Source organism: Rhinoderma darwinii, chromosome 1 (assembly GCF_050947455.1).
Source record: "Rhinoderma darwinii isolate aRhiDar2 chromosome 1, aRhiDar2.hap1, whole genome shotgun sequence".
In the NCBI taxonomy this organism is placed as follows: Eukaryota; Metazoa; Chordata; class Amphibia; order Anura; family Rhinodermatidae; genus Rhinoderma; species Rhinoderma darwinii.
Window position 1 is genome coordinate 339042911 of NC_134687.1, and position 72089 is coordinate 339114999.

The window sequence follows — 72089 nt, forward strand, 5'->3', positions numbered from 1 at the left end:
ATGTTAGGGGCTTGTAGTGTTAGGGAACGCAATACATGAGGACCCTTGACGTGGGTTGCGAGCTTACATCTGTTGTGGTTTGTACTTGCCATTTGACAGTCATGAAAGTGATTGCATGAGAATCAATTCTGTTCGTCAAAATTAAGTTCTCCTCCAATCCCGACTGTCCTTTCTGTGGCTATTGGGAAATCACAACACGCCAACATTGACATCTGTTTAGAACAATGGCAAACCCCTACAGATTAACTAATACCTCATTGAACGTGTGCCATTCTTTTGGGGCCAGGTCAACAGTGTGTGAGTGTACAGTAATATACAGTTAGGTAATCATTTTGAAGAGGAGGGTCCAAAATATGTCCACACGCAATTGCAACTTTAACCCCTTCAAGACCAAGCTATTTTTGGCCTTCAGGACCAGACCCATTTTTTCAAATCTGACATGTGTCACTTTATGTGGTAATAACTCTGGAATGCTTTTACCTATCCAAGCGATTATGAGATTGTTTTCTCGTGACATATTCTACCTTAAGTTAGTGAAAAAATTTGGTCGATAAATTTATTGCTTATTTGTGAAAAACACCAAAATTTAGAGAAAATTTGAAGAAATTATGATTTTTCTAATTTTAAATGTATCTGCTTGTAAAACAGATAGTAATACCACACAAAATAGTTACTAGTTAACATTTCCCATATGTCTACTTTATGTTTGCATCATTTTTTGAACATCCTTTTATTTTTCGAGGACGTTACAAGACTTAGAACTTTAGCAGCAATTTCTCATATTTTTAAGAACATTTCAAAAGGCTATTTTTTTCAGGTACGAGTTCAGTTCTGAAGTGGTTTTGAGGGCCTTATATATTAGAAACCCCCATAAAACACCCCATTTTTAAAACTGCACCCCTCAAAGTATTCAAAACAGCATTCAGAAAGTGTTTCAACCCTTTAGGCGTTTCACAGGAATTGAAGGAAAGTAGAGGTGAATTTCATTTTTTTTTACAAAATTCATTTGTAATACATTTTTTTCTGTAACACAGAAGGTTTTACCTAAGAAATGCAACTCAATATTTATTGCCCAGATTCTGCAGTTTTTAGAAATGTCCCGCATGTGGCCCTAGTGCGCTAATGGACTGAAACACAGGCCTCAGAAGCAAAGGGGCACCTAGAGGATTTTGGGGCCTCCATTTTTTAGAATATATTTTAGGCACCATGTCAGGTTTGAAGAGGTCTTGTGGTGCCAAAACAGTGGAAACCCCCAAAAGTGACCCCATTTTTGAAACTACACCTGTCAGGGAATTTATCTAGGGGTATAGTTAGCATTTTGACCCCACAGGTTTTCTGCTAAATTTATTCGAATTAGTCTGTGAAAATTAAAATCTACTTTTATTGTGGAAAAACGTAGAATTTTCGAATTTTTGCAAGGAATAAAGGAGAAAAAGCACCCCAAAACTTGTAAAGCTACTTCTCCCGATTACGGAAATACCCCACATGTGGTAATAAACTGCTGCTTGGACCCACGGCAGTGCTCAGAAGGGAAGGAGCGCCATTTGGATTTTGGAGCACTGATTTTACTGGAATATTTTTCGGTGCCGTGTCGTGTTTGCAATACCCTGGAGGGACCTAAACAGGGGAAACCCCCCAAAAGTGACTCAATTTTGGAAACTATGCCCCTCAAGGAATTTTTCTAGTGGTATAGTTGGCATTTTGACCCCACAGGTTTTTTGCTGAATTTATTAGAATTAGTCTGTGAAGATTAAAATAGACTTTTTTTCTGAAAAAACATAGAATTTTCTAATTTTTATAAGGAATAAAGGCAAAAAAGCACATTAACATTTGTAAAGCAATTTCTCCTGATTACGGCAATACCCCATATGTGGTAATAAACTGCTGTTTGGACCCACGGCAGGGCTCAGAGGGGACGGAGCACCATTTGGATTTTGCAGCTCAGATTTTGCTGAATTGGTTTCTGGGGGCCATGTCGCATTTGCAGAGCCCCTGAAGTACCAGTATAGTAGAAATTCCCCAGGTGTGATCCCATTTTGGAGACTATACCTATCAAAGAATTAAATTAGAGGTGTAGTGAGCATTTTGATCCCTCAGGTGTTTTACAGATTTTATTAGAATTGGGCCGTGAAAATGAAAATATTTTTTTTTTCCAATAACCTATAGATTTAGCACATAATTTTTCATTTACACAAGCAATACAGGAGAAAAGACACCCCAAAATGTGTGACAAAATGTCTCCTGAATAGGGAAGTACCCCATATGTGGTTGTAAACTGCTATTTGGACATACAGCAAGAGTCTAAAGGGAAAAAGCGCAATTTCGTTTTTGGAGTGGAGATTTTACAAAATTTGTTTTTTACTCCATCTTGCATTGCGCTGAGGTACCAGTACAGTGAAAACCCCCGAAAAGTGACCCCATTTGGGAAACTACACCCCTCAAGGAATTCATCTAGAAGTGTAGTGAGCATTTTAACCCCAAAGGTTTTGTAGAAATTAGTGCACAGTGGATGTTGCAGATTTAAAATTGCCATTTTCCACATATATGCTATTTCAGTGCCCAATGTGTTGTGCCCAGCTTGTACCACCGTAGACAAACACCCCATAAATTATTGTTAAGCGGTTCTCCAGAGTACAGTAATACCCCATATGTGGTCATTAACTGCTGTTTGGGCACACTGCCAGGCCCACAAGGAGCTCCATTTGGCTTTTGGAGCGCAGATTTTGCTTGGTAGTAGTTTTGTTTAGTGTTTTACTGGTGTTTCAGCTTAGGGTATGTGCACACACACTAATTACGTCCGTAAAATACGGACGTATTTCGGCCGCAAGTACCGGACCGAACACAGTGCAGGGAGCCGGGCTCCAAGCATCATACTTATGTACGATGCTAGGAGTCCCTGCCTCGCTGCAGGACAACTGTCCCGTACTGAAAACATGATTACAGTACGGGACAGTTGTCCTGCAGCGAGGCAGGGACTCCTAGCATCCTACATAACTATGATGCTAGTAGCCCGGCTCCCTGCACCGAGTTCGGTCCGGAACTTGCGGCCGAAATACGTCCGTATATTACGGACGTAATTAGTGTGTGTGCACATACCCTTATAATATGGGGGCATATGTAAGCTGGGCGGAGTGCATCAGGGTATATGTTAGCTGGGTGGAGTGTATCAGGGTATATGTAAGCTGGGCGGAGTGCATCAGGGTATATGTAATCTGGGCGGAGTACATCAGGGTATATGTAATATGTGAGGAGTACATCAGGGTATGTGTAAGCTGGGCGGAGTACATCACGGTATATGTAATATGTGAGGGGTACATCAGGGTATATGTAAGCTGTGCGGAGTACATCAGGATATATGTAAACTCGGCGGAGTACATCAGGGTATATGTAAGCTGTGGGGAGTACATCAGGGTATATGTAAGCTGTGCGGAGTACATCAGGGTATATGTAATATGTGAGGAGTACATCAGGGTATATGTAAGCTGTGCGGAGTGAAACAGGTCATAATAGGATGATGTAATAATGGGGAGAATGAATAATAAAATGAATGATCCCTGGATAGTGACGTACGCTTTCAACCAATCCTTCATGCACAGGCTGGATTTTTGGGTGTAGGAGTCGCACTTCTAAAGGGTGTCCGTGGTATTGTACAAAATATCCGCACTCCAGCATTGTCTAATCTTTGACTTCACTAGCCCCATATGTAGCACAGACCCCAAAATCTCATAGTTTTCGCTGCATTTACAGGGTCTACAAATGGGGGCTGCAAATGATGACGTGGGGTTTTAGGTGAAGAACTGCTGCACATATAAATTAGTCTGGGCCGTCGTTTTGCATTATTGCGTTCCAAGAGTCATAACTTTTTATTTTTCCGTTGACGAGCTCTGTGAGTGCTTGATTTTCATGTGATGAGCTGTAGTTTTTATTAGTATCATTTTGGGGTAAATGTGATAATGTGATCAGTTTTTATTACATTTTTTGGGGGGTGAGGAGACCAAAAAACAGAAATTCTCTCGCTGTTTTTTTTTAATCAATTTTTAATGGCGTTCTCTGTGCAGCATAAACAACATGTTTGCTTTATTATGCGGTTTGATACGATTATGGCAATACCAAATTTATATAGTTTTTATATGTTTTACTACTTTTACACAATAAAAACCCTTTTTATAAATAAAATGTTTTCGTGTCACCATATCCTGAGAGTCATAACTTTTTTATTTTTATGTCGACGGAGCTTTGTGAGGGCTTGTTTTTTGCGCGACACACTGTAGTTTTTATTGGTACCATGTTTGGCTACGCGCGACTTTTTGATCACTTTTTATTCCATTTTATTGGAAACAACGTGACCAAAAAAGGAAATTCTGGCATTGTTTTTTATTGTATTTTTTTTACGGTGTTCACCGTGCGGGATAAATAATATTATATTTTTATAGGTCACGCCGATACGAACGCGGCGATACCTATTATGTCTAGTTTTTGTCTTTTTTTCCATTTTTTTCTAATTATAAAGGACTTGATCAGGGACACAAGATGATTATTGTTTTTATTACATAAAACTTTTATTTATTTATTTATCTAAAACTTTTTTTAACCTTTTTTTTACTTTTTATTTTACACATACTAGGGGACTGGAAGATCTGATCTTCTGATCCCCTGTACAATACACTGCACTACTTGTGTAGTGCAGTGTATTATAACTGTCATTTTATAACTGACAGTTGAGCCTATTAGGTCCTGCCTCGAGCAGGACCTAATAGGCTCCCGTACCTGGCAACCAGGAAGCCATTGCTAGGCTTCCTGGTTGCCATTGCAACCATCAGAACCCCGCGATTTTTCGCGGGGGGCCAACGGGGTACAGAGGGAGCCCCCTCCCTCTGTATCAATCACTTAAATGCCGCTGTTGCTATTGACAGCGGCATTTGAGGGGTTAAATGGCGGCGATCGGACATAACAGTGATCGCCGCCGTTGCAGCGGGATGTCAGCTGTATATTACAGCCGACACCCGCTGAGGATGAAGCGCGCACAGCTCCTGTGCCTGCTTCATCCTCAGGGCGTTACTGTACGCCCATTTGCGGGAACGAGCCACTAAAAAGGACGTACAGTAACGCCCATTTGCGGGAAGGGGTTAAACACCTTAGTTTTTATGTTGAATGCACACCCAAAACGTGGTGCAATATAACAAAACACAAATAAGTAAAGGTGGCACCAACATGGTGCAAAACACATAGGACCAAACAATGCAGGCCTACAAACAGTAACCTTCGTCGGATCATCCCACAGCCACTTTCACAAGTTGTGGTATTGATGGTCCGGGGAACTATACGCGGGCATTTCAGCACCACTATACTGGCCATGGAGCTGCTGAGGATGTTCGTCTACAGCATAGTGGTGCTGATGATGTGCCTGGTAGCTGGGTCCAGGGAAAGGCCGAGCATAGGTTTCAGGACCTCTGCTGTATTGAGCAAAATGGCGTTTACGGGCAGGAAGAGGACCAGGGGAAAACCGGGCAGGCACTGCTCTATATTAGTGTTGTCGTGCGCTGGGGGTGGCTGGTTGGCATGGGCCTGGGTAATTAGAGGTTGTAGATGCCTCCGTTAATCCTCGCCAATGCTCAATTGTAGAGAAACACTGGCGAGGATTGTTGGGGGGTGTGGCGCAGTCAATAAGGGAAATTATAGCAGACTGTAGGCGTGGCAGCCTATCGTCTGGAACCTTCCGCAACAGTGGCACGAGTCCGCGAGCAAAAAAGTTGTGCCCGTCTTTGTCGGCCGTACGACGCAGGTATTCAAGGACCCTTGTATCAACTTGCGCCCCAGCGGCTGGCAGCTGACTGCGTCGGCGTCTGGCTGGTGCTCGAGGGGGTGGATTTTCTTCCGGAGGGAGTTCTGCTGGGGCCGACTCTACTGGGGCAGGGTGTAGGCTCCTGGGTTAGGGGCAGCAGTCAACCTCTGGGAGGATGCGGCTGGGACTCTGCATGGTCACTCTCCTCCTCAGAGTCGTTAAGATTGTCGGTTGTTCTGGAATAGAAAAGCAGAATCAGAAACCAATAGTCAACAATGTACAAAAATGCTTTATGGCGGACATGACATGTGCAAAGCAACATTTACGCAGGCAATAGGACATTTACTTACGATCTTCTCTCCATGATATCCTTGAGGAACATCATCTGCTTGGTATATATGTACCTCCGTTTCTTTGATGCCCCATCACCACTTCGGCCTCTGTCGCCGAACTCGCGCCGAAATTGGTCCCTGCAGCTCCTCCACCGGGTTTTAATATCCTGGACTGTAGGATGAACACCAAAAACATGGTCACTCATTGTGTTAACGCACAAACAACTCGACCGTCAAATACATGACGGTCCCTACACAGCAAAGTACATTCCACACGGTGATGCTACAGCGACACCAAACTAAAGTTGGGCATTTTGCAAAAGTAAAACACAGCGACACACTACTTCAATAGGGGGGACATTGCATCGTTTAAAGACATGTACTCACCAATTCTCTGCCGGTCTCGGCTGGTGCTTTTATCCCATTCGCTGGAGAAGAGCGCCTGGCCTATGTGGTCCCATGCGACTTCCTTCGCCGAGCGGTCATCATAGGACTCCGCACGGGTGTCCCATATCTCGTGCCTCTCCTGCACAAGGCAGATCATCTTTTCTACGTCCATCCCACGCGGCATGACTTCAGTTGTCTGTGTGGAGGTTGGACTGTGGCAAACACGCTGAGGAATCATAAGCACTTCCTGGCTTGTGCTTGTTTGGACCAGTTTTATCAAGTCATTTACATGGACATAACAAGTGATGCGTGAAAAACGCGCATCCAACGCAGGTGCTTCCGTGTGGCATGCATGATTTTCACGCACCCATTGACTTCAATGGGTGCGTGATGCGCGAACAAAGCACGAATACGCACTCACGCTGCGCAAAATTCACGCACTGTCTGCATGCCCCCATAGACTTACATAGGTCCGTACGACACGCGTGAAAAGCAAGCGCGTCGCACGTACGTATATCACACTCGTGTAAACGAGGCCTGATTGTGCAGTGAAAGAAGCTGGGCTGGAACAATGAGATGTGTAGGACACTGATTAGTCACTGATTGGTCAGCCTCATACACTCCTCTGTACAAGACCCAGTTGGTAAAAAGTAAAAACACGCCCAGTTGTCCATTGAGAAACTCATTAGCATAAATCTAAACTAGCTCATAACTTGCTAAAAAATGATCGTTTTTCAAAATAAAAACCACTGTTGTTATCTACATTACAACGCCGATCAGATTATGTAGGAGATAGAGCATTTATAATCTGGTGAAAGAGCCTCTTTAAAATAGATATACATTTCATGTGATTTCAAAAATGTGAGTAAAAAAATTAAACGTGTATAAAAATAAAATAAAAAAATTGATTAATAGTGTTATATAATAAATATAAACCAAGAGTTCTGAAATATATAGTGTCAAAATAAATATTGAACAAATAATGCATTAATAAGATGCGGACCAGAAAAGAAACGGTCAGCAATAGAATAATGTGTAAAGGAAAAAATATATATAAATAAAAATTCTAATATTTATTGACGGTGATAAAGATTATGAAAAAATATATAAAAAAATATATATAAATGAAGTGTTAATCAGAGAATACATATTGCATGAAAGTGAAAGAAATATATATATAATATACTAAGAAAAAGGTTTGTATTGAAATTCATCCATTTATTTTGTACGTATAGAAGTACATAAGATGACATGTCTGCATTTTGAAGGAGTTGTTAATCCATTTTGGTCCGAGCTTAAAAAATGAAGATCCCTCATTAAAGGTCCAATATGTCCGATCACGAACACGACAACATCAGGCATCATGACATGCATGATCAAAACTAAAATGTGGAACTAAACAAAGAACATAAATTAGTAAACATACAGTTAAAAACATATAAAAAGAGAAAGGTAGAGAAATTACAGAAATGACGCAAAGCTTAATGTCTCATTGAAACATTGAAACCAACAGGGGCCATCGTTCCAAGAGTGATGATCCATTTACATTCCCTCTGAGCCAATAACTTCTTTACATCTCCTCCTCTGATGCCACAGAGCACTCTGTCTATACCCCCATGCCTTAAATGTTTTTGGATCACAAGCATAATATAACTTGAAATGTCTGGGGATCTTCTTTAAAAGTGTAAGATCCTCAATTTCTCTTGCAGCGATTATATCACGCACATGTTCTCTTTACTATGTTTTTAACTGTATGTTTACAAATTTATGTTCTTTGTTTAGTTCCACATTTTAGTTTTGATCATGCATGTCATGATGCTTGATGTTGTCGTGTTCGTGATCGGACATATTGGACCTTTAACAGGGGCGTAGCTAAAGGCTAATGGGTCTCGATGCAAAGGTTCTTATTGGGCCCCCCCTGCAAACTCCTCATGGCCGACGGTCCGCAGCTTTCAGCTGCATCGCTGGGTCTCCTAAGTGACCCAACAATGCAGCACTAGCAGCCGGGGGCGTCACTAAGGCTGGGTTCACACACCCTATTTACGGACGTAATTCGGGCGTTTTAGCATTGAATTACGTCCGAAAATACGACTCAAAAGCGTTGGCAAACATCTGCCCATTCATTTGAATGGGTTTTACGATGTTCTGTGCCGACGGTCATTTTTTTTACGCGCCGCTGTCAAACGGTGGCGCGTAAAAAAGACGCCCGCGTCAAAGAAGTGCTTGTCACTTCTTCAGACGTAAATGGAGCCGTTTTCCATGGACCCATGGAAAAAGAGCTCCAATTACGTCCGTAATGGACGCAGCGAAAGACGCCTGCACATGCCATTACGGCTGAAATTACGGTGCTGTTTTCTCCTGAAAACAGCACTGTAATTTCAGCCGTAATGGATGCTGCCGTGTGAACATACCCTCAGGGCTTAAAATGTCAGGGGAAATAGCCCCAATACATATTTGTGCGCCCCAAAAAAAATGTGTGTATAGGAGACAGCATAGCATATCTATAGCACTACGACCCTATAAACTATGGATAGGATTAGATACAGTGGCTCAGCAGACAGTATCACACATGATAGGATTAGATACAGTGGCTGAGCAGACAGTATCACACATGATAGGATTAGATACAGTGGCTCAGAAGGCAGTATCACACATGATAGGATTAGATACAGTGGCTCAGATGGCAGTATCACACATGATAGGATTATATACAGTGGCCCAGCAGACAGTATCACACATGATAGGATTAGAGATAGGGCCCAGCAGACAGTATCACACATGATAGGATTAGATACAGTGACTCAGCAGACAGTATCACACATGATACGATTAGATACAGGGCCCAGCAGACAGTATCACACATGATAGGATTAGATACAGTGGCTCAGCAGATAGTATCACACATGATTGGATTAGATATAGGGCCCAGCAGACAGTATCACACATGATAGGATTAGATACAGTGGCTCAGCAGACAGTATCACACATGATAGGATTAGATACAGTGGCTCAGCAGACAGTATAACACATGATTGGATTAGATATAGGGCCCAGCAGACAGTATCACACATGATAGGATTAGATACAGTGGCTCAGCAGACAGTATCACACATGATAGGATTAGATACAGTGGCTCAGCAGACAGTATAACACATGATTGGATTAGATATAGGGCCCAGCAGACAGTATCACACATGATTGGATTAGATACAGGGCTCAGCTCGCTGATATTGCGGCTCCAGCGCTGGACCCAGGAAAGGTAAGAATAATAATTTTGCTTCTTTATGTGTTACTGATTATTTTTGTGTGTTTGTGTTTTTTTACAGGTTCGGTTGTTGGACTTCGGATACGAGGACTTCAATGACAGCGTTTTTTTTATTCTCAATAAAATGGTTAATGAGGGTTGTGTTTTTTTATTTCAATAAAAAAAAAAATCTATACAGTATAAGATTACTGTGTGCTGGGGCCCTGTATCTAAACCTACAGTGTGGTAGGCTTATATACAGGGCCCATCAGACAGGATCACACATGGACCATGTATCTAAGCCTACCATGTTATTGGCTTAGATACAGGGCCCAGCAGACAGGATCACACATGGGCCATGTATCTAAGCCTACCATGTGATTGGCTTAGATACATGGCCCAGCAGACAGGATCACACATGGGCCATGTATCTAAGCCTACCATGTGATTGGCTTAGATACAGGGCCCAGCAGACAGGATCACACAATCTGTGATCCTGTCTCATGGGCCCCCTAAGCCTGCTACATCATAGGCTTAGGGGTTGTGCAGTCCCTAAACATTGATGGCCTATCCACAGGATAGGCCATCAATAGCTGATGTGTCTCCAAGGACCCGCAAATCAGCTGTTTTGAAGGGGCCGCAGCACTCGTACGAGAGCTGCTTCCCCTTCATTTCACTACTCGCTCACACTGTGAATCGCCGACACCGATTCACAGTGTGACCGGAATGAAGTGACCGGAATGAAGGGGAGCAGCTCTCGTCTGAGTGCTGCGGCCCCTTCAAAACAGCTGATTGGCGGGTCCCGGGAGTCGGACCCCGCCAGTCAGGGCTAATCTTACCTTCCTCTTCAGCTGCGGCGGGAGTTCTGTCGTCTCTATGCTGTGTGCGGCGCATAGCGCTGTGACGTCATGCGCTGCGCACAGCGCTTGACGTCAGGACCTCCGCTGCGATCCAGAACCAGGAAGGTAAGTAAAGTCTGTTACTATAGTAACAGGGGCCCGCGGCCAGAGTTACTATAGTAACTTTTTATTGATGTGGTGCGGGGGGCTGCGGGCCCCCTGGCTTCGGGGGCCCGGTCGCAATTGCGACCGCTGCGACCCCTATAGCTACGCCAGTGACCTTTAACCCTTTAAAGACACAGCCTGTTTTGGCCTTCAGGACACAGCCGATTTTTTCAAATCTGACGTGTCACTTTATGTGGTAATAACTCCGGAATGCTTTCACCTAGCCAAGCGATTCCGAGATTGTTTTCTCGTGACATATTGTACTTGATGTTAGTGAAAAAATTTGGTCGATAAATTCAGTATTTATTTGTGAAAAACACCATAATTTAGAGAAAATGTGTGAAAATTAGCATTTTTCTAAATTTAAATGTATCTGCTTGTAAGACAGATAGTAATACCACACAAAATAGTTACTAGTTAACATCCCCCATATGTCTGCTTTATGTTTGCATAGTTTTTTTTATTTTTCTAGGACGTTACAAGGCTTAGAACTTTAGCAGCAATTTCTCACATTTTCAAGAAAATTTCAAAAGGCTATTTTTACAGGGACCAGTTCAGATCTGTAGTGGGTTTGAAGGCCTTACAATTTAGAAGCCCCCCATAAATCACCCCATTTTAAAAAATGCACCCCTCAAAGTATTCAAAACAGCATTCAAAAAGTTTCTTAACCCTTTAGGCGTTTCACAGGAATTAAAGCAAAATAGATGTGAAATTTACTAATTTCATTTTTTTTTGCCAAAATTCATTTGTAATAAAAAAAATTGTACCACAGAAGGTTTTAGCCAAGAATTGCAACTCAATATTTATTACCCTGATTCTACAGTTTTTAGAAATATCTAACATGTGGGCCTAGTGTCCTCTTGGACTGAAACACGGACCTCAGAAGCAAAGGAGCACCTAGAGGATTTTGGGGCCTCCTTTTTTTAGAATATATTTTAGGCACCATGTCAGGTTTAAAGAGGTCTTGTGGTGCCAAAACAGTGGAGAGCCCCCAAAAGTGACCCCATTTTGTAAACTACATCCCTCAGGGTATTTATCGAGGGATGTAGTTAGCATTTTAACCCCACAGTTTTTTTGCTAAATTTATTGGAAAAAGTCTGTAAAATTGAATTAAATTTTTTCAAGTAATAAAGGAGAAAAAGAACCCCAGCGTTTATAAAGCACTTTCTCCCGATTACGGCGATACTCCATATGTGGTAATAAACTGCTGTTTGGACCCATGGCAGGGCTCAGAAGGGAAACAGCAGCATTTGGATTTTGGAGCACAAATTTTGCTGGAATGATTTTCGGTGCCATGTCATGTTTGCAACGTCCTGGAGGGACCAAAACAGTGGAAACCCCCCAAAAGTGCCCCTATTTTGGAAACTACACCCCTGAAGGAATTTTCCTAGTGGTATAGTTAGCATTTTGACCCCACAGGTTTTTTTGCAGAATTTAGTGGAATTCGGCCATGAATATGAAAATCGACTTTTTTTAATATAGAAAACGTAGAAATGTTTACATTTTACTAGGAATAAAGGGGAAAAAGAACCCCAAAGTTTGTAAATCAACTTCTCCCGATTACGGGAATACCTCATATGTGGTAATAAACTGCTGTTTGGACCCACGGCAGGGCTCAGAAGAGAAACAGCGCCATTTGGATTTTGGAGTCCAGATTTTGCTGGATTGGTTTTCGGTGACATGTCGCATTTGCAACGTCCTGGAGGCAACAAAAAACAGTGGAAACACCCCAAAAGTGACCCTATTTTGGAAACTACACCCGTCAAGGAATTTTCCTAGGGGTATAGTTAGTATTTTGGCCCCACAGGCTTTTTGCAGAATTTAGTGGAATTCGGCCATGAATATGAAAATCAACTTTTTTTTCTGAGAAAACGTAGAAATGTTTAATTTTTACTAGGAATAAAGGAGAAAAAGAAGCTCAAAATTTGTAAAGCAACTTCTCCCGATTACGGGAATACCTAATATGTGGTAATAAACAGCTGTTTGGACCCACGGCAGGGATCAGAAGAGAAACAGCGCCATTTGGATTTTGGAGTCCAGATTTTGCTGGATTGGTTTTCAGTGACATGTCGCGTTTGCAACTTCCTGGAGGGACCAAAACAGTGGAAACCCCCCAAAAGGTTACCCCATTTTGTAAACTACACCCCTTAAAGAATTTTCCTTGGGGTATAGTTAGCATTTTGACCCCACAGGTTTTTTGCGGAATTTGTTGGAGTTAGTCTGTGAAGATGAAAATCAACTTTTTTTCTGAAAAAACATAGACATTTTTAATTTTTACAGAAAATAAAGGAGAAAAAGCACCCCAACATTTGTAAAGCAATTTCTCCCGATTACGGCAATACCCCATGTGGGGTATTAAATTGCTGTTTGGACCCACTACTGGGTTCAGAAGAGAAGTAGCGCTATTTGGAGCTCAGATTTGTCTGGAATGGTTTTCGGGTGCCATGTCGTGTTTGCCGAGCTACTGAGGTACAAGTACAGTGGAAACCCCCAGGAAGTGACCCCATTTGGTAAACTACACTCCTTAAGGAATTTAATTAGGGGTGTAGTGAGCATTTTGACTCGAAAGGTGCTTCTTAGAAGTTATAAACACTGGGCCGTGAAAATGGCGAATTTAATTTTCTCCAATAAAGCGTTGCTTTATCCTCAAATTTTTCTTTTATACAAGGGTAATAAAAAAAAAAGCACCCCAAAATTTGTTGTGCAATTTCTCCAGATAAGGCCAGTACCCCATATGTGGCCATTAACTGCTGCCTGGGCACACTGTAGGGCTCAGAAGGGAAGGCCTACAATTTTGTTTTTGGAACTTGTGCTGAATAATACTCCATATATGATTTTTACACAGTTCCAATAGGTTTCTAGGGCCTACTTTTTACGTGGATAATTTTAAAGCAACACCTTATGTTTGCAGAGGCTCCAGAACATTAAATAAGTTCAAGAAATGCCTCATTTAATAAAATTGCACCCTTCAAAGCACAGTATTCATCTAGGGGTATAATGGGAATTTGTATTTTTTTTTTGGGGGGGGGAGGCGGGTGTGGTATCTTTGAGATATCAAATTAATTTGGAAAATAAATGCCCAGGGGGTATTTAAAAAATGAATGGAATGGATGTGATGTCATTGGAGTAGTAAAAATTAGATTTAACGAATATCAATAGAGGTGTGATAAAAACGGAAGCATTCTCCGATGCAGAAGCCTGGTTTAGAGGGACAGGTCATACAGTAGTGAGTGGTGTCTTTCCTAATCCCTCTGCTTGAGCAAACTCTACACTTTTTCTGGGGTTTTTGTTTTTTTTCTGTGGGGGGAAGTACTCCCGGGAAATGCTGGCCATGTATTATTCTGGAGATCCCAGAAGTGCTGCTACCTTCACTGCTGCCCTCTGCTTCCTGGTCTCCAAAAATCATTTTTTTAATAATTTTTTTTTTGAATCCCAGGAAAGTCTCCGTATTGGGTGAGGTATACCGCCAATTTTTTATACCACACCTTAGATTTTCTTAGGGCACTATAGGGTTGCAGTACCTGGTCCGAAAGATCCACCCCTCCCATGAATTGGTTATAGTCCTGGATGCACACAGGCTTGGTGGTCTGCTCTGTGGCTCCTCTGACTGGAACTGGGGTGGATCGATCAGTATGCAGTGTGGTCAAAACAAAGACATCACGCTTGTCTTTATATTTGACAAGCATCAAATTTTCGGAGTAAACAGCCCTGCTTTCCACACGGCGCAGTGTCTGCTCTATAAAGGACTTGCTTGGAAAAGGGTATATAAAAAAGAGAAGAAGGGGCGCTCCTCTGGGGTGATGTTGTATTTTGTCCTTGAAATATCTTTTTATCTTTTTACAGTGAAGTAGTTTTCCACTAACCTGGTACAGTTGTGCAGGATCATCAGCACAACTTGACTTAATTGCTCGTCTGGTAAACTTTCCGGTACACTGTGCTAGCCTCGGGAGCGGACCCACGGTGGATACCTCCAAGCCTGGAGTTTCCTCGACGTGGTCTTTTGAATTGTTTTTCGGGATATAGAAAAAAGCTCCTTGTTTCGGGCGCTTCCGTGTAGCAAGATTTTCGTTCACTCCAGACCCGTTTTTTGATAAAAAATATATTTTATTTTCACATGACGTAAGTGACAACTTGTAAAACATAAAAGGATAAAATGTGTGTGGGCTGCAACGCGTTTCAACGCCGGACCGGCGTCTTCGTCAGGCAGGTATAAAAGAGATATGCTATAGATGTATATATATATAGACATGTTTGTGGTAATGCTAATTGCACTAATTAGGGTGGAGTTTCGAAGAAAAAAACGCCAAAAAACAAAGGCGGGTCAGGGTTCAAAGGTATAAGGTTGAGACATGTGTTATATAAACAATTTAAAAAGTTAATATAAAAGGAAAAAAAAGGCACATAGGTGATCATCTAAATATATAGTTTCTTGAAAAGGCTACTTCCCATGTCCATATTGAACTGTTTTTTGTATCTCCCTAGCAGGGGTATTTTAACTCCGTTTTGCTGTCTTCCTACTAAAGGTCCCGTCAGTGTTTTCATTAACACCTTCCTTTTGGAGTATCATATTGCTTCTCTGTGCTGAGGGTCACTGTTTGGCTTCTATCTATATTTTATAAAAAAAAATTGTTTCTCTCTAGTCAGAATATTCTAATTTCGTTTTGGTGTCTTAAATTTGAACAGTCTAATTAGTGATTTTGCTTTAATCATCCTTTTGGAGTGTCATTTTTCTTCTTTGCCTTGGTGTTTTCATTAACACCTTCCTTTTGGAGTATCATATTGCTACTCTGTACTGAGGGACACTGTTTGGCTTCCATATATATTTTATCAAGTTTTTCGTTTCTCTCTAGTCAGGGTATTATGATTTCGTTTTGGTGTCTTAGTTTGAACAGTCTAATTAATGTTTTTACTTTAAACATCCTTTTGGAGTATCATGTTTCTTCTTTGCCTCAGTGAACACCGCTTTACTTGTGTCTATGTTTTACTGGTTTTTCGTTTCTCTCTAATGGGGATATTATAATTTCGTTCTGGAGTCCTATTTCGAAAAAAATCCTATTTATATTTATTTTTTATCTTTTTTTCTTTTGTCAGCTTCCTTTTGGAGTATCATGGAGCGTACCCGGACAGGAGCACAGACGATGGTGATGTTATAATTTCATGAGTGTTCTGTTTTTTTTGGAATGTGTGTATTGTTGTTAGTTCAAAGAGTTATACTGAGTCTATTTTTTCATTTAGTCCGTTTGGGCTCAGTGATTCAAATTTAAAGATCCAAAACGACTCTCTTTTGTTCAATTTTTGTATTCTATTGTGTGTATTTGCATCTATTTGTTCTATGGGTGAAATTTTGATATTTTTTAAATTTGATTGATGATGCTGTATTAGATGTCTTGATAAACTATGTTTAAGAAAACCCTTTTTAGCATTAAAACGGTGTCCATTCAGCCTGCTGCGGAGTGTCTGAGTCGTTCTCCCTATGTACTGCAGCCTGCATTCACATTCTATCATATAGATCACGTAATCCGAATCACAGTTCAAGTGTGAATGGATTTTAAATTTTTCTTTGGTTATATTTGACATAATTTCCTTCTTTCCAGCACTGATGCTCTGGCAGCATAAACAGTTTTTTTTGGCACATTTGAAAATCCCTATAGGTTTTTCAAGAAAGTCAGTATTAGAATTATGAGTTTTGGCCCTTAGTCTACTTGGTGCTATGATATTTTTTATTGTTCTTCCTCTACGGAAGGTGATCCCTGTTTTTTTTGGGATGATTTTATTTAGGATTGGGTCGCTCTGTAGTATCCCCCAGTGTTTGTTTAAAGAGTTTCTGATCATTTTGTGATCATAATTATAGGTGTTTGAAATACCTCCTTTGTTTTCCCTAGTAAGGTTTTGATTAGTCACTGGTTTATGTCTTTAGGGATATATACTGTAATGTGACGATATCACTGTATTTTATTCAAAATGCAACCTGCTTCTGTTTGATACACAGTGCAGACTGCAGTAATGTCATTGCTTAGTACAAGTGCAAATGCACTAACATTGCCACTATTAGCTCTGTGACCTGCTGGAGATCTGAAATATATAAATTAACTCATAAATTTGTTACAACGGGATGTGGAGCTGGTATCCAATAGTTGATTGCTATTATGGATTTTTCTATTTTATTATTTTTTGTTACTTGGATCTTGTTATTTTTATATATATTTTTGTGATTTTTATATATTTTTATTATTATTATTTATAATATTTTCGATATTTTATAATTTTATTTATCCAAATAGTGCTACCATAATCCGGTTAGATACCTTGGGGTTCCCCCGTTGGTATATTAATTTAGCGCAGTAGATGCCGATAGAGAGCTCTCTGCTGCATCTATGTATTATTCTGAGGCTGAATAGCTGTATTGTATAAGCCCAGTAGAACTATTTAAACTCACCTTAATCCCGCTCCCACACCGTCCGACAGCCATGGAGACCTGCTCTCTTTTGCGCAGGTCTCCTGGGGGTTGAACGCAACGTCTATGAAAGGCGCTGATTGGCTGGGCAGGATGACTTTGCCTGTCATTCAGTGCCTTTCATTGACGGAAGCTTCACTGGTACAAAAGGTACCAGTCGCTTCACTGGTGCAAAAGCCCTGAATAGCCGGGCACGGAACGTGCCCGGTCATTCATTGCTTCTAATTGTACCTGTGTCCTATAGACACAGGTACAATTATAGTGCAGGAGGAGGAGGCGCTGGCGCCCCCTCTAAGTTGCGCCCGGGGCACATGCCCCGCCTGCCCCCCCTAGCTACGCCTCTGATGCTGGGCACAATATATCGGACACTGAAATGGCAAATATATGTATAGGAAATTGCAAATCTCACTCTGCACCATCTGCTGCGCATTACCTTTTACACAATAACTGTGGGGTCAAAATGCTTACTACACCTCTAAATGAATGCCTTAAGGGGTGTCGTTTTTAAAATGGGGTCACTTCTCGGGGGTTTCAACTGTACTGGTACCTCAGGGGTTCTCCATACATGACTTAGCACCAGAAAAGCTCCAGTAGGCCAAATGATGGTCCTTCCCTTTTGAGTCCTTCCATGGGCCCAAACGGCAGTTTATTACCACAAATGGGGTATTGCCGCACTCAAGAGAAATTGGGCAACAAAATGGGGCATTTTGTTTCCTTTGAAACTAATACATTTTGGTCAAAAATGACATCTTATTGAAACAAATTTAATTTTTTTAATTTCACAGCCAAATTCAAATATGAGCTGTGAAAAAACTGTGGGGACAAAATTGTAGCAACAACCATAAATGAATTCCGTGAGGGGCGTAGTTTCCAAAATGGGGTCACTTCTTGTGGGTTTCTGTTGCTCTGATACCTCTGGGGCTCTGCAAATGCGACATGGCACCCCAAAACCAATCCAGTGAAATCTGCACTCCAAAGAACACAAAGCGCTCCTTCCCTTCTGAGGCCTCCCATGGCCCCAAACGGCAGTTTATCACCACAAATGGGGTATTGCCGCACTCAGGAGAAATTGGGCAACAAAATGGGGCATTTTGTTCCCTGTGAAAATAAGAAATTTTGGTCAAAAATGACATCTTATTGAAACAGATGTCATTTTTTTAATTTCACAGCCCAATTCAAATATGTGCTGTGAAAAAAACTGTGGGGTCAAAATGGTAACAACAAAACATAAATGAATTCCTTGAGGGGTGTAGTTTCCAAAATGGGGTCACTTTTGGGGGATTCCTACTGTTTTAGCACCACAACACCTCTTCAAACCTGGCATGCTGCCTAAAATATATTCTAATAAAAAAAGAGGCCGCAAAATGCACTAGGTGCTTCTTTGCTTTTGAGGCTTGTATTTTAGCCCACAAGCACACTAGCGCCACATGTGGGACATTTCTAAAAACAGCAGAATCTGGACAATCCAAATATAATAGTGTTTATCTGGTAAAACCTTCTGTGTTACAGAAATAAATGGAATAAAATTTAATTTCTGCAAGAAAAATGACATTTGCAAATTTCACCTCCACTTTGCTTTAATTCCTGTGAAATGTCTAAAGGGTTAATAAACTTTCTAAATGCTGTTTTGAATACTTTGAGTGGTCTAGTTTTTAAAATGAGGTGTTTTATAGGGGTTTCTAATACATAGGCCCCTCAAAGCCACTTCAGAACTGTACAGGTACCTAAAAAAAAGGCTTTTGAAATTTTCTTAAAAATATGAGAAATTGCTGTTTATGTTCTAAGCCTTGTAACGTCCACGAAAAATAATAGAATGTTCAAAAAACGATGTCAATCAAAAGTAGACATATAGGAAATGTTAATTAGTAATAATTTTGTGTGGTATAACGATATGCCTTACAAGCAGATGCATTTAAATTCAGAAAAGTGCTATTTTTTTCAAATTTTCTCAAAATGTTGCTATTTTTCACAAATAAACACTGAATATATCGACCAAATTTTACCACTAGCATAAAGCCCAATGTCTCACGAGAAAACAATCTCAGAATCGCTTGGATAGGTTTATTACCACATAAAGTGAAATATGTCAGTTTTGAAAAATAGACTCTGAGCCTTAAGGCCCAAACTAGGCTGTGTCCTTAAGGGCTTAAGGGGGTTTTACACTGGGCGATTATCGGGCAGACAAACCGTTCATAGAATGCTCGTTGCCGATAATTGCCCTGTGTAAATAGGGCAGCGATCAGCAGATAAACGAGCAAACGCTCGTTCGTCTGCTGATCATATCGTTTTAAAAAAGTAAAGTATTATTGTTGTCTGCAGCACATCTCCCTGGGTAAATCCTTTTCCATGCTGCAATTTGCCTCCTCCACCACCGGTGAATGTGCAAGGTGAAGAAGAATATATTGTTGAAAAGACCTTGGACCACAAAATCGGAATAAACTGCAGGACTTGATCAGGTGGAAGGAGTACAGCTCGGAGGAGAATTCTTGGAAACCAGAAGAAAATGTTCATGCTCCTAGGCTTACATAAGAATTTCATCAGAGATATCATAACAAGCCAACACCTAGAATGTCCGGGAAGAAGGGGAGTAATATCATGATTTGAGCCCAAAAACTCCTATATCCACAGCAGTATCTCTTCTTACTGAGCCATCTAAAATGCTGCTCCACTGCTGAAACTATTGTCTAGGTATTCTTGATTTTTGCCTCTCTGGATTTCTTGCCTTTTCGCTTACTATAGAAGTCTGACCCCTGCATTTCCTGACTGCCACATTATTGAGCATCTTGCCTGTTGTCTAGTTCATTTCCGCTTCTCTACAAACTAAGGCCCCATGCACACAAACGTAAAAACACACCCGTAATCACGGGCCCATAGACTTCTATTGGACACGGGTACCTCCCCGTATGCTTACGGGAAGGTGCCCGGGCCGTTGAAAAATATAGAACATGTCCTATTTTAGGCCGTAATTACGGCACGGGCAGGCCCATAGAAGTCTATGGGGCTCCCGTAATTATGGGTGACTGCATGTGTGCAGCCGTAATTACGGGAGCATTGCTAGGCTACGTCAGGGGATATTCACTGTCCAGGGTGCTGAAAGAGTTAAACGATCGGCAGTAAATCTTTCAGCACCCTGGACAGTGACTTCCGATCACAATATAGATCAACCTGTAAAAAAAAAAGACGTTCATACTTACCCAGAACTCCCTGCTACTTCCTCCAGTCCGGCTTCCTGGGATGACGTTTCTGCCCATGTGACCGCTGCTGCCAATCACAGGCTGCAGCGGTCACAAGGACTGCCGCGTCATCCAGGGAGTTCGGGCTGGATGTCGAAAGAGGGACGCGTCACCAAGACAACGGCCGGGTAAGTATGAATTTCTTTTATTTTTACTAAAGAAAGGGCTGTTCATTCTCTCTATCCTGCAGCGAAAACGTGCCCGTAAATACGGGTGGAATACTGGTGACACTGGACCCGTATTTACGGGCACGGGTCTGTAAGTACTGGTGCAATACGGGTCGAATACGTGTGACCAAGGACCCGTATTTACCCCAGTATTTACGGACAGTAAAAAATACGTTCGTGTTCATGAGGCCTGATGCTGCTAATTTGTGTACCGAACTTGGATTGTTTCCTGACTTTGTTCTGCGTCATGCTACAACCTGTTGGTGCTTAGTTGTGCACTGAACTTGGTTTGCTTCCTGTACACATCTCTGCATCATGCTAAAACTTGTTGCCACTTATCTTGGCACCGAACTTGGACTATTTTCTGACCACATCTCTGCCTCATGCTATAACCTGTTGCCGATTATGTCTGTAACAAATTAGGATTGTTTTCTGATCATGTCTCTGCCTCATGCTACAACCTGTTTCCATTTATCTGTGTATCAAACCTGGACTGTTACTTTACTGCTCTTGCTATTATCACCCTCCTGCAAGATTGTTTCAGCCACCAAACTCAGGATTTGATACAGACGTTGACACTAGCCTAGTCCGGGTGGGAAGGTTATGGTCTGCTTGGGCAGAGCAAACACTTTTCCCTACCTAGTGTCAGTCTCCTTGTGGCAAAGGACTATAGCCAAAGAATTAATTTTAAGATGATTACAAATGATCTGTCCCAGGATGAGCGAAAAGTCATGCATCTTCTAACGGCATGGTGCTCTTTGCTGCCTGGACACGCAGTCATCAGCCCCTTGGAGATTAATAAAATACCAAGGCCCTTTCTTCTTCAACCAAATGCAGCTGAGCTAGGTAGGCCATCATATATACTATTCAATATTCAGATCTCTCAGTTGTCTTTTTTACAGTCATGAAAGTAGCCCTTTTCTTCTGTAGGTCCACTGATAAATTAGGAAAGGGACACAGCCACATTGCTGTAGGTTTTACCTTTAACTCTATTAGCCACCTTAAGAATTAGATCTCGATCATTGCAATAAAGCTAGCAGGCAGGCATAAGCAATTCTCCAGGAGATGGCGGCCTGGATGGCACTCTATGGGCCCACTCTACACCATAGGCAGGTGAGAAGGAAGCGTTTGTAGGTTTTCAACAAAAGTCTCAGGGAATTGTCCCTCCACCTTTTCTAGTATGCCTACAATCTTTATGTTATTTTGGCAGAGCTGGTTTTCTAGATCATCGACCTTCTACTCCCATAAATCAGTTTGCTCTAGGGACGAAATGGCCAACAGTACAGACATTATCCAGTATTTAATGCCAGAAATACAATCTTCTGCATTAGCTATGTGGTTTCTTAAGGCCTGCATATCCTGCCTTATTAGTTAATTATCAATTTTAACCTCCTCCGGTGTACTGGTAAGAGGAGTTTTGCAGGATGAGATCGCAGCCGATAGCTATTTTATGACCTGTTTCAGCTTACGTTCAGGCTCCTCAGTAGTGGTATCAGACACGCTAGGTGGGGAGATCAAGTGCCATCTTTTATGTTACCAAGGGAATATTCTTGCAGTAGTTCAATTGCCGACTGGTCTTTAATTTGACTCTTGTTGCTCCTCGAATGCTGCCTCCTCCTTCTAGAACATGAGGGAGAGTAGTTTGGGAGTAGCACAACTGATCAGGATTAGAAAATCACAGGTTTCAAGTAGGAGCTACAGAGATGTGTCTATTTATCCCACGTTGCAAAGCCCCTCCCCCACTCCCCCGAGGGAGTATATGTTTGTCACCAGCATTTCGTTCATAAGATCCTGAGGGTATGTGCACACACAAACTCAATAACGTCTCAAAATACAGAGCTGTATTCAAGGGAAAACCGCTTCTGATTTTAAGACGATTTTTAAGCCACTTGCGATTTTCGGTTAGTCTATGAAAAACGGCTCCAAAAACGTCCCAAGAAGTGACATGCACTTCTTTTTCATGGGTGTCTTTTTACGTGCCGTTTTTGGACGAGACGTAAAAAAACGCCCAGTCGGAACAGGCGGCCATTTTTCCCATTGAAATCAATGGGCAGATGTTTGGAGGCAATCTGCTACCAAATTTTCAGCCGTTTTTTGGGACGTTTACGGCCCGAAAAACAGCTGAAACCACTGCGTGTGTACATACCCTTACTGATACCAGGAACAGACGGATATCCAAGTTATGACTTTAGTCTCAATTATGGTACTTGTTACTGTATTTATTACTACAACACTAGGATTGGATCCCGAGCAAGTAGAGGGGAGGGAGGCCCCTTCTAACCTCTAAAGAGGGCTTTGAACGTAAGTGTATTGTTTTTATGATTCCAGCGATACATTCCGCAAAGTAGCGCTTCTCAACCACCAGAGCTTTATGGCTAACTTGAATATAATGAAAAGACTGAACTTTGCTGTGAACAAGATTCTTTAATATATATAGAATACTTATTGGCAAATGCAGTAGTGTGTATAATAAATAAATATATATATATATATATATATAGCAGACAAAAAATGGCGACAGCACCCTGCAACACTAATGCCACCTAAACCACTAAATATAAATAAATATGCACTAAAGCTAAATCTACTTACAAATAGGGAGGTTCTTAGTGCACATTTTGATCAAAAAGTGTTAGCCCACCTGCCACGACAAGGCGACCTCTGTAAGGTGGGTACCTACGCTGCACATACACCCAGAACTGGGACTAAGCCTACATATATACCTGGGGATGGTAGGATCCAGCATTGAACTGATTAAAATCACCCAGGGCAGAATGGGAGGAGTGCAAGAACAACAAGTGGAGGCAGTCACTAACCCCACATATATGGATCACATAAACAGAACAAAAAGTTGAACAGCACATTCCAACTAAATGATACAAAATGTATGCAGGTGCAAGAACACCTGTGACTGCAGAAATACAGCAGACAAAAAATGGCGACAGCACCCTGCAACACTAATGCCACCTAAACCACTAAATATAAATAAATATGCACTAAAGCTAAATCTACTTACAAATAGGGAGGTTCTTAGTGCACATTTTGATCAAAAAGTGTTAGCCCACCTGCCACGACAAGGCGACCTCTGTAAGGTGGGTACCTACGCTGCACATACACCCAGAACTGGGACTAAGCCTACATATATACCTGGGGATGGTAGGATCCAGCATTGAACTGATTAAAATCACCCAGGGCAGAATGGGAGGAGTGCAAGAACAACAAGTGGAGGCAGTCACTAACCCCACAATGCAGTAGTGTGTATAATAAATAAATATATATATATATATATATATATATATATATATATATATAAAAAAAAAAAAAAACAGCCCATGACCAACAAAACATTGGGTCTTCTATATAGATTAGTATAGCAAAATAAGCTGTAAAAAGGCAATACGGTTACTCACTCTTAGGCGTGGTTCACACGACCTATCTTCAGGCGTAAACGAGGCGTCTTACGCCTCGAATTACGCCTGAAAAGACGTCAAACATCTTTCCATTGGGTTTGCCGACGACCTTTAATTTTACGCGTCGCTGTCAAAAGACACAAAATTACTGCTTCGGCAAAGAAGTGCAGGACACTTCTTGGGGCGTAATTTGAGCAGTTTTTCATTTAATCCAATGAAGAACAGCTCCAAATTACACCCGTAATTGACGCCTCGCAAAACGCGAGTACGAGCAATTACGTCTGAACCGCAGGAGCGGTTTTCTCCTGAAAACAGCTCCGTAATTTCAGACGTAATGGTCGTTATCGTGTGCACATACCCTTAGTGTTAAGGCAACATACTGGCTGCATAGCCAGCTAAATCATTTCATAGAATTGTATGACGCAAATTACTTACGATCTAAATTCTGCCAAGCTTCCTGTACATGAGTCTCCTGCAAAGCACGTTGCCTATACTGTACCTAGTCTACTTTTTCCACACTGTGGTAGTCATCCTTGTCTTTTTAAACTTGTGAGTAAATATATTTATTTCTTGTATTGTGTAATAAAAATTATAATTCTTTATTTAAATTTGGTCTTTGACTTAATTCTTTTAGGTTGCTAGTCTACGGTGCTTGCTAATGGATTTATGTCACCTCACATTTTATAATGCATTTACAGTATAAGCCATTTGTAGGTTTGAGCAACGGTTTCCAATGTTAAGTAGGTATAATGGGGCGTTTTTGAAAAAAATAAAAAAAAAATGTGTTAAGAATCTTTTCTATTATTTTCGGCTTATTACACAGCCGTAAGCACGTGAGAAATCTTGCAGTTCTTCCTCCAATACATCAGAGTTTCCATCAGTTTCAGACAAGGTCATTGATGCTGAAGTCAGGTACCTAATAACATTTTTAAAATAGTTTTTTTTGACAGATTATATTAATCAGAATTAAAAAATTCAACAGAAAGAAAAAAACAACTATGAACAGTTGTGTTGCATGTGGAACTTAGTGGCTTGCCATGCAAAGTGGTTTAATATGTAATATGAGCATTCTGCAGATTTGGAGTACATTAGGTCATAGCTACCATTAAACAAAAAGCACAAACACCGTTCAGCTCGTTTATAAAAGTGCTGGATTTTAGTTTCTGCTATATCATTTTTCTACATTCCTAATATTCACAATTCATTTGGACAGTATTGACAAACAGGGCAAATTTACTAATAGAGTCTAAGCTTCAGACAGGGTAAGCTTGTTAGAAGTTTAAAAAAAAGGTCAGTGGTTCAAGCTGTATGTTAAACGTGACATCTAGATACTTCCTTACTCCACCTATTAGTTGACACCAATTACTTGTGCCAAAATTGACACATGGTGTATCTGTCACCAGATTATCAAATCCCCATTGAATGTGATGAGTGCTGCAATGTAGATAACAGCAAAGTTTTTTTCTGTTTTTTTTTTTTTTGAAAAATCATCATTTTTGCCCATGTTATGAGCAATTTTATATTTATGCTAATTAGCTTTTCAATGGACAAGTGGGTGCGTTTTCTCATATTACCAACTGGGCATGTATTGTGTTTTTACCAACTGGGCGTTGTGAATAGAAGTGTAGGACGCTGACGAATCAGCATCATACACTGCTCATCGTTCCCACCCAGCTTCTTTCACTAGAGACACAGCGTGACATCAACCACAGGTCCTTCAACCTTGTCGTCGGAAGAGAGAAGACACCACAGCTACAGGCGTCCAAAAGGTTAATATGCTCGTCTCTAGGGAGTTTACTATGCTTACCTGCACATGGTGATGTGGCTGCAAATTCAACTGTACGCCGGGAGCTGTGGCATCTTCACTCTTCCGACACCAATGTTGAAGGACCTGTGGGTGACATCACTCCCAGCCAGCATCACCCAAAGGTCCTTCAACCTTAGGAAATCAGGATTTGATAATCTGGTGACAGAGCCTCTTTAAGCCATGCTAACTTTCCACTCCACTGACAAGTCACACCCTTTTGCCAGTGTCTAAAACCATTAATTAATGCAGTGCACGGCCTGTATGCCAGAGTTGGTGCATTTTCCGCAGTAAACCTACCAAGATATTTATCCCCTCAGATTTTGCCAGCTCACTGAGTATAGTAATATCTGCTCCCTCATACTATGAAAATGTGCAGAGCTCAATAGCTCTTTATGCCAACAGAAATATTTTTTTACAACAAAACCTACAACACAAGGAAAGCGGACCAGGTTAATGTAAATCCCAGTATTACGGCATAGTTGTAGCACTTTCAGAGCAGGACTATGACATTTTACCCTATTCTTTCCTCCAGACAAACATCTTGGCAGCCAGTTGGCATCTAACAGCCATTCCAGATGTAAATTCAGGGTGTAGGGTGTTTAATGTTACATTTTATTTTGGGCTTTAAAGTGTAAACTGCAGGTTGCTTTGTGCTCACTGTATTAAGCCAGTGTACCTAGTGAAGCTGTAATTTGGCTTCCAAGATGTCTAAGAACCCAATACCTCTGCCATGTGCTTCAGTTTATCCAGAGGGTGTGGTTTTTTTTTCCCTTTAAAAATTGTATAGAACCAAATAAAACAATGCTCCATAAGACACTACGCATTGAGGTTAATCTCTGGAAGCAATACTTCTAGGGGAGAAACTCTGCATACAGTGAGTCAGAACCCATGTTGCAATGCACAGCCCCAAGTTCTACTGTCTTACGTTACCAGACATACCAGTTTTGGCAATGGAGAAGCCACAAAACCGGAGTTTAAGGGTACAAACAGACACTGGATTTTCCGGATCATTGCGGGAACTCCGCCGTGTATTACAGAAGCAGTGGGTAGGATTTCAACAAATCTCATCCCCACACTGGAAAAATATACACATAAATTGACCTGCAGTGCACTTTCCACCGTAGCATGTCAATTCGTGTGCGCAGCTCTTCCGTTGCAGGTTCTCATTGAATTCAATGGGGTGCTTAAACCCGCAAGCAAAGTGGTGTTACGACATTGGCAGCAGAACCAGTGACTGCTGCAAAAACTGCAAGTAAGGGATAAAAATAAAATCTTACCCAGAGTTCCCTGCTTAACCAGTCCAGCCTCCCTAGATGATGTTGCAGGCCATGTGACTGCTACAGCAGTCACATGGCCTGCAGTGTCATCCAGGGAGGCCAGAGCAGTAGTCAGAGGAAGGAGGGGGGGGTAAGCACGTGCCATAATTTACGCCTGGAAACCGCAGAGTTTCGGATGGCTTTCAGGGCGGTATACACTGCAAAGTTTGACACTGCATATCCTGAATATGCGGTGTGCGTTCCTACCCTTGACGTTTGCTACCCTGGTCACAGACATAGATGGCCTAAGTGGGTGTCCACAGTAGCTAGGTACTGCTACCACTATGTAGTGCGTGCCTCATTGGAGTGAGGATTTGTCTTACTTCAGGGGCACCATTCATTGCAATTCTCAAATAGAACCAGTGTGCACTACCTAATTTATTATCCAATTTGTTGATCAGTTCTATGAACACAGGACCTTAACACAGACCAATCAATGCAGGGAGTTTATTAATACAAAAGGTGCACAAAAACAGTATAAAGAGTAGCATTTACACAAAATCAGTGATACAAGTGACATATTGGCATCAACACCCAAGTGTAAGACAGAGGCCAATGATAGACAAATCCTCATAACTGCAATGTGGCCCGTTGCCACCATCTGTCCCTCACAAGTCAGCACAAGGGGTTTGAAGTGTAATAAACGGTGTAGTATTAGTTAGGGTTTGCCCACTTCATTGACCAAGTGTAAAGTCACTTATGCAAATGAAGAATTTCTCATTCCTTGTTGGCAGAGTCACCCCCATCAACTTGTTGCTCCCCATGTTGGCTATCAGCCAGTTGTGGGTAAAAGGGACCTACCAGCCAATTTAGTGGAGTGTTGTTAACCAAGTAGTCCATCACATCATCCATAGAGCCCTTCATTTTTGTGAACTGGTCCTTACTGGTGGTTAAGAGGCCATCAGACATTTCTCTGAAGGAAGAGGCAGAACGGAAGTTTTGATAGACATCTGCAGCCAAGGCACTAACATTTTGAGCTTTGTTCTGAATGTTCTTTGGAAGTCCTTGAACACTTGTGACCAGGGAGAGACATGTGGTTTGCAGTTGCTGAGTGAGGTGTCGGGCAATATTCAGAGTGCGGGATTCAATTTGCTGTGAAGGGAAAGTAACATATTACACAGAAGTTCAGTGTACCAGATCTGATCTAGCATACATTTTATAGAAGGGACTTACCTCAGTGCTTTCAGTTTCTCCACTATCTTGTCCTGTGCCTTTTGTCCACTCCACCCACTTATTGTAGATTTTCTCCTGTGCATCGTGGATTTTATGATTAGCATCATTCATGTTCTTCCTTGCATATTCAATCTTAAAGAGAACAGGGTAATGTTTATATGAAAGATGTGGGAGAGACTACAAAGATTACCCACCCTCAATATGGATTAAACAGTAAGCCTGGTATGCATTTACAATACGAGTTCTAGCACCAAAACCCACTGTTCTATACAGTACTCCCTTTTCAGGCAGCTTCACCACCACCCGTACATACTCCTTTTATCAAGAAAATCTATGATGGCTCTAGAACAATTTAGCAGGTGGTACTAGACCTAGTACACAAAATATGGTGCCTCTTGGCTGGTCACCTGCTGAGAATCTTATAGATCGTTCTTAACAAAAGAGCCCTTTATTTATTTTTTTAATGACAGATCTCCTTAAAGGGCAACTAATGTTCAGACATGAATGACACATCGGAAGTCTGGACTGGTGGCAGTCTGAGCACTGAGACCACCAATCACTAAAACTAAGCACAAAAGTGCTCAGCTGCTTAGGCTCTCAGGAAATCAGTTTAGTGGCGTACGGACTTAATAGAAAGTCTGAGCAACCCCGGCTTGCTTCATGCGTAGGGCAGATGTGGCTGACGTGTACCACTGCTTACAGACCTTGCCAGGGTCCCAGTCAATCTGGGGGATGCACTTTTTGGTCATCTGCCTCCCGTTCCCTAGCTCTACAAGAAGCTCATTTTCTGCACTTCTGCTGCTGCCCTAAAAACTATCCTGCAAACCTGGCAGGGCCCAGACATCTCATTCCTCAGTTTATTTTAGAAGAGTTAGTCTTTCTATTATGCATGGATTGGGTAAATGCCTACCTCCAAAAAGAGAGTATGGTTTCTTTGAGACCTGGCAGCCCACATAATAGGACCTTTACATTGCAAGTTAGAAAACACACGCATGTGCATTTTTTCATGCAGATGCTTTAAGATTAGTAAAGAACAGAAGCAGATTTACTAACCAGGTCCACGGTGTTCTGGAGCTGAGCAATGGATTCCTGACTTCTGCACTTCACATCCTTGATTCGGGTCAAAGCTTGTTGATAAGCACGTTTGCGGGCCTTCGCCGAGAGGGATCCCAGACGAACATAATAGCTTGGCTGATCAACGGACAATTCAAAGCCTTCTGTTTTTGTGGCTTCCTTAGCTAAAATTGAGAAATTAGTTATGCCCACATAACAGTACAAGCCACATTTCACATGAATTTCAGCCTAAGGGTATGTTCACGGTCTATTTACAGACGTAATTTGGGCATTTTACGCCTTGAATTACGTCCGAAAACGCGCCTCGATAGCGTTGACAAACATCTACCCATTGAAAGCAATGGGCTGACGTCTGTTCACACGAGGCGTATATTTACGCATCGCTGTCAAAAGACAGCGCGTAAATAGACGCACGCGCCAAAGTAGTGTCATGTCACTTTTCAGACGTAAATGGAGCAGTTTTCCATGGAAAGCCAGCTCCAGTTACGTCCGTAATGGACACGGCGTTCAATCGCCTGCACATGCCGTTACGGCTGAAATTACGGGGCTGTTATGGACGCTGCCATGTGAACATACCCTTAGGGTGAACTCACATACTAACTAAAAATAAAATATACATCTTCATAGGCATCTGCTTGGTTTTCCAGATAAAGACACCTTACTTTTAGAGATGCAGCTTCTAGGTAAAGTAGATTTATAGAAGCTACGCCTCGAAAAAAGAAAGTTTGATATGAGAACTGCCCCAGTGGGTAGGTCTTGATCTAGTAGGCCTCAATAACCTCCAGAGAGGCTCATGTGATTTTAATTACAGATAATTTAACATTTCCCTCCTATGCAAAGGAGTTGTACCTCTGATGAGGTAACTACCAAGTGCGCTGCAGGGACCAAAATTCACATAACCCAAGCTTGGTTTAAAGCAGGTTTCAGCTTACCCAACTCTTCGTCCGTTGGGGGCAGGTATTGTTCCAGAAGAGTTTCAGACTTGGTTAGTGCAGCGTCCACACGATTGCTCATAATCTTTACTACACTGCTACCCAGAACAGTGTTAATGCTGCCGTTCACAACAGACTTGGTCATCGCCACACTATCCTGCACAGCCACCTTAGTTTTATCAACTACTCCTGTGAAACCCTGAATCACAGCATCTTTGGCACCAACAACTGCTTCTGAGGCGTTCGCTACAACCTAGGAAAGGGAAAATAAATTCATAGATTTTAGATTCATGCACACCAAATCAACTCCCACCCATCAATTGATACTGCAGTTTTGCAATCTAGGTTAATTGTAATTACATTTATAAGGGACCATAGAATTATTTTAAGGGTATGTGCACACACAAAATAAGGAACGTCTGAAGATACGGAGCGGTTTAGAGAGAAACCAGCCTCTGATTCTCAGGCGTTACGCAGCTGAAAATGAAGCTTCTTTTGAGGCGTTTTTCATAGTGTTCAATAGAAAATTAGCTACAAAAAAAGCCGCAAGTGACATGCACTTTCTACGGAGAGTCTTTTTACACTCAGTTTTTTTAAAACAGCGGCGTAGTCACCCCGTATTAACTAAACGCTGTTTCTCCCATTGATTTCAGTGGGCAGATGTTTGTAGGCGTTCAGCTCCCTTTTTTTCAAAGGCATAAACGCCCAGAAATACACCTGAAAACACTGCGTGTGAACATACCCCAATAGTTACCTTGTCAGTCGGCTGATAGAGAATAGGCAGCTTCTCTTCAATCTTATCCAGTCCAACGCAGGCAATGGTATTAGCCATAGCAACTGAGGGAGGAGAAAGCACGTAAATATTCTCAGCTTCATTCGTACGTCTTTACCAGGACCTTGGCTAGCTTGTTAATACAGGGACGGTTAGCCAACATGACATGTAACCCACTTCCTATGCTAGGATGGAACGAACTGCAGATCTCCTGGCAGAAGCTTCTTATGCTGTCTGCTTCACACTAAGGGTATGTGCACACGATAACTGCATTTACGTCTGAAATTACTGAGCTTTCTTCAGGAGAAAACAGCTCCGTAATTTCATGTACTCGCGTTTTGCGAGGCGTCAATTACGGGCGTAATGTGGAGCTGTTCTTCATTGGAATCAATGAAAAACGGCTCAAATTACATCTCAAGAAGTGTCCTGCACTTCTTTTGACGAGGCGTCTTTTTTACGAGTCGTTGTTTGACAGCGACGCGTAAATGACAGGTCGTCTGCACAGTACGTCGGCAAACCCATTCAAATGAATGGGCAGATGTTCGCCGACGTATTGGAGCCGTATTTTCAGACGTAAAGCGAGGCATAAAAACGCCTCGTTTATGTCTGAAAATAGGTCGTGTGAACCCAGCCTAAGGATGGATTCACACGAGCATGTTCGGTCCGTAAAGGACGGAACGTATTTCGGCCGCAAGTCCCAGACCGAACACACTGCAGGGAGCCGGGCTTTAAGCATTATAGTTATGTATGATGCTAGGAGTCCATGCCTCGCTGCGGGACAACTGTCCCGTACTGAAAACATGATTACAGTACGAAACAGTTGTCCCGCAGCGAGGCAGGGACTCCTAGCGTCGTACATAACTATGATGCTAGGAGCCCGGCTCCCTGCAGTGTGTTCGTTCCGGGACTTGCGGCCGAAATACATTCCATCCTTTACGGACCGAACATGCTCGTGTGAATCCAGCCTTACTGTATTAGCACACATTGCCTTGCTCACCTTCTATTTCTAGACCACCTTAAAAAGAACATTCACAAGATTATGGCATACCCATAGGTTCCCATAGACATCAGAACCACACATGCAAACCATCATTTCAATACAGAGTAATGCCTAACCCTGAAAATCTAAACTATATATAGTTACTCCCTTTCATTGGTAAAGAAATGCACTTTATACGTAAACATACTTTGAGGCTCAAGTTTCTGGAGGATTGGCATGGCACTGGTCACAGCCACAGACGTGATAGTCCTCACGCTTTTCTCTGCGACGTCACATACAGACTTCAAGTACGGATGGTTGTCTCTGGTGTTCACGTAGACAGAAGACACCATATCATAGGTAGAGCTCACCAATGGGAGGTTTATCAGCCTTACCACCACATTCTAAGGAACAAAGAGCAGAACACGCTGAAATACAATGGAAGGCCAGGACTCGAAACAAGATGCCTGTAAATAGTCCCTAATAAAGCACAGAAACCTCGTAGTCATATTCCGAGATTACAGGAGTCGTTTTATAAAGCAGAACCCACAAAGGGTTAACAGGAACACATTGATATCCGGTCCTCTGGATAGGGCACCAGTATGGGGGGGGGGGGGGCCCTCTTACACCAAACACTGCCAACCAATATAATGAGAGGGGACGCCACAAGCATTAAAGGGACAGCAGTGATCGCTGGAGCAATACAGCCCCTCTATTGTGATCAGCTGGGTCCCGGGGGTATTCCAGATACATCTTGGGAGGTTCTCAGAACCGGACAACAGTAAAGCCCAACCTGAAACCACCAACAGTAGATTACTAATAGTAACTATGGAAGTTGTGTGTTTCCACTGCTACATATGTACTCCACTCAGCTGAGAATACTTACTGCTACATATTACTGTCTGACTGAATAAACCTTACACGTAAATAACATGTTATAGACAAATCAATATAAAGATCGCATGCGTTTCCTATGACTGATCTGTAGCACAATTCACACTATAAATATGTGCACTGCATTGACAAGACTCTCAGCCATAGTATACATCTATTAGTAACAGGGTGGAGATGCCAATAGCAGTTTCTTCCTTCCACCATACATAACACGGCACTTAATAGTTACCTGTTGCTGCTGCTCCACCATTTCAGCCATATTGCTAGGTAAAAACCTATAGAAAGCAGGAAGCACAGTCAAACACAAGAACTGACAACAACCTCAAGACTCCGAACAAACACGCACAGAACTAATGACATCCACCTTACGCCTCCACAGCCGTAACAAACAGCAAACTCTACGAGCAGGGAAGAACGAATGAGGGAGCTTAGGGAGTCTGCGTATTTATAGGCGGATAGCCACGCCCACCTGACTAGGCGCCGCCACCTAGAATCTGACTGGTGAGACGGCGCGGTGACGTCATGCAGTCTGCTCGCCTGAGTGCTGGAAGTGTGGCGGCGCGCGACAGGCAGGGGTCCAGGGTATGAGGGAGTGCGTGTGTGGAAAGAGCATAAGTCAGCGGCACATTGTGATTTCTACACTGTATGTCCATGGCAATAGAGCAGTTCAAGAAGAGGCTGGACGCAGCCTGCAGGGCTTAAGGGGAAGCCTCCATGACCTCACTGGTAGGGAAAGGGTTAATAGGTAAGGGAGAGTTGGAGGGAGAGTTAGGAGGAGGTGGAGGAGGGACAAGGAGGAGTCAGGGGGCCGTTGCTGAGCTTCCCGCTGTTTGCGGCATTGAGCCGGAAGCAGCGGGAGGAGTAACACAGGGAGAGACAAGCTCCCCGTTGCCCGCGCTTATAACAATGTCGGAGGCCGTATTATTAGAGCGGCTGCGTGCCGCTGATGTGCACCACGGTCCCGGATGGCTTGAGGAGACCGTGGCTGCATTAACTAGGATCCCGGACGCCGTTTCGCCACGCCAGGCCCGGCGTTCGGGGTCTGTTGCAGGGGACAGGCTCCCCTCCCCCGGCCCCCTTACTAGCATTACTATGGCGGCGGGGGGGGAGTCGGCAACAACCGCTCCTGCTCGGAGCAGGCTGAGAGCGTTGCCGGGGGTGACGGCGACTCAGGCCGGGTCGACCCGTCCCTCCCGGCGGTCCCGACCTCCAGAGCGCCTCAGTCCTGAGGCAGTCCCGCGGACACGGCGTCGCAGAGGGAGCCCGATCTCGGACGCTGCAGGCCAGGCAGCTGGGAGGACCGCCCCTTCCCAGGCCCTGCGTCCTGGCAGGAATCCCAAGCCGCGACGGGGTCCGGCGGTAAGCAGGGAGTCGCAGGCCGGGCTCCCTGTCACCCCTCCCCCATCGGATGGAAGATTCGGAGGACAAGGTACGGCCGCCCCGCCTGGTGATGTTCCGGCCAGGGGGCAGGCTTCTTCAGGATCAGCGAGACGGACGTCTAGATCTGCAGCGACGTCGAGGCAACAGGTCCGGTCGGAAGTCTGGGTCCCGGCGGTCGGGCGGCAGGTTGCCGGCCCATCGGTCAGCGCGTCCTCATCCCCGTTCCGAAGATGTCGTTTGGATGGACAGTCGTCGGCGAGAGAAGAGCTGGAGGAAGGTGAACTGGACGTGTATCGTCGAGGTCAGGATGGTCCGGCTGACGGGAACACAGCGCCTGTGCAGCCCGGTGAGTGTATAACTCCATCATTGTCATATCCAGCGATTTTTATGTCGGGTATCGGCGGGGGGGCTGCTAGCGTCGCATCGGTGGCCGGTAGTGGCGCGGGCGGGCGCGATGGCGCGGGTTTGGCAGACTTAGTGGGTTGCTTGAGAGAGCTGGTCGGGCGCCTAGATAGGGCGGTGGCGCCGGTAGTCACGGAAGTGTCCCCGGCGGTAGTTTGGGAGGGTCCCAGGGAAGGGGGATTGTTACAAGCGCGGCCCGTAACGGCGGTTAGAGAGGCGGTCGCGGTGTCGGTACAGACCGAGGCGCAAAAAGATGGCGATCGGGTGCGTATTGATGATCGCGCTCGTGGGGAGGTGTATGTGTGTTTCGAAGGTCCGTTGGGGGCGCATTTAAAGCAGGAGGTGCGTGAGCGGATCTGGAAGGACGAATATGTAGAGATTTTTTCTCTCTTGCCGCTCGCTAAATTTAATTTGGATAAGAGCAAGCGGGACGAGAGTAAAAAGGACGAGGAGGAACGGCGGCGGTATAGGCTTATCCCGCAGACGTTCGTTAATTGGTCGCAGGCGTTCGCCATATTAGCCAGTGTGATAGGGGAAAAGGCGCCGGAAAATTGTTCGGCGTTGTTTTGTTATTTTGATGCTATTGGGGAGGCTCATAGGGCGTATGGGGGTCAGGCGTGGCTGCGATACGACGAGCAATTCCGTCAGCGAAAAGCGGTTCGGCCGGCGATTCGGTGGGACCAGAAGGATATTGCTCTCTGGTTACGGGTTACGGCTCCGGTTAGGCAGTCCTTCCCCGGGAGCGCCGGCCAAGGAGGCCAGTCTAGTCAGGTTGGACAAGGCGGCGGGGGAAAGGCAGGGTTTTGCTGGCAATTTAATGAAGGCCAGTGCAAGTTCGGGGCCACGTGCAAGTTCAAGCACGTGTGTTCGGAGTGTAATGGTGCATCACACGGGGCGGCGAAATGTATGCGGAAAAGGAGGTCAGGGAACCAGTCCTCCGCGGCTGGTCAAGGGGGTGTCACCGGTGAGGGTGGAAAAGATGGCCCCTTATCTAAATGAGTATCCGGACAGGGCGGCGGCTAAGTTGCTTTACGAGGGTTTTCGTGTTGGTTTCGTTATTCCCCGCCTCCTTATGAGGTTCCGGTTACGCGGAGGAATTTAAAATCGGCTTACTCGCATGCCAAGGTCGTGTCGGACAAATTGTTAAAAGAAGTTTCGTTGGGTCGCATGTCAGGGCCTTTTGTTGAGTCGCCAGTAAAAGATTTAGTTGTGTCCCCGTTGGGTATTGTTCCTAAGCGTGAGCCCGTAAAATTTCGTTTAATTCAACACTTATCGTATCCCAAGGGTTCGTCGGTAAACGACGGGATAGATCACGAGTTGTGCTCCGTAGCCTATACCTCATTCGATGAGGCGGTGGGGTTAGTGCGGGCTGCGGGCCCGGGCGCGCTGCTAGCAAAAACCGAAATCGAGGCGGCGTTCAGGTTGTTGCCAGTTCATCCAGAAAGCCAACGGCTGTTGGGGCTGTCTTTGGAATGGGGCCTTTTATGTGGATCGGTGCCTTCCGATGGGGCGTTCCCTTTCTTGTGCGTACTTCGAGGCGTTTAGTAGCTTCGTGGAGTGGGTAGCGAGGGGAGTATCCGGGGTCGACTCGTTGATCCATTACTTAGATGATTTCTTGTGCGTTGGCCCGGGGGGTTCGCCGGTTTGCGGTAATTTGCTTTATGCACTACAGAAGGTTGCGAGGGATTTTGGGATCCCTTTGGCGCCAGAAAAAACGGAGGGCCCAGTAGCGACGATTTGTTTTTTGGGAATTGAAATAGATTCGGTGGCAATGGAGTGCCGTCTCCCTGCGGATAAGCTGGGTGCTTTGAGGCTGGAGGTACGGCGGGCTTGTAGACTGAAGAAAATGACGCTGCGGGAGCTTCAGTCGCTGCTGGGGAAGTTGAATTTCGCCTGCCGGATTATGCCAATGGGGAGGGTGTTTGGTAGACGGTTGGCAGCGGCAACGGCGGGAGTGCGAGTGATTTGAATAATTTTACGGATGCGGCTGGGGCGGGCGGTTTTGGAGCTTACGGGGGAGGTCCGTGGTGCGCAGGTCAATTGCCGGCTAGTTGGGTGTCCAGCGGACTCACGCGGAATCTGGCCCTGCTCGAGCTGTTTCCCATCGTGGTGGCGGCAACCATTTGGGGGGACAGGGTCAGGGATAAGAAGGTTCGTTTTTTTTTTACTGCGACAACATGGGGGTGGTGCTGGCCATTAATAACATCACGGCGTCCTCTCCTCCTGTAGTTCAATTGTTGCGACATTTAGTGTTGGTATGTTTGTCGTTGAACGCGTGGGTGGTGGCGGTGCATGTGCCGGGGGTACGGAATTGCATCGCTGATGCTCTTTCTCGCTCGCAGTGGGACCGGTTTCGGCAATTGGCACTGGGAGCGGAACGTCTCGGTTTGGCTTGTCCGGAACATCTTTGGGATCTGGTCTCGGTCCCGTAGAACAACTGATACAAAGGTCTTTGGCGCGCACGACGTGGAGTGCTTATTCTGCTTGTTGGAGGCAGTGGGAGGAGTGGGTAAGAGAGTTGGGTGACGTCAATACGGATAGAGACAGGTTGGTGGCACTTTTGTACTGGTTAGGGGACGCCTGGGAGGCGGGGTTTTCAGTGGCAAAGGTGAACCGGTTCATATCTGCGGTGGCGTTTGGTTTCAAGTTACGAGGCTTTCAAGATGTATCTAAGGAATTTTTGGTGCTACAGGCTTTGAAGGGGTTGGGCCGAGGTAGAGGGGAGGCGGATAGTAGAAGGCCTGTGTCGTTTGCTTTGCTTAGCCAAGTAGGGAAGGGTAAGCTGATAGTTTTGTTCGCCCTCCCGGGGTCGGTTATGTGCCCAGTAGAGTGCATGCGGGGTTTTTTAAGCCGCAAGCGGGGTCTCCAGATTTGCCTTTGTTACGCCATGTGGACGGGTCGTTTTGTCCAGGTTTCAGTTTGGAGATGTATTTAAGGAATGTCTGACGGCGGTTGGTGTCGCGGCGGGCTCATATTCATCTCATTCCTTCAGGATTGGCGCAGCAACTGCAGCGGGGCGCTGGGGGTTGGATGATGAAGGGGTGCGGCGCATTGGTCGTTGGGAGTCCAACTGAGTTAAGTCCTATGTCCGCTCCATTTGTTATGAGGTTGTGGTTAACGCTTAAAAAATGTTTTGTATGGCAGTGTCTAATTGTTTTCCATTTCAGATTCGCCTCCGTGTTTGGTGTGGTTGCTGGGTCATTCGTACGTGCACTGGGTCATTCGTACGTGCCCGGACGGTCGCCAGTTGCGCATTCCGCGACAGGATGCGGTTGTGCATTGGCTGGGATTTAGAGGTATGTCATGGAGCAGGGGGTTGGCAGAATTCCAGACATAGGCCCGGCTTGATAGGGTTCCGGAGGTCTTAGTGTTGCACGTGGGTGGGGATGACTTGGGAGTCTGCCCCTTGCGTGAGTTGGTGCGGGATATCAAACACGATATGTTGGGTTTGTGGGTTTCTTATCCCAAGTTGGTGATAGTGTGGTCGGACATAGTCCCGAGGAAACATTGGCGGTTGGCTAGGTCAGTGAAAGAGTCAATAAGGCTCGCATTAAAAGTTAATCGGGCGGTGTCCCGTTTCGTAGCAAAAATCGGGGGCATTTGTGTGCGGCACAGGGATTTGGAGTCAGGAGTGGGGAACTTCTGGAGGGGTGATGGGGTTCATCTGACCGAGGTTGGCATTGATCTTTGGAGCTTGGCGATAGCAGAAGGAATAGAAAGGGCGGTGGTGGTGTGGCGGAACTCACAGGCTTAAGGTGGTCAAGGCCTGTTTCGCTGTGGCGGGGGGAGTCCTTGAGGCCAGTCAGTACAAAATGGTGGGGGGGTCGCATCGGGGGTATGCGTCCCCCAAAAAAGGTACATGGTTGAAGACTTCATCGGGTGTTATCCCTTTGAAGTGGTCTTCTGGTAGAAGGTATATCACTTGAAGGCTTCATCGGGTGTTATCCCTTTGAAGTGGACTTCTAGTGGTCGGTATATCACTTGAGGGCTTCATCGGGTGTTATCCCCTTGAAGTGGACTTCTAGTGGTCGGTATATCACTTGAGGGCTTCATCGGGTGTTATCCCCTTGAAGTGGACTTCTAGTGGTTGGAGCCATCTGCAGAGGTGAACGGTGCTTCCGAGCTGGTTTACGGCTGGAGGTAATTGGTGGTTTGCAGATGGCTAATTCGGTGTGTTCTTAAAAAGGAACATCTGAAGGGGCTTCAAGGACTTCCTCTGCTCGGGTTAATGTTAACGTTAAATTGTTATGTACGATTCTGACCCATGTTGGGTCAAGTGAATTATTAGGAGGAATTCTCTGGTGGATTCCTAACTAGTTATCCGAATGTTTCGGATTTAAATTGTTTTGATAAAACTGTGAAATTAATAAACGGCTGCTGTGGCCATTTCACATCCAACCTCGGTGTCACGTGTCTTTCCTAAAGGTGGGGGTGGAGGGATAAGATGGGTAAGGGAAGGTTCATTAACACACGACTCTACTTAGGAAGGTCAAGAAGAGGCTGGACGCAGCCTGCAGGGCTTAAGGGGAAGCCTCCATGACCTCACTGGTAGGGAAAGGGTTAATAGGTAAGGGAGAGTTGGAGGGAGAGTTAGGAGGAGGTGGAGGAGGGACAAGGAGGAGTCAGGGGGCCGTTGCTGAGCTTCCCGCTGTTTGCGGCATTGAGCCGGAAGCAGCGGGAGGAGTAACACAGGGAGAGACAAGCTCCCACCCTCCCGCCCTTTGTTTGTTACCCCTGTGGGGCTTTATGTACGTCCGTTTATGAGTGTTGTCTTTGTTTTGTGTGCTTATTTAACATGTTTTTCCTTTTTTCCCGGAGTAGGTTCTGTTGTCATGGCAGCTGGCGGGGGGAGTCCTTGAGGCCAGTCAGTACAAAATGGTGGGGGGGTCGCATCGGGGGTATGCGTCCCCCAAAAAAGGTACATGGTTGAAGACTTCATCGGGTGTTATCCCTTTGAAGTGGTCTTCTGGTAGAAGGTATATCACTTGAAGGCTTCATCGGGTGTTATCCCTTTGAAGTGGACTTCTAGTGGTCGGTATATCACTTGAGGGCTTCATCGGGTGTTATCCCCTTGAAGTGGACTTCTAGTGGTCGGTATATCACTTGAGGGCTTCATCGGGTGTTATCCCCTTGAAGTGGACTTCTAGTGGTTGGAGCCATCTGCAGAGGTGAACGGTGCTTCCGAGCTGGTTTACGGCTGGAGGTAATTGGTGGTTTGCAGATGGCTAATTCGGTGTGTTCTTAAAAAGGAACATCTGAAGGGGCTTCAAGGACTTCCTCTGCTCGGGTTAATGTTAACGTTAAATTGTTATGTACGATTCTGACCCATGTTGGGTCAAGTGAATTATTAGGAGGAATTCTCTGGTGGATTCCTAACTAGTTATCCGAATGTTTCGGATTTAAATTGTTTTGATAAAACTGTGAAATTAATAAACGGCTGCTGTGGCCATTTCACATCCAACCTCGGTGTCACGTGTCTTTCCTAAAGGTGGGGGTGGAGGGATAAGATGGGTAAGGGAAGGTTCATTAACACACGACTCTACTTAGGAAGGTCATGTATTGTTCCAGTACAGGGTAGATAATAAGAGATGAAGCTGGTGAGGAGGGATTAGCTTTTATATTAGTTGCTCTATAACAGAGGTCTCCTGTGCTGGAGAGCCGCAGGTTCAAAGCAGCTCAGCAGCTGCAGCTCAAATTTCATCCACTTTTCAGTCAATAGAAACTCTAGAAAAGAAAAACCGGCATTGTGGATCCAGTGTTAAAAAGTGCCCTTCAAATGAACTAAAAAGCGTATTCTCGGGGCGAATTGAGGAACATTTGGCGTGACGCTGAGGAGCTGCGATGGATATTATCTCTACTCGTATGAGTATAAATCCCCTTAGTAAAGATTAGCTGCTTATTACATTTCTCTGTAAAATGAAGCTTTGAATTTGTGTTTAGCTTGTAAATATAAAATGTTATAGAACTCGGCTTCTCTTTCTACTTCACTAAGCAGTACACGGTGGCGCCGGGGCCTCACCACCCGTAGTCGAAGCCCATGCCACAATACAAAATACTGCTCAATGTAACGCTGTCTTCTGCAGAACATTAACCCCTTAACGCCCTGTGACCTACTAGTACGTCACGGGCGATGGCCTGTTAACGCCAACTGACATAATCGTACGTCATAGCGTTAACAGTTTTAAAGCAATGATAGCTTAACCCCTTCAGGACTGAGCCTGTTTTGGCCTTTAGGGTATGTTAACACGTAGTCAACCAAAACGTCTGAAAATCCAGGGCTGTTTTCAAGGGAAAACAGACCCTGCTTTTCAGACGTTTTTTGACCAACTCGCATTTTGCGCGGCGTTTTCACGCCGTTTTCGCGGCGTTTTTTACGTCCGTTTTTGGAGCTGTTTTCATTGGAGTCTATGAGAAAACAGCTCCAAAAACGTCCAAAGAAGTGTCCTGCACTTCTTTTGACGAGGCTGTATTTTTACGCGTCGTCGTTTGACAGCTGTCAAACGACGACACGTAAATGACAGGTCGTCTGCACAGTACGTCGGCAAACCCATTCAAATGAATGGGCAGATGTTTGCCGACGTATTGTAGCCCTATTTTCAGACGTAAAACGAGGCATAATACGCCTCGTTTACGTCTGAAAATAGGTCGTGTGAACCCAGCCTCAGGACGAAGCCAATTTTTCAAATCTGACGTGTCACTTTATGTGGTAATAACTTCGGAATGCTTTTACCTATCCAAGTGATTCTGAGACTGTTTTCTCGTGACATATTGTACTTTATGTTAGGGAAAAAATGTGGTTGATAAATTCAATATTTATTTGTAAAAAACACCAAGATTTAGAGAAAATTAGCAAAAATTAGCATTTTTCTAAATTTAAACGTATCTGCTTGTAAAACAAATAGTAATACCACAAAATACTAGTTTAGATTTCCCATATGTCTACTTTATATTTGCATCGTTTTTTGAACGTGCTTTTATTTTTCTAGGACGTAACAAGGCTTAGAACTTTATCAGCAATTTCTCATATTTTCAAGAAAATTTCAAAAGGCTATTTTTTCAGAGACCAGTTCAGTTCTGAAGTCGCTTTGAGGGCCTTCTATATTAGAAAGTCCCCATAAATCACCCCATTTTAAAAACTCAACACCTCAGAGTATTCAAAATAGGATTCAGAAATTATTTTAACCCTTTAGGCATTTCACAGGAAATAAAGCAAAGTAGAGGTGAAATTGACAATTTTTTTTTTTTTTTAATGAAATTCATTTGTAATACAGTTTTTTCTGTAACACAGAAGGTTTTACGATAGAAACGCAACTCAATACTTATTGCCCAGATTGTGCATTTTTTAGAAATATCCCTCATGTGGCTCTAGTGCGGTAATGGACTGAAACACAGGCCTCCGAAGCAAAGGAGCACCTGGTGGATTTTGGGGCCTCTATTTTATAAGAATATATTTTAGGCACCATGTCAGGTTTGAAGAGGTCTTGTGGTGCCAAAACCGTGGAAACCCCCCCAAAAGTGACCCCATTTTGGAAACTACACCCCTCAAGGAATTTTTCTAGGGGTATAGTTAGCATTTTTAGCCCACAGGTTTTTTTGCTAAATTTATTGGAACTGGTCTGTGAAAATGAAAATCTACTTTTTTTCTGAAAAAACATACGATGTTTTAGTTTTTACAAGGAATAAAGGAGAAAAAGCACCGCAAGATTTGTAAAGCAATGTCTCCCGATTACAGCAATACCCCATATGTGGTAATAAACTGCTGTTTGGACCCACGGCAGGGCTCAGAAGGGAACGAGGGCCATTTGGATTTTGGAGCGCAGATTTTGCTGGAATGATTTTCGGTGCCATGTCGTGTTTGCAAAGCCCTGGAGGGACCATAACAGTGGAAACTTCCCAAAAGTGACCCCATTTTGGAAACTGCACCCCTCAAGGAATTTTTCTAGGGGTATAGTTAGCATTTTGACCCTACACGGTTTTTGCTGAGTTTATGGGAATTATGCCGTAAAATTGAAAATCTAAATTTTTTCGAATAAAATGTAGTTTTAGCTCAGATTTTTTCATTTTTACAATATATAAAGGAGAAAAAAACACCCCAATATTTGTAAAGCAAACTCTTCTGAGCACAGCAATAACCCATATGTGGTAATAAACTGCTGTTTGGACACATGGCGGAAGTTAGAAAGGACGGAGCGCCATTTGACTTTTGGAGCTCAAGTTTTGGAGCTCAAGTTTTGCTGGAATGGTTTGCGGGTCACATTTGCAAAGCCACTGAGGGGCCAAAATAGTGCAAACCTGGCAAAAGTGACCCCATTTGGGAGACTATACCCCTCGTGGAATTTATCTAGCAGTATAGTGAGCATTTTGACCTCACAGTTTTTTTTGCTGAATTATTGGAATTATGCAGTGAAAATGAAAATCGACATTCTTTCCACTAAAATGTTGAATTTTTTTCATTTTCACTTTCATTTTCATTTTCACAAGGAATAAAGGAGAAAAAGCGCCCCAACAATTGTAAACCAATTTCTCCCGAGTACGTTAATACCCCATATGTGGTCTTAAACTGCTGCTTGGATACACCACAGGGCTCATAATGGCAGGAGTGCTACTTGGCATGTAGATTTTGGTTGATTGTTTTTTAGGCGCCATGTCACATTTGCAGAGCCCCTGAGGTACCCGTACAGTAGAAACCCCTGAGAAGTGACTCCATTTTGCAAACTATAACCCTCAGGGTAATCATCTAGGGGTGTACTGAGCATTTTGATCCCACAGGTGTTTCATAGATTGTATTAGAATGAGGCAGTGAAAACGGAAAAAAAAATATTTTCCCCAAAATATGTGGTTTTGCACCCAATTTTTTTCCCACAAGGGGTAATAGGAGAAAAAACAACACATAATTTGTTACCCAATTTCTCCCGAGTACGGCAATACACCATGTGTGGCCCTAAACTGCTGTTTGGGCACATGGCAGAGCTCAAAATCTAAGGAGTGCCATGTGGCTTTTAGAGCACAGATTTTGCTGGACTGGTGTATGTGCGCCATGTCGCATTTGCAGAGCTCCCTTAGGTACCAGAGTAGAGTGTAAAACCCTGAGAAGTGACCACATTTTGTAAACTACACCCCTCAAGGCATTTATCATTTGCCTGGACATATGACAGGGCTTAGGAGTGAAAGGCGCATTTGAGACCTATTTTGGTGATTTTCGCAGCATTAGCCCACAATGGCAGGGCTCTGGGGTCAAATAGTAAAACAAACCCCCAAGTAGTGACCCCCATTTTGGAATCTGCACCCCTGAAGGCATTTTATTAACCGGTGTAGTGAGCATTTTGACCACACAGGTTTTTTTATTCTATTAGAAATGAATGCTCAGTGGATGGTGCAAAGTGAAAATTGCAAATTTCCACAGGTATGTGCCATTTTAGTGCACAATATTTTGTGCCCAGTTCATGCTACTGAAGACAAATACCTCAAACTGTTAAGCGGGTTCTCCCGGGTATGGCGATGCCATATATATGGACGTAAACTGCCCGTTGGGCACGCTGCAGGGCTCAGAAGGGAGGGAGCGCAATTTGGCTATTGGAGTGCAGATTTTGCTTAGTGGTAGTTTTGTTTGGGGTTTTGCTGGTATTTCAGTTTATGATGTGGGGGCATATGTAAGCTGTGTCGAGTACATCAGGGGCATAATAAGAGGGTTTTTATAATGGGGTAAATAAATAATAATTCATAGATATGTGGCCGGTGTCGCACTGATAAATGGTGCCAGATCTTATCCGCTTTTGGAACACTCTGCACATTTTGCATCGCCATGTTCTGAGAGCCAGAACTTTTTTTTTTCTCCACCGGAGCTGGGTGAGGGCTTATATGTTGCGGGACAATCTGTATTTTTCATTGTTACCATTTTGGGGTACATTCAACACTTAGATCCCTTTTTTTATACTGTTTTGCGAGGGGTAGTGACTAACAAACAGCGATTCTGGAATAGTTTTTTATAAAAAAAATTGACGGTATTCACCGAACGGGTAAAATTGCGTGATATTTTTATAGTTTGGGTCGTTACGAACGCGGGGATACCACATAGTGCAGTGTATTAGAGCTGTCAGCTATTCATTGACAGCAAGCCTATTAGGCTTCGCCTCCCGGCGGGGCCTAATAGGCTTCCGTACTAGGAAGCGATTGTTAGGCTATGGTTGCCATAGCAACCATCGGAACACCCGCGGGTGCCGATGGTTGTCATTAGCAACCATAGGGTGCGATCTAATCACTTAGATGCAGCGATAGCATGGACAGTGATGTCAGGGAATTCCACAGAGTCCCGGAGCAGAGCCTATACTAGCGCTCTGCCCGGGACTCCGCTCTGGGGAAGACCCTGCACACTGTCCATATATGGACAGCGATGTCAGGGATTTCCACAGAGTCTCGGAGCAAAGCCTGTACTAGAGCTCTGCACTGCAGCAATCCAGTTTTCCAGTTTAAGTGTCGCTAAATGCAGTCCGGCGGCTCAGTTGGCAGCGTTTGGCAGACACACATGTCAAGATTGGGCAACCCCTTTTTAGATAGTGCCACAGTGCCCTCTGTAGATGCTGCCGCTGTGCCCTCTGTGGATGCTGCCGCAGTGCCCTCTGTGTATGCTGCCGCAGTGCACTCTGTGGATGCTGCCGCAGTGCCCTCTGTAAATTCTGCCGCAGTGCCCTCTGTAGATGCTGCCACAGTGCCCTCTGTAGATGCTGCCACAGTGCCCTCTGTAGATGCTGCCGCAGTGCCCTCTGTAGATGCTGCCGCAGTGCCCTCTGTAGATGCTGCCGCAGTGCCCTCTGTGGATGCTGCCGCTGTGCCCTCTGTGGATGCTGCCGCTGTGCCCTCTGTGGATGCTGCCGCTGTGCCCTCTGTGGATGCTGCCGCTGTGCCCTCTGTGGATGCTGCCGCTGTGCCCTCTGTGGATGCTGCCGCTGTGCCCTCTGTGGATGCTGCCGCTGTGCCCTCTGGATGCTGCCGCTGTGCCCTCTGTGGACGCTGCGCCCTCTGTGGACGCTGCCGCTGTGCCCTCTGTGGATGCTGCCGCTGTGCCATCTGTGGATGCTGCCGCTGTTCCCTCTGTGGATGCTGCCGCAGTGCCCTCTGTGGATGCTGCCACAGTGCCCTCCGTAGATGCTGCCACAGTGCCCTCCGCAGATGCTGCCACAGTGCCCTTCGCAGATGCTGCCACAGTGCCCTCCGCAGATGCTGCCACAGTGATGTCAGGGGCTTGCCCAGAGCTGGAGTCCCGGAGCAGAGCCGCTTCTAGTACTCTGCCTGGGATTCCAGCTCTGCTCCTGATATCACTGTCCATATATGGACTTGGATGTCAGGGGCAACCCCAGAGTAGGAGTCCCGGGCAGAGCGCTAGTAGGCTCTTCCTGGGACTCCAGCTGTGGACCTGACATCACTGGGACTCCAGCTCTGGGGATGCCCTTGACATCATTGTCGATGTATGGACAGTGATGTCAGGGAATTCCACAGAGTCCCGGAGCAGAGCCTATACTAGCGCTCTGCCCGGGACTCCGCTCTGGGGAAGACCCTGCACACTGTCCATATATGGACAGCGATGTCAAGGAATTCCACAGAGTCCCGGAGCAGAGCCTGTACTAGCACTCTGCCTGGGACTCCGCTCTGGGAAAGACCCTGACACACTGTCCATATATACTCAGCGATGTCACAGAATTGCACAGAGTCCTGGAGCAGAGCCTGTACTAGCGCTCTGCTCGGGACTCCGCTCTCTGGAAGACCCTGACACACTGTCCATATACGGACAGCGGTGTCAGGGAATTCCACAGAGTCCCGGAGCAGAGCCGATACTAGCGCTCTGCACGGGACTCCGCTCTGGGGAAGACCCTGACACACTGTCCATATATGGACAGTGATGTCAGGGAATTCCACAGAGTCCTGGAGCAGAGCCTGTACTAGCGCTCTGCTCGGGACTCCGCTCTGGGGAAGACCCTGACACACTGTCCATATACGGACATCGGTGTCAAGGAATTCCACAGAGTCCCGGAGCAGGGCCGATACTAGCGCTCTGCACGGGACTCCGGCTCTGGGGAAGCCCCAGACATCGCTGTTCATATATGGACAGCGATGTCAGGGAATTCCAGAGTATCGGCTCTGTGTCCCACGGGCCGCGTCCTTGAGACCCCTGACCTAGATGGATTTTGGGGCGTCCTTTTTTTAGAATATATTTTAGGCACCATGTCAGGTTTGAAGAGGTCTGGTGGTGCCAAAACAGTGGAGAGCCCCCAAAAGTGACCCCATTTTGGGTGTAGTTAGCATTTTAACCCCACAGTTGTTTTGCTAAATTTATTAGAAAAAGTCTGTAAAATTGAAAATCCACCTTTTTTCTGAAAAAACATAGAATTTTTAAATTTTTACACGGAATAAAGGAGAAAAAGAACCACAGCGTTTATAAAGCATTTTCTCCCGATTACAGCAATACTCCATATGTGGTAATAAACTGCTGTTTGGACCCACGGCAGGGCTCAGAAAGAAACAGCGGCATTTGGATTTTGGAGCACAAATTTTGCTGGAATGATTTTCGGTGCCATGTCATGTTTGCAACGTCCTGGAGGGACCAAAACAGTGGAAACCCCCCAAAAGTGCCCCCATTTTGGAAACTCAAGGAATTTTCCTAGGGGTATAGTTAGCATTTTGACCCCACAGGTTTTTTGCAGAATTTAGTGGAATTCAGCCATAAATATGAAAATCGATTTTTTTCTGAGAAAACGTAGAAATGTTTAATTTTTATTAGGAATAAAGGAGAAAAAGAACCCCAAAGTTTGTCAAGCAACTTCTCCCGATTACGGGAATACCTCATATGTGGTAATAAACTGCTGTTTGGACCCACGGCAGGGCTCAGAAGAGAAACAGCGCCATTTGGATTTTGGAGTCCAGATTTTGCTGGATTGGTTTTCGGTGACATGTCGCGTTTGCAACTTCCTGGAGGGATCAAAACAGTGGAAACCCCCCAAAAGTTACCCCATTTTGGAAACTACAGCCCTCAAAGAATTTTCCTAGGGGTATAGTTAGCATTTTGACCCCACAGGTTTTTTGCGGAATTTGTTAGAGTTAGTCTGTGAAGATGAAAATCAACTTTTTTTCTGAAAAAACATAGACATTTTTAATTTTTACAAAAAATAAAGGAGAAAAAGCACCCCAACATTTGTAAAGCAATTTCTCCCGAATACGGCAATACCCCATGTGTGGTATTAAATGTTTGGACCCACGACAGGGTTCAGAAGAGAAGTAGCGCTATTTGGAGCTCAGATTTGTCTGGAAAGGTTTTCGGGTGCCATGTCGCGTTTGCAGAGCTACTGAGGTACAAGTACAGTGGAAACCCCCAGGAAGTGACCCCATTTTGTAAACTACACTCCTTAAGGAATTTATTTAGGGGTGTAGTGAGCATTTTGACTCGAAAGGTGCTTCTTAGAAGTCATAAACACTGGGCCGTGAAAATGCCGAATTTAATTTTCTCCAATAAAGCGTTGCTTTATCCTCAAATTTTTCTTTTATACAAGGGTAATAAAAAAAAAAGCACCCCAAAATTTGTTGTGCAATTTCTCCGGATAAGGCCAGTACCCCATATGTGGCCATTAACTGCTGCCTGGGCACACTGTAGGGCTCAGAAGGGAAGGCCTACCATTTTGTTTTTGGATCTTGTGCTGAATAATACTCCATATATGATTTTTACACAGTACCAGTAGGTTTCTAGGGCCTACTTTTTACGTGGATGATTTTTAAGCAACACCTTATGTTTGCAGAGGCTCCAGAACATAAAGTAAGTTCAAGAAATGCCTTATTTGATAAAATTGCACCCTTCAAAGCACAGTATTCATCTAGGGGTATAATGGGAATTTGTATATTTTTTTGGAGTGGGGGGGGAAGCGGGTGTGGTATTATTGAGATATCAAATTAATTTGGAAAATAAATGCCCAGGGGGTATTTAAGAAATTAATGGAATGGATGTGATGTCATTGGAGTAGTAAAAATTAGATTTAACGAATATCAACAGAGGTGTGATAAAAACAGAAGCATTCTCCGATGCAGAGGCCTGGTTTAGAGGGACAGGTCATTCAGTAGTGAGTGGTGTCTTGCTGGCCATGTATTATTCTGGAGATCCCAGAAGTGCTGCTACCTTCACTACTGCCCTCTGCTTCATTTTTTTAATAATTTTTTCTTGGAATCCCAGGAAAGTCTCTGTATTGTCTGATGTTCTGTAGAGAACAAAGGCGTTATAGAGTGCCACTTGGGTGAGGTATACCGCCAATTTTTTATACCACACCTTAGAGTTTCTTAGGGCACTGTAGGGCTGCAGTACCTGGTCCGAAAGATCCACCCCTCCCATGAATTGGTTATAGTCCTGGATGCACACAGGCTTGGTGGTCTGCTCTGTGGCTCCTCTGACTGGAACTGGGGTGGATCGATCAGCATGCAGTGTGGTCAAAACAAAGACATCACGCTTGTGTTTATATTTGACAAGCATCAAATTTTCAGAGCAAACATCCCTGCTTTCCCCACGGCGCAGTGTCTGCTCTATAAAGGACTTGGGGAGACCCTTTTGATTTCGCCGAATTGTGCCACATGCTAGTGTGCTCCTGGCAGAAAGGCACTTCAGGAGGGGGACGATGTTGTAAAAATTGTCCACATACAAGTGGTAACCCTGGTCTAGTATGGGGTGGAGCAAATCCCATACTATCCTCCCACTTATTCCCAGGACCGGGGGACAGTTTGGTGGCTCGATCTTTGAATCCTTCCCTTCATATACATGAAAGCGCAGTGTATACCCAGAAACACTTTCGCAGGCCTTATACAGCTTCACGCCATACCTAGCCCTTTTATTGGGCAGGTACTGGCGGAAGTGTAATCTGCCTTTAAAGTGGACTGGGGATTCATCCACTGCTAGGCATTTTTGGGGCGTATAGACCTGACTGAATTTTAAGTTGTAGTGGTCAACTACTGGCCTAACTTTGTAGAGCCTATCATAACTGGGGTCGTTTGGGGGTGGGCACTCATCATTATTGTTGTAGTGAATGAATTTTAATAAAATTTCAAAACGGGTTCTGGGCATGGCAAGAAAATAAAGAGGGGAATGATAAAGGATGTCTCTGTTCCAATAGGAACGTTTTGTGTTTTTTTTTGGTAATGCCCATACTCAATAGAAGTCCCCAGAACTTGCAGATTTCAGTGGAAATAGTTAATTTCACTGAAACCTGCGGTATCTACATTGATGCCTGGAGTCACAGTGAATTCAGGCACCTGGGGCACAAAATTATCTGCGGGGATCCATGTGGAGTCAGCTGTACTGGGCTGCGATTGTGCACTACTGACGCCTACCCTTGGGCGCCTACGTGGCGGTTCATCAGTAAATGAGTCACTAGATGAAGAGGACACTAAAAATGTCACCTCATCCCCACTACCAGGATCAGAGTCCTCAAAGAGCATGGCACATGCCTGTTTGGCAGTATACAGACGCTTAGTCATTTTTTTTCTTCTGTAAACTTAGTAACAAGTGTCACAGGCGTTGAAAGTAACGTAAAACTTTTTTTGTGTTTTTTTTTTTTTTTATAGAATAACTAATTCCCTAAAACCAAGGTATTTTTTTTAAATCTATCTACAAAAACTCCCGGGTAACAGGTGTCAAACGCAGGTGGATGGAGTTTGGCATGTCCCAAATAGGCGCAGAATACAGGGGGGTAGCGATGAGACAATGAAGGGGTGAATTTATTTTGCACCTCACTTTTCACACACGTCACTGGGCAGTAATTTGCAGGTATCACAGGTTAATAACAGGTGGGCAGTGATTTGCAGGGATCACAGGTGATACTGCTGCCAGAGTGCTGATGAGGCTTATTGGTGCCAATCAGGCACAAGAGGGTGGCGAGTCAATGACGGGATTAATTTTTTTATTTTAAACGCTGGGCAGTAACCGACGTCTTGGTGCACAGGAGCCTGAATGCGGCACAGGGGGGCTGGATGCGGCGCACGAGGCTGGATGGGGCGCACGATGCTGGATGCGGCACACAAGGCTACCAGTCTTATTATAGGGCACTAAGGGTACTGTGGTACAGATGGCTGGTGATGGACACCTATATAGGGCACAGGACACCTATATAGGTCACATGACACCTGTATAGAGCACAGGACACCTGTATAGGGCACAGGACAGGTATAGGGCACAGTAGATTGGCTGCTGGGTGAACCAGGGGTTAATTTATATGGTTAATTATTAATTTATCAAAAAGAAAAAAAAGAGAGGAAAAAAATATTTTCCAAAACAAACCATGTACTCTTTGGATAAGAATAATTTTGTAGAAATTTTATTAAATTCCATATAAAAATATATTTTAAAGATTTTTTATCTATATAGAGATCTTTCCTCTTTTTTCCATAGTGAAAGAATTTTTTTTAGGAAAAGGAAAGGGTTTGAATAGACACATTTTTTTCAAACCAGATGTACACAATTTAAAAATGTCTCCTGGCCAGGATACCAACACATACTTTTATAACATTACTTCCATCAATTTATCCCCCTCTAAACATAATAATACATCATGATAGGTTATCTAAGTAATATAAATTCTATACACATGCCATTAAAGAAACACATCAGTATTTAGCTGGAGAAACGTTTTTTTTCCTAAAATTTTTGTTCAGATACCGTTGGTCTCAGTTCACACTTGCGTTTTTTTTCCTTTTTTTTATTTTTTTATATATTTTGATCCAAAACTAGCAAGGACAGTTCCTCTTATATGATGGCAATGATAGTGTGGGTAAAGACTTTATATCTATTTAATACTCATCTTCATGTTGGTCTCACAAATTAGGACAGACTGGAGATTCCCTCCTTTCCACTGTGTTCCTCCTCCTGGAACAAATGTTGAGTTGAGACAGATTTTTGAGATATACCAATCAGGTTTTTACCCCTTCGATCTTTCAATGGCAGGTCATAATTCTCACAGAGGAGATTTCTCTTGTATCCACTCCATCAATGGTCGATGCTTATTTAAGCGGCTTAGATCTTCATATACTCGGGGGCGGCCGAGATTTCACACAAAGGTGAACAAAATTGGCAATGAAGCACACTCTTAGGCCTCATTTACACGAGCGTATTATACGCGCGTGCGACGCGCGTGCTTTTCACGCGTGTCGTACGCACCTATAATAGTCTATGGGGCTGTTTAGACGATGCGTGAATTTTGCGCAGCGTGAGTGCGTTGCGTAAAACTCACGACATGTTCTATATTCTTGCGTTTTTCACGCAACACGCACCCATTGACTTCAATGGGTGCGTGAAAACAACGCATGCCACACTGACGGTCCTGCGTTGCATGCGCGAAAATCACGCAAGAGCTGTCAAACTCCTGAATGTAAACAGAAAAGCACCACGTGCTTTTCTGGTTACAAACATCCAAACGGAGTGTCAAATTAGAGATGAGCGCACCGAACTTCACCGGGTTCGGCAAAACTCGTTTTCACCGAAACCGGTAAAAAATGTTCGGGTACGCGACGTCAGGAGACAGTCTCTGTCCACGGTGCTGAAAGCGTTAAACTGGTTCAGCACCATGGACAGTGACTTCCGCTCCGAAAATCCATGAACCTGTAAAAAAAAAAAGACGTTCTGACTTACCGATAAGTCCGGTCCGACCTCCCGGGATGACAGTTAAGTCCAAGTGACAGCTGCAGCCAATCACAGGCCAAGCACAGGCTGCAGCCAATCACAGGCTGCAGCGGTCTCATGGACTGCGGCGTCATCCTGGGAGGTGGGGCCGGATGACGAGAGAGGGACGCGTCACCAAGGCAACGGCCGGGAGACCGGACTGGAGGAAGCAGGCAGTTCATGGTAAGTTTGAACATCTTTTTTTATTCACAGGTTGGTGTATATTGTGATCGGCATTCACTGTCGAGGGTGCTGAAAGAGTTACTGCCGATCAGTTAGCTCTTTCAGCACCTTGGACAGTGACGGGCGTCGACTAGCCTCATCTCTATGATGGCGGCTGCGCGAAAATCACGCAGCCGCGCATCATACACGGATGACACACGGAGCTGCCAAGTGCCTTTTGCGCGCGCAAAACGCAGCGTTTTTTGCGCGCGCAAAACGCACACGCTCGTGTAAATGAGGCCTTACTCTGAAGAGTCAGTATCGTGCTGTGCTGGTTTCCACGTTGAGTTTTCGGCAACGCTGGCAAGGTTGACGTCACTACCTGCCAGGTGTGGATTGATTAATCAGCTGACGCGTTTCATCCCGGACCGGGATTTCCTCAGAGCTATTCCGTAAGTTCAGTAAAGTCTGGCATCTTATAGTGCCGAATTTAAAGGGAACTGGACCCATATGTTAGGATATATCATGAGATACTGATTCTATTCCGGTAATTCAAACCTAGAACATCATGTCATGCATATCTTTTTTATTTTTATAAATTCCCCTAAATATTCCATCAAGCAGTTCTATCGGGAGACATACACATATATATGGTACTAAGAAATATACCTACAGTACATTGCATATAAAGTCTTATTTTTTGGGGGTCATTTATCCCTAACAAACCAATTAGCGATCAGCAGTGTCTTTAACCCCTTCCCGACATTTGCCGTACATGTACGTCATGGAAAGCATTGACTTCCCGCAAAATGCCGTACATGTACGTCAAATGTTTGGCACCGGCTCAGAAACTGAGTCGGTGCCATCATCACCGGATCTCAGCTGGATCTTACAGCTGAAATCCGACTGTAACGGCGGGGACCGAAATTAGCTTCGATCCCCGCCATTAACCCCTTAAGTGCAGCGCTCAAACGCGATCGCTGCACTTAAGGTGTTTGCAGCTCATCGGAGCCCCAGCAATGAAATTGCCGGGGTTCCGGTGGCTGCAATGGCAACCGGAGGCCTAATACTGGCCTCCCGGTCTGCCTAGCACCGAAGCCGGTCAAGATCCGCCCGGCGGCGGAGCCTGATCGGCTTCCGTAGCTGCCGGCAAGATGGCGCCGGGTCAGGAGCTGATCCGGCGTCATCAGCGGTGGAAGTCAGCTGTACTGTACAGCTGACATCCACCTGTAACGGCAGGAACCGGAGCTAGCTCCGATCCCTGCCATTAACCCCTTCGATGCAGCAATCGAAAGCGATTGCTGCATCGTAGCGGTTACTAGCAGATCGCCAGCCCTGACAGGCAATCGGGACTGGCAACTGCTGTTATGGCAACAGGAGACACAATGGTCTCCTGCTCTGCCATTACGGAAGCCGATTTAGGCCCCGCCGGGAGGCGAAGCCTAATCGGCTTGCTGTCAGTGAATGACTGACAGATCTAATACATTGCACTACATAGGTAGTGCAATGTATTAGAAAAAAAAAAATCTGACCGTTGGACCTTCAAGTCCCCTAGTGGGACTTGAAGAAAAGTGTAAAAAAAGTATAAAAAAGTGTAAAAAAAAGTGCAAAAAATAAAAGTTTGGAAACAATAAAAGTTTCAAGTAATGAAATAAAACACAATCCCCCTTTTACTCTTATCAAGTCCTTTATTATTGAAAAATAATAATAAACCATATGTATTTGATATCGCCACGACCGTAACGACCTGAGGTATCAAAATATTATATTATTTATTGCACGCGGTGAACAGCGTAAAAAAAACCGTAAAAAACGTTACCAGAGTTTCTGTTTTTTAGTCACTTTTCCCTACAAATATTAGAATAAAAAGTGATCAAAAAGTCGCACGTATCCAAAAATGGTACCTATAAAAACTATAGCGCGTCCCGCAAAAAACAAGCCCTCATACACCTCCGTCGACAAAAAAATTAAAACGTTATGGTTCTCACAACTTGGCGACAGAAAAAAAATACATTCTTTTTACAAAAGTAATTTTATTGTGAAAAAAGTTGTAAAACATAAAAAAATGCTATAAATTAGGTATCGCCAGAATCGTACGGACCCGCAGAATAAAGTTAACATGTAATTTATAACGCATGGTGAACTCTGTATAAAAAAACTGAAAAAAGCTGTGCCAGAATTGCGTTTTTTTGTTTACCTGGCATCCCAAAAAATAGGATAAAAGGTGATCAAAAAGTCACATGTACCCCAAAATGGTACCAATAATAACTACAGCTCATCCCGCAACAAACCAGCCCTCATTCCGCTACGTCTATGAAAAATAAAATTAGTTATGGCTCCAATAAGTCAGGAAATAAAAAAATATGCAGTTGTGCCCGAGGGGAACATTTCTTCAGTTTGAAGAGGCGATTTATCAAGGACCTAAAATTAGGGAACCAGGAAAGGGAGGGCCCAAACATATCCGCTGGAAGCGACGGTGCCCGTATTATACCAGGACAACACTTCCCAGCAAAATTCCTCAAACTACAAAGGTGTGGAGTGTGGACCAAAAGGGGGATAAGAAATTACACCATTTATCAGTGCGACACTGGCCTGTGCGGGAAGGATTGCTTCACAGCGTAACACACATCTATGGATTTTTATTTTTTTTTCATACCACCTGACTATGCCCCTTATATACTCCGCCCCGCTTACATGTACCCCCACATTATAAAACACCAGCAATACTCAAACAAATTTAGTACCAAGCAAAATCCGCTCTCCAAAAGCCAAATGGTGCTCCCTCGGCTCTGAACCCTACAGCGTGCCCAAACAGCAGTTTCCTTCAACATATATGGCATCGTCATACCCGGGAGAACCCTTTTAACAATTTTTGGGGTGTGTGTCTCCAGTGTCATAAGCTTGGCATGACATATTTGCCACTGAATGGCATATCTAGGGAAAAATATACATTTTTAATTTGCACCATCCGCAGTGCATTCATTTATGGAAAAGACCTGTGGGGTGAAAATCCTCACTACACCTCTTAATAAATGCCTTGAGGGGTGCAGTTTCCATAATGGGGTCACTTCTCAGGGGTTTCTTTTTATTATTTCACATCTGAGCCTCTGCAGTTGTGAACCAATACTTTGTAAATCGCCAAATTAGGCCTCCACTCCGCATGGTACTCTTCACTCCTGAGCCTTGTCATATGTCCAGGCAAAAGATTAGGGCCACATGTAGGGTGTTTCTAAAACCGGGAAACACCGCATAATAATTAGAGGGCTGTCTTGTTATGGTGGCACAAGCCGGGCACCACATATTGGCATATCTATGGAAGAAAATCCCATTTTCACTCTGCAACATCGAGTGAACACTAATTTCTACAAAACACCTGCAGGGTTAAAATGCTTACTACACCCCTTGGTAAATGCATTGAGGGGTGTCGTTTCCAAAATGGGGTCACTTCTGGGGGGTTTCCACTGTTTTGGGTCCACAGGCGCCCAGAAACCAATCCAGCAACATCTGCACTCCAAATGGCGGTCCTTTCCTTCTGAGCCCTGCCGTTTGCCTAAACAGCAGTTTATGACCACATATGGGGTATTGCCGTTCTCGGGAGAAATTGCTTTACAAATTTTGGGTTCTTTTTTTCCTTTATTTGTTGAGAAAATGAAAAAATTTGCGCTAAAGCTACGTCTTATTGAAGAAAAAGGACTGTTTTTATTTTCACTGCCTAATTCTAATAAATTCTATGAAACGTCTGTGGGGTCAAAATGCTCACTACACCCCTAGATGAATTCCTCAAGAGGTGTAGTTTCCTAAATGGAGTCCCTTTTTGTGCGTTTTCATTGTTTTGTCCCCTCAGGGGCTTTGCAAATGTGACCTGGCCTCCGCAAACCATTCCTGCTAAATGTGATCTCAAAAAGCCAAATAGTGCTCTTTCCCTTCTAAGCCCTGCCGTGTGTCCAAACAGCCGTTTATTACCACATGTGGGGTATTGTTTTACTTGGGAGAAATTGCTTTACAAATTTTGTGGTGCTTTTTCTCCTTCAGTCCTTCTGGAAATGAGAAAAAATTAGCTAAACCTAGATTTTTTTTGAAAAAATGTAGATTATTATTTTCAGGGCCTACTTCCAATAATTTCTGCAAAAAACTGTGGGGTCAAATCGCTCACTATACCCCTAGATAATTTCCTCAATGGGTGTAGTCTCCAAAATGGGGTCACTTGTGGGGGGTTTCCACTGTTTTGTCCCCTCAGGGGCTTTGTAAATGCGACATGGCCTCCGCAAACCATTCCTGCTAAATGTGGACTCCAAAAGCCAAATGGCGCTCTTTCCCTTCTAAGCCCTGCCGTGTGTCCAAACAGCCGTTTATTACCACATGTGGGGTATTGTTTTACTTGGGAGAAATTGCTTTACAAATTTTGTGGTGCTTTTTCTCCTTCAGTCCTTGTGGAAATGAGAATAAATTAGCTAAACCTACATTTTCTTTGAAAAAATTTAGATTATCATTTTCACAGCCTACTTCCAATAATTTATGCAAAAAACCTGTGGGGTCAAAACGCTCACTATACCCTTAGATAATTTCCTCAATGGGTGTAGTTTCCGAAATGGGGTCACTTGTGGGGGGTTTCCACTGTTTTGTCCCCTCAGGGGCTTTGTAAATGTGACATGGCCTCTCAAACCATTGCTGCTAAATTTGAGCTCCAAAGCCAAACAGCGCTCTTTCCCTTCTAAGCCCTGCCGTGTGTCCAAATATCCATTTATTACCACATGTGGGGTAGTGTTTTACTCGGGAGAAATTGCTTTACAAATTTTGCGATGCTTTTTCTCCTTTAGTCCTTGTGGAAATGAGAAAAAAAATCGCTAAACCTACATTTTCTTTGAAGAAATGTTGATTTTAATTTTCACGACCTACTTCCAATAATTTCTGTAAAAAACCTGTGCGGTCAAAATGCTCACTACACCCCTAGATAATTTCCTTGAGGTGTCTAGTTTCCCAGATGGGGTCACTTTTGGGGGATTTTCACTGTTTTGGCACCGCAAGAGCCCTTCAAACCTGACATGGTGCCTAAAATATATTCTAACAAAAATAATGCCCCAAAATCCACTAGGTGCTCCTTTGCTTCTGAGGCCGGAGCTTCATTCCAGTAGCACGCTACGGCCACATGTGGGATATTTCCTAAAACTGCAGAAACTGGGCAACAAATATTGAGTTGCATTTCTCTGGTAAAACCTTCTGTGTTATAAAAAAAATTGTATTAAAAATTTATTTCTGCAAAAAAATATGAAATTTGTAAATTTCACCTCTACTTTGCTTTAATTCCTGTGAAATGTGTAAAGGGTTAAGACATTTTCTAAATGCTGTTTTGAATACTTTGAGGGGTGAAGTTTTTAAAATGGGGTGACTTTTTGGGGGTTTCTAATATATAAGGCCCTCAAAACCACTTCACAACTGAACTGGCCCCTGTAAAAATAGCCTTTTGAAATTTTATTGAAAATGTGAGAAATTGCTGCTAAAGTTCTAAGCCTTGTGAGGTCATAGAAAAATAAAAGGATGTTCAAAAAACGATGCCAATCTAAAGTAGACATATGGGGGATGTTAATTAGCAACAATTTTGTGTAGTATAACTGCCTGTCTTACAAGCAGATACATTTAGGCCTCATTTACACGAGCGTATTATACGCGCGTGCGACGCGCGTGCTTTTCACGCGTGTCGTACGCACCTATAATAGTCTATGGGGCTGTTTAGACGATGCGTGAATTTTGCGCAGCGTGAGTGCGTTGCGTAAAACTCACGACATGTTCTATATTCTTGCGTTTTTCACGCAACACGCACCCATTGACTTCAATGGGTGCGTGAAAACAACGCATGCCACACTGACGGTCCTGCGTTGCATGCGCGAAAATCACGCAAGAGCTGTCAAACTCCTGAATGTAAACAGAAAAGCACCACGTGCTTTTCTGGTTACAAACATCCAAACGGAGTGTCAAATTAGAGATGAGCGCACCGAACTTCACCGGGTTCGGCCGAACTCGTTTTAACCGAACCCGGCAAAAAATGTTCGGGTACGCGACGTCAGGAGACAGTCACTGCCCACGGTGCTGAAAGACTTAAACTGTTTCAGCACCATGGACAGTGACTTTCGATCACAATATACATATACGTGTAAAAAAAAAAAAAGAAGTTCTGACTTACCGATAACTCCCGGCTTCTTACTCCAGTCCGACCTCCCGGGATGACAATTCAGGCCAAGTGACAGCTGCAGCCAATCACAGGCCAAGCACAGGCTGCAGCCAATCACAGGCCAAGCACAGGCTGCAGCCAATCACAGGCTGCAGCGGTCTCATGGCCTGCCGCGTCATCCTGGGAGGTGGGGCCGGATGACAAGAGAGGGACGCGTCACCAAGGCAACGGCCGGGAGACCGGACTGGAGGAAGCAGGCAGTTCATGGTAAGTGTGAACGTCTTTTTTTATTCACAGGTTGGTGTAGATTGTGATCGGCATTCACTGTCGAGGGTGCTGAAAGAGTTACTGCCGATCAGTTAGCTCTTTCAGCACCTTGGACAGTGACGGGCGTCGACTACCTCATCTCTATGATGGCGGCTGCGCGAAAATCACGCAGCCGCGCATCATACACGGATGACACACGGAGCTGTCAATTGCCTTTTGCGCACGCAAAACGCAGCGTTTTTTTGCGTGCGCAAAACGCACACGCTCGTGTAAATGAGGCCTTAAATTGAGAAAAATGCTAATTTTTGCAATTTTTCACTATATTTTCGTGTTTTTCACAATTAAATACTGAATGTATCGACCAAATTTTACCACTATCTTAAAGTCCAATGTGTCACGAGAAAACAATCTCAGAATCGCCCGGATAGGTGAAAGCATTTCAACGTTATTACCACATAAAGTGAAACATGTCAGATTTGAAAAATGAGGCTCTGTCAGGAAGGTCAAAAGTGGCTAAAGAGGGAAGGGGTTAAATAAAATAAAAATAACAAATGTATAAAGCAAAATATAAAAAAAAATAAAGAAAAATTGAAAAAAATAAATAAGTAAAGGATCTAAATTTAATTAAATTAATTTAAATTTTAAGGAGATCCATGATACATTTCGGATGGTATAACACTAGTCTCAGACTAGTTCTGTCATGGGACTGTCCATGGGTCCAGAAGAGGTAATGTACCTATTTATTATAGGGATGAGAAAGAATGTCCCACAGATTTTCATCTATTAAGAAGTAAAGTGATATGTCGTCTGTCTCCGGGTGACAGGGAGCAAGTCCAATTCAGAAAGGCTTTACTGAATTTACGGAATAGCTCTGAGGAAATCCCGGTCCGATGCGGCGACAGTTCAAAGCGTTCACCTAACTGTACGTGGAAATGCGGGAACAGACCGCATCCCATCACGTACAGTTACGTTAAATTGCGGGAAGGGGTTAATGAAGGATCTTCATTTTTTAAGCTTGGACCAAAATGGATTAACAACTCCTTCAAAATGCAGACATGTTGTCATCTAATGTACAAAATAAATGGATGAATTTCAATACAAACCTTTTTCTTAGTATATTATATATATATTTCTTTCACTTTCATACAATATGTATTCTCTGATTAACGCTTCATTTATATATTTTTTATATATTTTTTCATAATCTTTATCACCGTCAATAAATATTTTCATTTTTATTTATATATATTTTTTCCTTTACACATTATTCTATTGCTGACTGTTTCTTTTCTGGTCCGCGTCTTATTAATGCACTATTTGTTCAATATTTATATAGACACTATATATTTCATAACTCTTGGTTTATATTTATTATATAACACTATTAATCAATTTTACACAACGTTTAATTTTTTTACTCACATTTAATTATTTTTAAACGGTGCAATGAATATTTATTAAAACACCCCTTAATAAAGCCATCCACGCGAAACGCGCGTTGGGGTTTCTTCACCTTGGAGCCACTGGACACTTGGAGCGACATGGGTTAGTCATTCATGTTCTTTTAAACCTACAGTGAAGGAAATAAGTATTTGATCCCTTGCTGATTTTGTAAGTTTGCCCACTGTCAAAGACATGAACAGTCTAGAATTTTTAGGCTAGGTTAATTTTACCAGTGAGAGATAGAATATATAAAAAAAAAAAAAAAAAAAAATCACATAGTCAAAAATATATATATTTATTTGCATTGTGCACAGAGAAATAAGTATTTGATCCCTTTGCCAAACAAGACTTAATACTTGGTGGCAAAACCCTTGTTGGCAAGCACAGCAGTCAGATGTTTTTTTGTAGTTGATGATGAGGTTTGCACACATGTTAGATGGAATTTTGGCCCACTCCTCTTTGCAGATCATCTGTAAATCATTAAGATTTCGAGGCTGTCGCTTGGCAACTCGGATCTTCAGCTCCCTCCATAAGTTTTCGATGGGATTAAGGTCTGGACACTGGCTAGGCCACTCCATGACCTTACTGTGCTTCTTTTTGAGCCACTCCTTTGTTGCCTTGGCTGTATGTTTCGGGTCATTGTCGTGCTGGAAGACCCAGCCACGAGCCATTTTTAATGTCCTGGTGGAGGGAAGGAGGTTGACACTCAGGATTTGACGGTACATGGCTCCATCCATTCCCCCATTGATGCGGTGAAGTAGTCCTGTGCCCTTAGCAGAGAAACACCCCCAAAACATAATGTTTCCACCTCCATGCTTGACAGTGGGGACGGTGTTCTTTGGGTCATAGGCAGCATTTCTCTTCTTCCAAACACGGCGAGTTGAGTTAATGCCAAAGAGCTCAATTTTAGTCTCATCTGACCACAGCACCTTCTCCCAATCACTCTCAGAATCATCCAGATGTTCATTTGCAAACTTCAGACAGGCCTGTACATGTGCCTTCTTGAGCAGGGGGACCTTGCGGGCACTGCAGGATTTTAATCCATTACGGCGTAATGTGTTACCAATGGTTTTCTTGGTGACTGTGGTCCCAGCTGCCTTGAGATCATTAACAAGTTCCCCCCGTGTAGTTTTCAGCTGAGCTCTCACCTTCCTCAGGATCAAGGATACCCCACGAGGTGAGATTTTGCATGGAGCCCCAGATCGATGTCGATTGACAGTCATTTTGTATGTCTTCCATTTTCTTACTATTGCACCAACAGTTGTCTCCTTCTCACCCAGCGTCTTACTTATGGTTTTGTAGCCCATTCCAGCCTTGTGCAGGTCTATGGTCTTGTCCCTGACATCCTTAGAAAGCTCTTTGGTCTTGCCCATGTTGTAGAGGTTAGAGTCAGACTGATTAATTGAGTCTGTGGACAGGAGTCTTTTATACAGGTGACCATTTAAGACAGCTGTCTTTAATGCAGGTATCCAGTTGATTTGGAGCGTGTAACTGGTCTGGAGGAGGCTGAACTCTTAATGGTTGGTAGGGAATCAAATACTTATTTCTCTGTGCACAATGCAAATAAATATATATAATTTTGACTATGTGATTTTCTTTTTTTTTTTTTATATATAATCTATCTCTCACTGGTAAAATTAACCTAGCCTAAAAATTCTAGACTGTTCATGACTTTGACAGTGGGCAAACTTACAAAATCAGCAAGGGATCAAATACTTATTTCCTTCACTGTATATTACCATTGTAGCTTAGGGATTTCTTCCCCCTTGAGGTTTAGAAGCGTCAAGTATGATTACTGGCGCCTTACTGATTTGACCGCTTGAGTGCTACACAGCATTGTTACAAACTACCATTACCTCCACAGATATCATCATAGTATATACTCTGTCTGTGTTACGATATTGCTGTGTGGATTACTTCTGCATACCCTTTTTCTTGTCGATATAGCACATTGCCAGTTTAGCTATTTTCAGATATGGCTATTTAGCACTCTGTATTAGAGCTTTTTTTGGCATTTATGTGTGTTTCTGTCCTATGTGTATCTCATGTACAGTTGTCCGATTTGAATTCTCGATTTTTTTATTATATGTAATTTTATCTGTAATTGTCCAATAAAGTTTGAACTTTTTCTATGCCTGTGGCATTTAAAACCAATATAGTATATGACTCCTTTTATTCTTATGTTTCAAATATATGGTGGAGTTTCTATTTAAATACTGGGGAGGTATTTATTTACACTGTTGGAGACCTAGCCCCTTTACTGACTGTCCTGTGAGACATATGTTGATGTTAGGGTTTTGCAAATGCGACGTGGCACCCAAAAACCAATCCAGCAAAATCTGCATTTCAAATAGCGCTCCTTCCCTTCTGAGCCCTGCCGTGTGTCCAAACAGCAGTTTATCACCACATGTGGGGTATTGCCGTACTAGGGAGAAATTTCTTTACAAATGTTGGGTGGCTTTTTCTCCTTTATCCCTTGTGTAAATGAAAAAATGCAACTTTTTAGTGGAAAAAATGTTGATATTCATTTTACGGCCTAATTCCAGTAAATTCTGCAAAAGATCAGTGGGGTCTAAATCCTCACTATACTCTTAGATAGATTCCTTAAGGTGTGTAGTTTCCCAAATGGGGTCACTTTTTTGGGATTCCTACTGTTTTGGCACTGCAAGTGCTTTCAAATCTGACATGGCACCCGAAAACCATTCCAGCTAAATTTGAGCTCCAAATGGCGCTTCTTCCCTTCTGAGCCCTGCCGTGTGTCCAAACAACAGTTTATTACTACATGTGGGGTATTGCTGTAATTGGGAGAAATTGCTTTTCAAATGTCAGGGGGCTTTTTCTCCTTTATTGCTTGTAAAAATTAAAAATGTCCACGTTTTATCGGAAAAAATTTAGCTTTTTAATTTAATGGCCTAATTCCACTAAATTCAGCAAAACACCTGTGGGGGTAAAAATGCTCACTATATACCCCTCGATAAATTCTTTCAGGGGTGTAGTTACCCAAATTGGGTCACTTGGTTGGGTTTCCACTGATTTGGTCCCGCAGGGGCTTTGCAAATGTGACATGGCACCCGAAAACCATTCCAGCAAAATTTGAGCTCCAAAAGCCCAAAAGCCAAATGGTGCTCCTTCCCTTCTGAGCCCTGCCGTGGGTCCAAACAGCAGTTTGTTACTACATATGGGGTATTGCTGTGCTCTGAAGAGGTTGCTTTAGAAATCTTGGGGTGCTTTTTCTCCTTTATTTATTGTGAAAAATTGAAAAATCTGAGCTAAAGCTACACTTTATTAGAAAAAAACGTAGATTTTCATTTTCACGGCCTAATTCCACTACATTCAGCAAAAAACCTGTGGGGTCAAAATTCTTACTATACTCCTCGATAAATTCCTTGAGGGGTGTAGTTTCCCAAATGGGGTCACTTTTGTGGTGTTTCCACTGATTTGGTCCCTCAGGGGCTTTGCAAATGCGACATGGCACCTGAAAACCATTGCAGCAAAATTTGAGCTCCAAAAGCCAAATGGTGCTCCTTCCCTTCTGGGCCCTACCGTGTGTCAAAACATAATTTTATTACCATATATGGGGTATTGCCGTAATCGGGAGGAATTTTCAAATGTTGGGTTGTTTTTTCACCTTTATGCCTTGTAAAAATTTAAATTCTGTACGTTTTAATGGAGAAAAATTTGATTTTCATTTTCACGGCCTCATTCCACTAACTTCAGCAAAACAAACTGTGGGGTCAAAATGCTCACTATACTTCTTGATAAATTCCTTGAGGGGTGTAGTTTGCGAAATGGTGTATTTTTGGGGGTTTTCGCTGTTTTGGACCCAACAAGAGCTCTTTAAACCGGACATGGTGCCTAAAATATATTCTAATAAAAAGAAGGCCCCAAAATTCTCTATGTGCTCCTTTGCTTCTGAGGCCTGTGTTTCAGTCCATTACCCCACTAGAACCACATGTGGGATATTTCTAAAAACTGCAGAATCTTAGCAATAAATATTGAGTTGTGCTTCTCTGGTAAAAACCCTTTGGGTATGTTCACACGATTAACAAAATACGTCTGAAAATACGGAGCTGTTTTCAAGGGAAAACAGCTCCTGATTTTCAGACATTTTTTGAGCAACTCGCGTTTTTCGCTGTGTTTTTACGGCTGTTTTTGGAGCTGTTTTCGATAGAGTCTATGAGAAAACGGCTCCAAAAACGTCCCAAGATGTGTCCTGCACTTCTTTTGACGAGCCGTCATTTTACGCGCCGTATTTTGACAGCGACGCTTAAAATAAAGGCTCGTGTGAACAGAATATCGTAAAACCTATTGCAAGCAATGGGCAGATGTTTGCAGGCGTAATGGAGCCGTCTTTTCAGGCGTAATTCGAGGCGTAAAACGCCTGAATTACGTCTAAAAATAGGTCGTGTGAACATACCCTATGTGTTACAGAGAAAAAAGGATTAAAAATTAATTTCTGCAATAAAAAATTAATTTGTACATTTCACCCCTACTTTGCTTTAATTCTTGTGAAACGCCTGAAGGGTTAATAAACGTTCTAAATGCTGTTTTGAATACATTGACTGGTGAAATGTTTAAAATTGGGTGATTTATGGGGGTTTGTATTGAAAGGGCCCCTCAAAACCACTTCACAACTGAACTGGTCCCTGTAAAAATAGCTTTTTGAAATTTTCTTGAAAATGTCAGAAATTTCTTTCTAAAGTTCTAAGCCCTGTAACGTCCTAGAAAAATAAAAGGATGCTCAAAAAACGATGCCAATCTAAAGTAGACTTATGGGAGATGTTAATTAGCAACAATTTTGTGTGGTATAACTGCCTGTCTTAAGCTAAGGCAACATGTTGCTTTTGAAAACCACATGCGGTCAACTGCATGCGTTTTTTTGTCTCTGTAATGCTGCAGTTCTGTTGCGTTTTTAAAGGAAATAATTGATGGACATAGTTTTCACCCGTGTTGAAGTTTGTTAGGTGCTTCCAATATATAGTTCATTACAATGTGTTGCAGAACTGTTAGCAAAAACACAAGCAGTTCAGCAACAACTTTGGCAACGCTGTCATTAACTGCATGCAGTCGGAAATTATGAAAATGCAGTTAACTGCACAAAAAACACATTGTAATATAATAGCAGTCTGTCCATAACAAAAATGTCTTATTATATTTCATGTGATACCATGTATTGTTATTTATTAATAAAGATTTATATATTCTTTTACAATACGTGACTACTATATATATATAATATCATTTATTGGGGTGTTTTGTCCCCTGTGCTTAAGTGCTTCTAGGTTGTCCATAACAAAAATTTCACCATTGACTTCTATTGAAAAATGACTTGCAGTTTAAAAACGCAATATAAATGCACCGTAACTGCACCGTGTGGCCTTACCCTTACAAGCAGATACATTTAAGTTTATAAAAATGCTAATTTTTTCAATTTTGCGCCAAATTTTGGTGTTTTTCACAATTAAATACTGCATGGATCGACCTAATTTTACCAGTAACATAAAATCCAATGTGTCACGAGAAAACAATCTCAGAATCGCTTGGATAGGTAAAAGCATTCCAGAGTTAATACCACATAAAATGACACAAAATGGCAGAGAAACAAGGGGAGGAAACCTCCAGCTCACCAGACCAACGTTTGACACTCCAGCCTCGCTCGGAACTCCGTGACGGTCCACGGTAAGTAGCAAATGGGAAGAAAAGAGGTTGATCCAGCGCTGTTGTGGTGTTTCAAAAGGAATCATGTTCCTCTATTTATTGGGTATCAAAAAGTTAGAACATATAAACAGACGTGGCAATAAGGCAGTTTCCAGTAGGTATTTAAAGCCTACGCGTTTCGAGCACTTACAGTGCTGTTAGTCATGGCTATCATTCAGCGATGTTAGTAGTCTGCGGGTTTATAAGTTGTGGCTAAATGGGTGTGACAAGATTTTTCTGCAAGGGAGGCAGCCAAAATGTTATTTTAGGCTGCAGGTGTAATGATAACTCTTTGTTGTCTGTAGGTAAGTCTCATTTGGGTGCGTGAAAGTAAACAAAACATTGAATACTTCGGTAGGACCAATTTATTTACTTTGCTAATATTGCTTATAACGTAGTTTTGTTTGTATTGATAATTACACTCTATTAGGGTATAATATTGTATCTACTTATGTTGTTCATGTTGGATAAAATTATTTTCCCTGTCATTTTACAAGGAGGACCTGTACCAACACGAAGAAAAAGCCGCACTGGGGCCGCAGAAACCGACAGACCATGTAAGTGTGTTTATAACCTTATGGACTTGTACATCGCTGGATGATTAAAACGTTTTTTATTTTTCAAATACGACATATGCTACATGGTTAAACGTAAAGAAACAAAAATTATTAGTGAGCATAATATAGAAAGATAATAAAGAAGACATACATGAAATATAAATGTAATCAATTGTGTGAAGGGTTAAAAGCAAAATTCATAGTAGGAACAAATTTTCATAAGTATTAGTATTAATTAGGTTGTATATTTATATTATTGTATTAGACATTTTGATATTTTTTTGGGGGAAAGAGAAACTCCCGTATTATCGGTTTTATTTATAACAGGTGTAAATATACTGTTAATTTTAGAATCGTTATATCATAGGATGGTATAATAGAGTGATATGCATGATGGTCAATGTATTTATTTATTCAATATTACATTGTAGGGAAGGAAAATTAATATGTTCCATATAGTGTTTTAAAAAAAAAAAAAAATGTATTAATAATATATAAGAATTACCTGGTCGTAATAGAAGGTTTGAATATTATTGGCTATATAGAAGAGATTTTTTTGTATCAGTTTTAATATAAGAACATAAGCTCTTTTCTAAGGTTGAGTCCCTGGGGAAATCTAGTTTTTAGATTGTATATCTAAAATGCTTCCCTGGTTAGGAGCATATGTTTCAGGTTACCTCCTCTTGCAGAGCTTTTGATTTTTTCAATGGCATAAGTTTTAGGCTTTAAATACCTACTGGAAACTGCCTTATTGCCACGTCTGTTTATATGTTAGATTTAAATTTTTTGATACCCAATAAATATAGGAACATGATTCCTTTTTAAACACCACAACAGCGCTGGATCAACCTCTTTTCTTCCCATTTGACACAAAATGGGGCTGGGTCCTGAACGTGACAACTAGTTCACGTACTTAAGGGGTTAAGTTAAGCACAAAAGGAGTAGTTTATGCTGGGGTTTTACGCTGCGGTTTTGGTGCGTTTTTTTAGTCATGATTACAGAGCAAAAAAATGCACCAAAACCGCAGCTTGAAATCCAGTCTTGTGTTACTAAACAAGAGATTGCTGCAGCCAGGAAAAGGACTTTGCAGCGTATGATCACTTTTGCGAAAACTACCTCCCCAGCTTGGGTGCACCTCACTGGTAAGGCCCGCCACACTGTTTGACAAGCACTGCTATAGGCAATACAAATTATGTGCATAGGGACAAAAGACTAGCGCCTCTGTTCTAGAGCAGTGGCCCCCAACCACCTGGCCGCGGACTAATCCCAGGCGTGGATCATTTGGTACCGGGCTGCGGTATCCACTCCGGTGGCCGCAGGGAATTCCACGTGAAAAACTGCACCAAACTGCAGTGCAGGCCGGCCTCTTGGGGTGACGTTTCATCCCAGTAAACTGCTGCAGCGGCGGTCACATGGGATGAAACATCATTCCAGGAAGCCGGCCCTCTCCATGATGTTTCATCCCATGTGACCGCCGCTACAGCCTGTGATTGGCTGCAGCAGTCACTTGGGATGAAATGTCATCCCAAGAGGCCGTCCTGGAGGAAGAAACACAGACTTCTGGGTAAGTACAAGATTAATTTTTTTTTATTTGCGTTTTTTGCGGTGAAATCGATGCGATTCCACTGCAATAAACGCAACAACTGCTATTTGTTGTGGGTTTTACCTCCCCATCTGACGTCATCCAGGCCGTCCTCTTGGGATGATGTTTCATCCCATGTGGCCGCCGCTACGGCCTGTGAGTGGCTGCAGCAGTCACATAGGATGAAACATCATCCCAGGCGGTCGACCTGGAGGAAGAAACACAGACTCCTAGGTAAGTATAGATTTTTTTTCAGAGTTGCGTTTTTTGTTGTGCAATTGCTGCGCAGCCACCGCAAAAAACGCCATAACTGATATTTGTTGTGGGTTATACCTCCCCATTGAATGCAATGGGGAAAACCCGCAGCAAATATACAGAGATTACGCAAATACAATTGACATGCCGTGGAATAAAATTCTGCACCGTAGGTCCATTTCCGCTCAATATTTATGCAGCGTGTGGATGAGATTTGTTCAATCTCACCCACTTTGCTGCTACCATAACGTGTGGACAAGCCCTAAAAGTGGATGAAGTTCATATTGCCTTATAAGTGCAAAGTCACCACATGTATTAGAACAGTTGTGTGTTGTTTACAACTTTTTTTTCTTGAACAATAGTAAGATATTAGCATAATGGCCTTAACCCCTTAAAGACCAGGCCAATTTGAGTTTTTCATTTTAGTTTTTTCCTCCCCGCCTTCCAAAAGCCATAACTTATCTATTTCTTCGTCGACATAGCAATATGAGGTCTTGTTTTTTGCGGCACAAGTTGTAGGTTTTCATGCCACTATTTATTCTACCGCATAATGTACTGGGAATCTGAAAAAAAATATTTGTGTGGTGAAATGAGCAAAAAACAGTGATTACACTATTTTTGGGGGTTTTTTGTTTTACGGCGTCCATCAGGTGGTAAAAACGACATATTCACCTTATTCTGCAGGTTGAAACGATTACGGCAATGCCAAATTTATATGTTTTACCACTTTTCAAAAAATAAAACCATTTGCTAAATTAAAAAAATCTTTTGTGTCGCCATATTCTGAGAGCCATAACTTTTTCATTTTTTAATCAATTTAACGATGTGAGGCGCTTAAATTTTGCAGTGCGAGCGGTAGTTTTCACCGATACCATTTTGGGGCATATGAGACTTTTTGAGCACTTTTTATTTGATTTTTTGGAGCGCTAAGGTGACCAGCAATTTGCGGGTTTTATAAATATATATTTTTTACGGCATTCACCGAGCGGGTTAAACAATGCTATATTGTGATAGTTCTAACTTTTACAGGCACGGCGATTCCGGTTATGTTAACTTTTATTTTTTTTAACATTGATTTATGGCAAAAATTTGAAAAGGGATTTTTTGAACTTTTAATACTTTTTTTTTTTGGAACATAAAAAAACCCTTTATTTAACTATTTTTTACTTTTTTTATTAGTCCCCCTAGGGGACTTGAAGCAGCAATCGTTGGATAGCTTGCATGATATACTGCAATACTAATGTATTGCAGTATATCGCGATTCTGAGAGCTTCAGAGGAGTACAAAGATGGCAGACCTGGGGGCCTCTATTAGGCCCCCAGTTTGCCATAACAACCGTTGTAACCGGCCGATCGTGCCGCGGGGGCGGCGAGATGGCGTGTTTGAGGGGTCGCCCCCCTGATTCTAACACTTTAAGTACCGCGGTCGCGATTGCCCGCAGCATTTAAGGTGTTAAACGGACGGAATCAAAGTGATCTTTGATTCCACGTGTTGCAATGAGGTGTCGGCTGTATTACATAGCCATCGCCCACTGTGTATGGAGCGCGCTCAGCCCGTGAGCACGTTCCATACTTCCTCTTAACCCTTATCACGTACAGTTACGTACATAATGGGTTAATATGTTGACACAGTGAGCGTGCAGTTTTGCGAAAAATCATGTGGTGAATAACAATCTGTTTGAAATCCCTGGCCACCGCATGCGGAAACAGTTTGCGGTTGACACTACTTGGGACCATACCCTAAAGGATTTCTCCAATCTGCACAACCCTTGTTCATATGAAAGCTGCCCTACCAATCCGCTTAATACTGCAGGTCTGGCTGCTGAGACTCCTGGCGATGGTGTTAGGTTCCACTTGGTCAGTGACACATTCGGCATTTAAAGTGGTATTCCTCTTTTAGATTTTTATGACAAAATGTCCACAAGGTATGCCATAAATGTCTGATAGATGTGTGTCCAACCACCGATTTGCTATGTTGATTTTGTTTTTTTTAAATCAAATACGTTTTTATTGACAGTTTTATAAAAATAAAACATACATAGACAATAACCCCCCCCCCCAGAGCCTCCCTAACCCACCCTTCTTGTACAAAAACTATTGTGCAACATTGTTTGTACACAACTTATCAAAGCAACAGTGTTGGCACCAATTATACATACATCAAGAAATCCTAATATACACGATTGAGAATAGAATAATATATAACTGTCGGTAGTTCCACAATAACATCGGTAGTATGTCATAATCTAACCTTTCATCCAGGTACAGCAAATGAAGTCCTTTGCAAATGTGGTGAAGGTACTCCCAGTGTATCTATCCAAGGCCCCCATATTCTCTCCCTTTTCCAGTCTAATGGTGTTGTTCATTTTTGCAATAAATTCTGTTATTGTCGGGTGGAGTGGGGAGTGTATCCAATGTTTGGCAATCAACTCTCTAGTATAATATTCTAAGAATTCCCACAGAAATTCCCTCATTAGCTTCACTTTCTTCAAACAGTCACAAAATACAGACCTTGGGATCTGCCCGAACCGAGATACCATCTACTCTATGTATCAAAGCTATTATCTCATTCCAAAAAGGCCCCAATAGGGCAAGATCCCACATCATGTGTAGGAGGTGAGCATCCTTAATATCACAGCGAGGGCAGTTTGCTTCTCCTATAGATCCAACCCTGTGATGGATTAACAGCATCTGAGAATACCTCTGGGCCTCACTTAAAGATAATCCGGGTGTGTTCACTAATATATCCCCCCATTGTTAATCATTTAAAGGACCTGCTATGCTATTTCTAGAACGCTCATAAAAGCTCACTGCGAGCAATAAAATTTCCTTGTGGCCAGCCTAACTCTCTCTGCTTTTAGTGCCTTCTTCACAGGCCCTCTCAGGATCCCTCTAATGCGCCCTGGATGTGGCCCCCCTGACTTGGCCAGGTACTTAACCCAGGCCATAGGCGACCTTCCCAGACTCTGCCAGTCCATGTTACAGGCTTCAGAACGACTGCCATCCCAAATAGCAGTCCCTTTGAATCTTCTCAGTACCACTGACAGGTGCTGTTCCTCCTCAGTATCTTCGGTGCATTCCCTTGTCAGGACTAACGACAGAGAGACTGTTTCTCTTCTGAATTAGTCCTCTGCGAAGTCCTCTAACCTAGATTTAGAATCTGAACAAAAGATAAAACTAGCATCAGCCATATATGGACAGTGTTGTCAGGGTCTTCCCCAGAGCGGAGTCCCGGGCAGAGCGCTAGTATAGGCTCTGCTCCGGGACTCTGTGGAATCCTCTGACCTTGCTGTCCACATATGGACTGTAACGTCTGTGGTTGCGGTCTGCTGTTCTAACTTACCCCTTAATGACCGCGGCCATGGACGTCCTGCTGCTGTGCTGCGTCGTCCCCCTGTGAGGCGCCGGCACACACTTCCGTGTATCGAGCCTGTCTCGTGGAGGGTGCGCGGTGCGGGTGTGGGTGTACCTGAAAATCATCATCATCTACTCATGAACTCCTGGACTATAAGAGGGTCACCATCCTTCTTATCCTCGCCTGA

The 72089-nt window shown here is 43.3% G+C and overlaps 1 protein-coding gene across 1 annotated transcript; it reads right to left on the reverse strand.

The window, feature by feature from the left end:
• Positions 1 to 27586: 27586 nt before the first annotated feature.
• LOC142750779 (perilipin-2-like) lies at positions 27587 to 32819 on the reverse strand. The gene is made up of 7 exons (XM_075859791.1): positions 32772 to 32819; positions 32275 to 32470; positions 31070 to 31152; positions 30316 to 30568; positions 29363 to 29547; positions 28310 to 28441; positions 27587 to 28228 (listed from the first exon to the last, which is right to left on the reverse strand). Exons 1-7 carry the CDS (start codon positions 32817 to 32819, stop codon positions 27854 to 27856), a joined length of 1272 nt encoding a protein of 423 aa, XP_075715906.1. The 3' UTR covers positions 27587 to 27853.
• Between the last annotated feature and the right edge of the window lie 39270 nt (positions 32820 to 72089).

Bases quoted from the DNA above. Each gene is read 5' to 3' on its own strand.
- LOC142750779 (XM_075859791.1), bottom strand. From the start codon at position 32,819: ATGTATCTGGAATACCCCCGGGACCCAGCTGATCACAATAGAGGGGCT. The intron at 32,471-32,771 runs GTATTGCTCCAG...TTTGTTCCTTAG, and splicing joins CTGATCACAATAGAGGGGCT to AATGTGGTGGTAAGGCTGAT. The intron at 29,548-30,315 runs GTAAGCTGAAAC...TCTCAATTTTAG, and splicing joins CCCAACGGACGAAGAGTTGG to CTAAGGAAGCCACAAAAACA.